Source organism: Setaria italica, chromosome I (assembly GCF_000263155.2).
Source record: "Setaria italica strain Yugu1 chromosome I, Setaria_italica_v2.0, whole genome shotgun sequence".
Classification (NCBI taxonomy): Eukaryota; Viridiplantae; Streptophyta; class Magnoliopsida; order Poales; family Poaceae; genus Setaria; species Setaria italica.
In genome coordinates, this window is record NC_028450.1 from 20,804,173 (window position 1) to 20,875,486 (window position 71,314).

At 46.9% G+C, this 71,314-nt stretch overlaps 4 protein-coding genes across 4 annotated transcripts; 3 read left to right on the top strand and 1 right to left on the bottom strand.

Annotated features, from left to right (window-relative positions):
• Nucleotides 1-19,544: 19,544 nt before the first annotated feature.
• On the top strand, nucleotides 19,545-21,907 carry LOC101754368 (L-type lectin-domain containing receptor kinase S.6-like). The gene is given in 3 exon segments (XM_012846122.2): nucleotides 19,545-20,277; nucleotides 20,279-20,407; nucleotides 20,409-21,907. Coding segments are annotated over 3 exon segments (2,061 nt in total). The 5' UTR covers nucleotides 19,545-19,653; the 3' UTR covers nucleotides 21,717-21,907.
• Nucleotides 21,908-24,282: 2,375 nt separating this feature from the next.
• On the bottom strand, nucleotides 24,283-25,351 carry LOC101768843. Its single transcript, XM_004954837.2, has 2 exons — nucleotides 24,624-25,351; nucleotides 24,283-24,546 (listed from the first exon to the last, which is right to left on the bottom strand). Exons 1-2 carry the CDS (start codon nucleotides 25,333-25,335, stop codon nucleotides 24,467-24,469), a joined length of 792 nt encoding a protein of 263 aa, XP_004954894.2. The 5' UTR covers nucleotides 25,336-25,351; the 3' UTR covers nucleotides 24,283-24,466.
• A 13,367-nt stretch (nucleotides 25,352-38,718) lies between these two features.
• Nucleotides 38,719-39,504, top strand: LOC101769661 (F-box/FBD/LRR-repeat protein At1g13570-like). Its single transcript, XM_022828281.1, has one exon. The coding sequence runs from the start codon at nucleotides 38,719-38,721 to the stop codon at nucleotides 39,502-39,504; it is 786 nt and encodes a 261-aa protein (XP_022684016.1).
• A 5,851-nt stretch (nucleotides 39,505-45,355) lies between these two features.
• LOC101754768 (F-box/LRR-repeat protein 13) lies at nucleotides 45,356-47,779 on the top strand. The gene is made up of 3 exons (XM_012846914.2): nucleotides 45,356-46,504; nucleotides 46,666-46,809; nucleotides 46,908-47,779. The coding sequence occupies exons 1-3, from the start codon at nucleotides 45,458-45,460 to the stop codon at nucleotides 47,337-47,339; spliced, it is 1,623 nt and encodes a 540-aa protein (XP_012702368.1). The 5' UTR covers nucleotides 45,356-45,457; the 3' UTR covers nucleotides 47,340-47,779.
• The last annotated feature ends 23,535 nt before the right edge of the window (nucleotides 47,780-71,314 follow it).

Sequence of the window (71,314 nt, forward strand, 5' to 3'; positions counted from 1 at the left end):
AGCGCCCCTCGGGGGTCTTCGGAGCCTGCCCCCGCCGCAGATTTGGGTCTGGCACGGGGCGCTCCCCAGGAGCCCGTTCAGGGCGCTCCTCGGGGGTCCGTGGAGCCTGCCTCTGCCGCCGTGCCCGCTGCCGGAGGGTAGCGAAGCGGCGACAAGCGGCCGTTGCCGGATGCCCCGGGGTCGGCGTCTAGCTCCGAGTCGAAGCGCGCGCGCCGCCCTTGTGCTTCGAGGGCGTAAGTTGGCCCTCCCTGCATGTCGTTTCTCTCCTCTTTTTTCATTTGTTTCTGCTGACGCCTGGCCGTTGATGTGCAGCACTACTCCCCGCGGCCTCACCCTGCAGTTGGCGCCCAAGAAGGCGTTGCGGTTGTCGACCTCCTCCGGGGGGCGGGCCGCGGCCCCGCCCACGGTGAGCGGCGGGGTTCTCGGTGCGGCCGCGGATCCCCCCGCGGAGGTGGCCCCTGCGGAGGCAGCTGGCGGAGCGGCGGCGGCGTCAGCCACGGGAGGGGGAGCGGACTCTACTCCGCCTTCGGTCCCTCCAGTCGCCCCTTCAGCTCAGGGCGCGATCCCCCTAGGCTCTCAAGCCGGGGAGGTGATCGACCTCGATGCCGACGAGGCAGAGGAGACGGCAGCAGCGGGAGGCAAGGCGGATGCCCCTGCAGCCGCGGCGGGATCAGAGGCGGAGGCAGCGCTTGCTCCCGGGGGCGCGGCAGCGGCGGAGGCAGTGGTGATGGAGGCAGGGACCTCCGTCCCGCCCATCCCCGTGGGAGTGACTCCGGCGGCTGAGGCGGAGGTGCCCACCGCGATACCGCTTACGGCCTTGGTGGCGACGGGCGTGCAGGTGCCGGGGCTGCCGGTGGACCCGGCGGCCTCTAGTGCCATGGTGCCGACCTCGGCGGCAGCGTCAGGGTCGGCTCCTGCCTCGGCCTCGGCTTCCTCCGTCCCGAGGGCGTGGAGAGGGTCCGTCCTCCGCTGGTCATCCCGCGATGACCCGCCGAGGCATCTCTTCGCGCTGGACGCCGCCGCCGAGTGGCATAAGTGGCAGGCGGTGCAGGGCGACATCGCCCAGGTCCAGGCGGCTCTTTCCTCAGCGCTAGGAGTTCTAGGCAACACCGTCCTCCCTGGCAGCCAGGTATGTGACTTCTACTGTTGGTGACGAGCGCCTCCCCTTTGCTTTTTTGCCTTAACGGCGTGTTGCTTTGCAGGCTCTCCAAGAGGGTAGTCGGGGGAAATCTGATTTCCTTCGGCGGCAGCAGGGTCTCTGGGATCGCTTCAACACCGAAAGGGAGCGCACCAGGGACCTGTCCCTGCAAGTCAGCGCCGCCCAGGGGGTCATTCGCGACCTGCAAGGGCGTGAGCGGGCAGCGTTGGAGGAGTCACGGCGTGCGGAGGCCAGGCTCAAGGCCGTCAACGAGAAGGCCCGCCTCGACCTTGAGGAGTTCCAGGCCATCGCGGAAAGGGCCCGCCGCGATGCCGAGGAGCTCGCGCAGCTGAGGGGGGAGCGTGAAGCCCTTCGCACGGAGACCGGTCAACTCCGATCGCAAGTGCAGGGGCTTCAGTCCGCCGTGTCCCGAGGCGCCGACCGGGAGCGTGAGTTGAAGACCCAGGCCGACGGTGAGGTTTTTTCCGTTCCCGCGTTCCTGTGTCGTTTGTGTTCTGTTCTTTGACTCGGTGGGATTTTCTGGATGGTTTCTGCAGGTGAAATCGCCAAGTTGCGGGGTCTGCTCGACGAGGAGCACGGCGAGCACGGCGCCCTGCGAGATGCAGTTCGTGTCGTCTGCGACGACTTTGGCGTAGCTCCGGAGGAGGGGTCGAGCTCTCTGCCGGCTCGTGTCCTCGGGGTGCGCCGTCGTCGTCGCGAGATCGCCGTGGACGCGCTTCACCTTGGCGTGCGGCGAGCCTTCGGGGTCTTCGGCTCTCACTATTCCGGCATCAACTTTGCCGGGATGAGTGAAGGGTACGCCGCAGGCTACACCGAAGCTGAGCTGGACGAGATTGATGCCTCGGTGACTGCGCCGGCGGAGGCCCTCGCGAAGCTCCTGGAGGATGAAGCCGCCCCTCCTGCCGACCCCTCTGCAAGTTAGCTGTACCGGGTTCGCGCCCCAAAAAGTTTGTAATTATGTCAGTCTTTGAACTCATTTTGCGTCGGCCATACGGGCATGTTCTATGACTTTTTGTTGCATGAAAGAACCCGATTCCCTTTGTTGTTCCTTTGGGCTCGAGAGCTTAGAATGCGTTGCCGGGTGCGTCAGTAAGTTTTGATGAGCGAAGGTGCCGTAGCCGCTGGGGCGTAGGTTTTTTCGCGGTCCGATCAAGTCTTGCCTGAGCACCGTTCACGCATCCTTCTCTTTTTGCGTCCAAAGGTCTAGAAAGGGAGTGTTCAGTTTGAAAAAGAAAAAACCATTTCTTTTAGGTGGCGCCAAGCGGCTGGGGTCGGGACCCCTGATAGCCCCCGAGGGGTATGCGGTCCTGGGGCAAGGCCAGGGTCGGATACCCCTGAGCTTTAAAGAAAAAGGCCTGAACCGAGGCGGCTCGGGGTTTCTTTTTTTGCAGAAGAACAAAACTGGTAGCCCCCGAGGGGTATGCGGCCCTGGAACGAGGCCAGGGTCAGATGCCCCTGAGCTTGAACAGAAAAAACGGAAATGACAGCAAGTTTATGCAGAACTTGGAAATAAAAGCTATGGGTAAAAACGCCTTAGCTGTTCTATGTTCCAGGTGTTGCTGAAGATTTGCCCGTCGGGAGTTGCCAGCTTGTAGGTGCCTGGTCGTAGTACTTGTACGACGATGAACGGGCCTTCCCATGGGGGAGTCAACTTGTGCCGACCCCTGTTGTCCTGGACGAGGCGGAGCACTAAATCACCGACGTTGAAGGCGCGGCCTTGTATCCTGCGGCTGTGGTAACGCCGTAGGGCCTGCTGGTATTTAGCCGAGTGTAGCAGGGCTACGTCTCGCGCCTCGTCGAGTTGATCTTGTGCGTCCTCGAGTGACGCCTGGTTTCCCTGTTCGTCGTATGCCTTGACCCTTGGTGCCCCGTATTCTAGGTCGGTGGGCAAAATGGCCTCTGACCCGTAGATCATGAAGAACGGGGTCAAACCCGTCGCCCGGCTGGGGGTCGTCCTCAAGCTCTAGAGGACTGCTGGAAGCTCTGCAACCCACCGTCCGCCGAATTTTTTAAGGCGGTCGAAGATCCGTGGCTTGAGACCCTGGAGTATCATGTTGTTGGCTCGCTCGACTTGTCCGTTCGTGCGGGGGTGCGCCACTGCCGCCCAATCCACTCGAATGTGGTGGTCGTCGCAGAACTAGAGAAATCTCTTCCCGGTGAACTGCGTGCCGTTGTCGGTGATGATGGAATTTGGGATCCCGAAGCGGTGGATGATGTCGGTGAAAAACTGTACCGCCTGCTCGGACCTGATTTGCGCCACTGGTCTTGCTTCGATCCATTTGGAGAACTTGTCGACAGCGACGAGCAGATGGGTGAAGCCCCCGGGCGCCTTTTTGATAGGTCCGACGAGATCCAGCCCCCAGACTGCAAATGGCCACGTGATGGGGATGGTTTGCAACGCCTGCACGGGCAGGTGAGTTTGGCGGGCAAAGAACTGGCATCCTTCACAGGTGCGGACTACCTGGGTAGCATCCGCGACCGCGGTTGGCCAGTAAAAACCTTGTCGGAAGGCGTTGCCAACGAGTGTCCTTGGCGCGGCGTGGTGACCACAAGCCCCGGCGTGGATATCCTGGATCAGCGCCTTTCCCTGCTCGATCGGGATGCAGCGCTGGAGAATCCCAGTGTGACTTCTCTTGTAGAGCTCCTGGTCGATGATGGTGAAGGATTTTGCGCGGCGCGCGATCCTGCGGGCCTCTGTTTTGTCTGCCGAGAGCGTGCTGCGGACAAGGTAGTCGAGGTACGGGGCTCTCCAATCGATTGTGGGGTCGGCCCCCGCCGCGGGGTCCGCCGTGATTTCCATGACCACGGGGTCGGATAGGTCGGCTTCCAGGGCCGATTCTGGTAAAGCAGCGTTGATTCCCTCGGGAGTGATGCTCGGGTCCAGGACAGGTGGCGAGTCGCCGACCTCCCCTGGCTCGGGTCCCGATCCCAGGGCTGGGGGTGCTTCGCCGACCCCTGCTGGCTCCGGATAACGGATTGAAGGCTTCATCTGGTCGCTAACGAAAACGCCGTCGAGGACGGGCATCCGGCCAGACGCCGCCTTCGCCAGCTCGCCAGCGTCTTCGTTGAAGCGGCTTGCGACGTGGTTGAGCTCCAACCCGTCGAACTTGTCCTCGAGCTTACGGACCTCGTTGCAGTAGGCTGCCATTTTGGGGTCGTGGCAGCTCCACTCCTTCATGACTTGCTCGACGACCAACTGGGAATCGCCCCGGACGTCTAGCCGACGGATGCCCAGCTCGATGGCGATGCGGAGCCCGTTGAGTAGGGCTTCATACTCAGCGACATTATTGGATGCAGGAAAATGGAGGCGGATCATGTACCTGATGCGCATGCCCAATGGAGAGACGAAGATGAGGCCTGCTCCGGCGCGGGCCCTCATCAGTGACCCGTCGAAGTACATCGTCCAGTACTCCTGCTCCTCTGGCGCCGACGGTGCTTGCACCTCCGTCCATTCAGCCACGAAGTCGGCAAGTGCCTGGGACTTGATGGCGGTGCAGGGGACGTAGGTGATACCCTGGTCCATAAGCTCAAGCGCCTAGTTCGCGATCCTTCCTGTTGCATTTGGGTTCCGGATTACTTCACCAAGCGGGAATGATGAGACGACCGTTACCGGGTGGGAGGTGAAGTAGTGACGCAGCTTCCTCTTCGTGATGAGGATGGCGTAGACGAGCTTCTGGATCTGTGGATATCGTGTCTTGGACTCGGACAAGACTTCGCTAATGAAGTACACCGGGCGCTATACCTTAAGAGCGTGCTCCTCCTCTTCCCGCTCCACCACCAGGGCCGCGCTAACCACCTGGGTGGTCGCCGTGACGTAGAGCAGGAGGGACTCACCGTCGGCGGGCGGGACTAGGATCGGGGCCTTCGTTAGGAGGTCCTTGAGCCGGTCGAGTGCCTCTTGGGCCTCGCTGGTCCATTCAAAGCGGTCAGACTTCTTCAGGAGCCGATAGAGAGGAAGACCTCGCTCGCCGAGGCGCGAGATGAAGCGGCTTAGAGCCGCTAAGCATCCCAGGATGCGTTGCACCCCCTTTATGTTTCGGATTGGCCCCATATCGTTGATGGCCGCTATCTTCTCCGGGTTTGCCTCGATGCCGCGCACAAAGACGACGAAGCCTAATAGCATGCCCCTTGGGACTCCGAACACACATTTCTCAGGATTAAGCTTAATATGCTTATCCCTCAGCCTTTCGAAGGCCAGCTCTAGGTCGGGAACGAGCTGGTCACCCTTCCTGGATTTAACCACGATGTCGTCAACGTAGGCCTCAACGGTCCGCCCGATGAGATCTCCGAAGCACTTCAGCATGCATCGCTGGAAGGTAGCCCCCGCATTTTTGAGGCCGAACGGCATCTTAACGTAGCAGTAGGGACCAAAGGGGGTGATGAAGGAGGTAGCGAGCTGGTCGGCCTCTTTCATCGCGATCTGGTGGTAGCCGAAATATGCGTCGAGGAAGCTGAGGGTCTCGCATCCGGCGGTTGAGTCGACTATTTGATCTATGCATGGCAAAGGAAACGGGTCCTTTGGACACGCTTTGTTGAGACCGGTATAATCGACACACATTCTCCATTTCCCATTCTTTTTTGGTACAAGGACAGGATTGGCCAGCCACTTGGGGTGGCGCACTTCCTTGATGAACCCGGCCGCCAGGAGCTTCTGGAGCTCTTCACCGATGGCCCTGTGCCTTTCCTCATCGAAACGGCGCAAGCCTTACTTTACTGGCTTCGAACCGGTCCTGATGTTCAAGGAATGCTTGGCGACTTCTCTCGGGATGCCAGGCATGTCCGAGGGCTTCCACGCGAAGACGTCGCTGTTCGCGCGGAGGAAGTCGACGAGCACGCTTTCCTATTTGGGGGATAGAGCCGCGCTGATCCGCACAACCCCACCATTGGAACAGCCGGGATCGAGAGGAACTTCTTTGATACCTTCGCTGGGCTCAAAGGAAGTATTCGACTGCTTGGCGTCGGGCTGATCTTCGATCACCTCCGCAAGCTGGACCGCCATGCCGCTCGTGACGGTGACGGCCGCGGTGTACTCGCAACACTCCACGTCGCACTCATATGCCTTCTGGAAGGTCGTGCTGACGGTGATGACCCCGTTGGGCCCTAGTAGCTTGAGCTTGAGGTAGGTGTAGTTGGGGATTGCCATGAACTTCGTGTAGCACGGCCGTCCTAAGATGGCATGGTAGGTTCCGCGAAACCCTACCACCTCGAAGGTGAGGACCTCCTTCCTATAGTTGGAAGGGGTCCCAAACATGACGGGCAGGTCGATCTGCCCGAGAGGCATCGCCTGCTTCCCTGGCTCGACGCCATGGAAGGGTGCCTTGCTGGGACGGAGGCGGGAGCGATCGATCCCCATAGCGTCGAGAGTCTCGGAGTAGAGGAGGTTGAGGCCGCTGCCCCCATCCATGAGTACCTTAGTGAGGCACGTCGTGCCGATGATGGGGTCGACGACGACAGGGTAACGCCCCGGATGTCGGACGCGTCCAGGGTGGTCGGACCTATCGAAGGTGATGCCCGGCCCGGACCAATCGAGGAAGGCCGGAGTCGCAGGCTCGGCCGCGTAGACCTCCCGGCGCTCTAGCTTTTGCTGGCGCCTGGTGTCGTACGCTGTGGAGCCCCCGAAGATCATGAAGCAGCCGTCGACTTTAGGGAAGCCGTCTTCCTTCTCTTCGTCGCCCTTCTTTTCCTCATCGGGCTTCCGCTTCCGGTCGCCTTTCACCGGATTGCCCACGAAGTACCTCTTCATGAGGTTACAGTCTTTGTAGGCGTGCTTGACGGGGAACTCGTGGTTTGGGCACGGTCCCTCGAGCAACTTGTCGAAGAAGCCGGGAGCGCCTTCGGGGGGCGGCTACCCCCGCTTGCGCTCGACCGCAGCCACAAGGGGGGCCTCGCGCCGCTGCTTGCCCTTCTTCTTCTGCTGGCGGTTGGAAGTGCCCTCGTCGGCGTCCTCCTCTCATTTCGCCTTGCCTTTGGAACGATCGAAGATCGCTCTGACAGCCTCTTCGCCAAAGGCGTAGCTAGTGGCGATATTGAGGAGCTCTTCCGTGGTTCGCGGGCCTCGGCGCCCCAGCTCGTGGACGAGGGGCCGGCAAGAGGTCCCTGCTAGGAAGGCTCCTATGACGTCGGCGTCCGCGACGTTGGAGAGCTCGGTGCGCTTTCTGGAGAAGCGCCGGATGTAATCCCGGAGGGACTCGACCGCCCCCTGACGACAGCTCCGGAGATCCCAGGAGTTGCCGGGGCGCGTGTACGTCCCTTGGAAGTTTCCTATGAAAACTTCTTTCAGATCGTTCCAGTTGCGAACGTGTCCCGAAGGGATATGTTCTAGCCAAGCTTGCGTGGAGTCTGCCAGAAAAAGGGGTAGGTTGTGGATGATAAACAGGTCATCATCCGCTCCGCCGGCTTGACATGCAAGCCGGTAATCGCTGAGCCCCACTCCAGGATTTGTCTCCCCTGAGTATTTGGCTACACTCCTGGGTTGCCTGAAACGCGGCGGAAAGGGCACATTTAGGATGCGCGCGGAGAAGGCCCGAGGCCTAGCCGTTCCTGGGCTCGGGCTGCGGTCTTCCCCGCTGTCGTAGTGCCCGCCACGGTGGACGTGGTAGCCTCGATCTGCCCCGTCCTCCCTGCCCGCGCGGGAGCGTCTCCGCGCGTTCAGGCTGTCGCGGGCATCGCGGACGAGACCGACGCGCTGGTGGACGGATCGAGCCTCGCCTCCCGCGGCTGGCGGGGTCCGCTGGGCGGACGCGGCCTGATTCGCCCCCGGAGAGGCTTGATGGACAGATTCCCCTCGCCGTTCAGGGGGCGCGTCATGCGTCGCCCGGCTGGCGTTCTGCCTGCGTCGTCGGGACATCGAACTTTCCGCCTGCTGGACGGCGGCGCACTCGAGCAGGTTGCGCATCTCTTGGCGTGCCCGTCGCTCTTCGGGCGTCGCCGGTTCGGGGAGCTGTCGGAGCAACACCGCCGCGGCTGCGACGTTTTGGCTAGCGCGGGCAAAGAGCGGCGGACGCTCTCCGTCCGCGCAGATGTGTTCCTGGACATCGCGCGCCCGTTGTCGCGCTCCCCCCTCGTGGTGGGGGTGCTCTACTTCTTGGCGGGCGCCCACGCGCGCTTCTGGTTGCCGAGAGCCCTCCGGGGCCCTTGGTAAGGCTCCAGTTGTAGCCGCGGCGCGCGAGGGGGGAGCCCGTTGTCTCCCCTCGGCAACATCGCCGTTGGAACCCTCGGAGTGCGCGTCGACCACAAGGCACTCGCGCGAGGGGTGGGGACTCCCGCTGCTGGAGCCAGCGTCAAAGACTGTCCTCGCCGCGCCTACGAGCTCGTTGCTCACGGGCGACGTGGTCAAGGACCACGCTAGGAGGTGTCCGTAAGCCCCCGTGGCATTGCGTAGCCCGAAGGGCTGTCCCCCTGGTGAGGTCCTTCCGGTATGCGACCGGTCGCTCGCCGCTGTCCTGGCGGCGGGGCCGAGGGCAGCAGGACGAGCGGGCAAGACGAGGACAGGGATCAGCTCGATCCCTTCCCCGGTGGCGAGGAAGTCCAGGCTCCCGAAATGGATCAGGGAGCCCGGAGCGAAGCTGCTATCGTAATTGGCCATCTGGGGCTGGAGATGTACGCGCAAAGGTCCCCTACCTGGCGCGCCAACTGTCGTTGTCAAGATTGGCGGATCAAGACTTAGACTAGTAAATTTCTTTTATGCGCATAAGCCTCAGGTGGTTGCGTGGGAGACACTGGTTTAGACTGGTTCGGGCAAGGAAAGCCCTACGTCCAGTATCGAGGATGCTAATATTGCCCACGCGGGGTTCTGTAGTAGGGGGTTACAGATCGACGAGAGAGGGACTGGTCCCAAGTCTCCTTTGTGCTTGTGCTCTCCGGGAGAGTCGTTGTGTGCTATGGCTTGTGAGAGAAAAAAAACCGATCCCTCCTCCGGTCCTGGATTCCTCCTTTTATATCGCAAGGGGGGTGGCCGGAGTTACAGTTGGGATCGGGTGAAGAGGACTGTAAGAGTAAAGCGTAGAATGGTAAAAAATACGGCAGAAAGGAGGAGCAAGTTCCTAGGCGCCCGACGCCTCTGCCGGCCCCTGGCGAACGCCGGCGTGCATGCCGGAAGGGGGAGGCCGCCGTGTGCCAACTGTTGTTGCTCCCTACAGATAGCTCCTTAGATACCCGTAGGCGTCGGGTCATGATGAGAGCATTCCGTCGTTACCCTGGTGTCTGTTGGGGAGGACGGTGGATGCTTTTGTTTAGGTGATGGCTCCTGGAGAGAGGGCGTCACATCCTTGCCGCGCGGGGTCCGAGGACAGGCCGGTCTCTCCTTCGCTCTGGCCGGCGCAGGCCATGAGTACCCTGTGACAGGTTGCGTGAGGAGCGCGGTCATCCCTTCCCTCCACCAGGCCTGCGGCGCATTTATGGCGAGGCCGACGGGGGGACCCACAGGATTTTGTCTGGACTGTATCCGAGGGGGATGCCTGCCCTGGGGGGCCTCAGCGCGCCCGACCTCTTCGCTTGGGGTCAGACGAGGCGGAACTTCGTGACGAGGGGTCGGGCGCCCCCGACCCCGGGGCCGCAGTCGGGCGAGGCGGAAACTTTGTGGAGCGGGGTCGGACGTTCCCGATCCTGGCATCTTGGTCGGGCGAGGCGGAGCTTTGATCATGTCAAGGCGAGCCCGGGCCTCCGCGTCTGCTTCTTTGAGTGGTGTTTTTAGGGGATCGTTAATATTTCCCCCCAACACGCCCTGACGCCAAAGCCCAATTTCCGCTGGCGTCATCCCCGAAGTCCTGCTCCACCGCCCTCATCGCTCAATCGCCGCCCGGGCAGAGCACTCCATTGCTTCTTCCCCGGCCTTCGCGCCGCTCCCCTTCTCACTCCCGCGCCGCTATAAAAGGGAATGTGCGAGCCCCGCCGGAGTCCCCTTCGCCAGCGCTGCCCTTCCGCCATTTCTCTTGCTCCCTGTTCGAGCTCCTAGCGCCACCACACTAAGTCGTTGAGGAACTCTCCTCTCTGCTCCACACCACTTTTCCCAATCCACTCCGCTGCTTGCTCCTCAGTGCTGCGTAAGAGCTTACTTGTGATCCACAAGAAGCACCGCCGCTGCCGGAGCACTCCGGACCTCGCCGCTGTTCAAAGCCTTAGTCCCTCCGCCCAAGTCTGCTTCTTCCCGACCCCAAGCTTTCCTTGTAAGACGAAGGTAAGCTGCCGACCCCTTGTCCGCCTCGTCTGACCCTTCTGACGTCCGACCTTTGTCCGTCTCGTCTGACCCCTTTTAATCGTCCGACCTTTTCCGTCTCGTCCGACCCCAGTCCGCTTCGCCCGACCCCTCTTATCCGCCCGACCCCGGTTCTGTCTCGTGCGACCCTGTCTGTTCCGCCGCCCCTTCTCCGCCTCGCCCGAGGACTCGGCTGTATCCTTTTTCTTCGAACCAAGGGTGTATGTGTAAAACTTGGGGACCCTTCAGCGCTGAGTCTGAGGACCCCTAGCACACCAAATCCTCTAGATTAAGGGTCAGATCATAAGTTCCTTTCCTCCGACCCTTACCTCTTGATCTCCATCAACTCCATTGAACTTTCCCACCCTCCTGTTACTTGTCGCAAGTTTCTGGGCTCAGACTTGCAAGTGTTGCTGTTGAAATAACCGTCTATGCTAACTAATGCATTGCATTCGTGTAGAGCTGCGTCTCGCCGACGGCTGCTACGAACTGCACCCGGCGCCAGAAGACGACGGTGTAGCTGAGCTCCTACCCTCAGAAGCCGAAGCCGCCCAAGCAGAAGAGCAGTTCCCTTCCTTTTCTCTTGAAGGCAAGCCCCGGATGCATGAAACCCCTACATTTTCCAAACTTGCGCATGCCTTCCTTAAACATGCTTGTGCATTTACGTATAGGAGTTGGTTGGAACCCTAGATGCATGACTTAGCTCCCATAATCTGAACACTAGCTGTTGCACCGAGTAGATGCTTTGCTTAAATAAGAGACGGTAAAAGCCAAGTGATTTCCTGTCACTCGCGAGTTGTAGGAGTTGGATGTCTACCCTTCTGTTACAACTGCAAGGACGATGGACGGGGCAGGGTTTTTGGGTAACTCTTTGGTGGTCGGTTGATCGCCCCGTCTGTTTATGAAACTTGCTAAGGCCCGACAGTGGTGGTATTCATGATCAAGTGTTTGAAGGTACTAATCTCATACCTAGTATGGGATGGGGAAGCCTAGTACCTGATTGAACTAGGGCGTGGCTTATACCCCTGCTGTCCCTGGAACGAGGTTCCCATGGTGCATCATGTGGGTGCAAGTGCGGTCACAGTACGGTAGAGGCCGGGACTGTGGAGTATTGCATGCCAAGGGAAGTTTGGACCTGACACGCGCCTGGGAATTGATGGGGACGGCCGACACAGGAAGCGGCCCTTGTGGTGCGCGGATGTCGTGAGATTAGGTTCGCCATGCATGGTTGAGCGAATCGATTCGTCTATCTCTCACAGTTTGAGACTGCTTGATCGCTATGTCACCCTAAGTAAATAAGGAATCTGATGATGACATGGTTTTGTTGATGATATATAATTACCTTTGGTTGGTTCTATGATTGCTTAGAATAGGTTGCAAAACTTAGACCGGATAATGAACTTAGAACCGGAGCTAAAAACTTGAAAGTAGGGTTACACCTAGCGCTTTTGGCAAACAAACCCCTCAGCTAAAAAGCCTTGCATGTCTAGAAGAGGTAGTCTAGCGCGCTCCCTATCGGTTAAGTCTTGTTGAGCTTAGTAGCTCAACCTTGTTGTGGCTTTTCTTTTTCAGGTGAAGCCGCTGCTCCCGAGCCCTCCTCTGTTGGCACTTGGCCGCCCCAGCTCCCTCCGGGTTGGACGGTCGAGTGGGATCCCTCCTCGGACGGCGAGGAGAGGGATCACTGACGTCTTGGATGGCCGCACCAAGGACGTCCGACCCCCGACGATTAGCTTCCGCTTGCTGTTTTACCTTCGGTTGTTTTCTTTTGAAACCTTGTAAAACTTTGATGTTTATTTCATAACCAAACTAAATGGTTAAGTTGTTAACTCGGTGGACTTGTTGTTTTCGCTGGAACCGCTCACCTTCGTGTGGGTTTGCTAAATGGTCCTGTTCAAGTGGTTAAATCGGAAGAAATCCGACGGCACTTCGTGTTTACTCGGTTTAGGCATGAGCATCGCGTATTATGCAGCTAAATCATGTTTAACCAAGTAGATCTGAAGTGGATCCACCACAGTGTGGGAACCATTTTGGAGTCGAAGCCAGCTCGGGAAGTGACTGGGACGGACTAGTCCGAAGTGAAGTCAAGTCCGATGCGTAGTCGAACTCGAAGTTGTTGACTTTGAAATCTTAGTTTTTTCTGACCAGATCCTCCAATTACTTCTCCTAGGCATTGATGATCTGGCGTCGGAACAAGCCAGCGCCATCGGCGATGCAGAGCCAGGATCTGAAAATGAAGGTTGCGCCCGCTTCGATGATGAAGACGGGCTTGATGATGACTGTTGCCATTGAGTTCGCGCTGAGAAACTCGACGAGTCCCCCTACCTGGCACGCCAACTGTCGGTGTTTTAGACCAGCAACTCGCCTGGGGGTACCCTAGGTGATCATTTGTGCGGTAAGGATCGTCGAGAATCAAGGAATCAATGGTGATTCAAGGAACACGATTTAGACAGGTTCGGGCCGCTAGATCACGTAATACCCTACGTCCTGTGTGTTGATTTGTATTGATCTTCAACGAACTAGAGTTGTTCTTCTTTGAGGGGGGTCCCTATCCGCCCTTATATGCACTGGAGGGTTACAAGTCTGAGTCCTAGTCGAGTACTACTACAGAGTTCTACTCGATTATGGCCCGAGTAGTTTTCCATACACATACTTGACTAGTTCGAGTGGGATACGCCTATCCCGTCCTGATCATATCTAAGTACGTCCCAACAGTGGGCCGTCCAGGGTCTACTCGTGGGCCTGGGGTGCATGCCCGACAGGCGCTCTCCCTAACGAAATAGGAGAATGTACATTCCTTCTAGCCAAATGTCAACTAAGTTACGCTCTCTCTTTACCTGACTGACTCTCCACTCACTAAGCATTTGTGCTTGCTCCACTACTTTCCCTATTAGGAAACTGAGGTCTGACTTATCTTTCCTCCTTTGTAGTGCATGTACAATTCGCGCACAATCTGATTCAAGAGTAATTGGCCCCCGAGCCAATTGTGCCGCTAACCATAGTCCCTTCACACAGGCCGACACCTTCGCCTCTACTGCATCAGAACATCTGAAAAGCACTCTCCAAGTTGTTAGAACCACCTCTCCATTGCTCCTTCTAATCACGACACCCACCCCGGCTTCTATTTGCGCTACGAAGGAGCCATCTACATTGACCTTCATCCAGCCGGGCGAAGGCCTTTCCCATGCCGTCCCTGTGCCATTCTTAGCTTGCTCTTTCTTATTTTCCTTCCTATTGTTGGATGGATAACTGGGCTGCTTTCCCTTTTGATCGTGTATATCAACTCCTCGCTGGATCTGGCATAGTGACGACTGCATTGCAAGGAGAAAGTGCACTGATTCCATAATACTAGTCAGCCCTAATTGGTGGGTAATGTTATTGTGGACTGTCCATGCTCTCCACAGAATGAGTTTCATCAGATCTCTTTGCTCTTCAGTGCATCCCTCCAGCAGTACAAGCAACCAATCTGGCCCCGTGTAACTAAATTTGGATTCCTCTGGTAAGCACCAATGTTCTCTCATAGCCAACCTGAGACCTTGTGCTTGCGGACTGGCCACAGTAGCATGGAAACCATTCTCTGCTTCTCTGTCACATAGCAAACAGCAGTCATCGAGTTCCATTTTACGTATAAACTTACTGTGTCGAGTGGGAAGTCCCTCTCTGCATAGTTTCCAAGTAAAAACATTCACCTTAGGTGGAACATGGCCACTCCAAATATACTTCTAAAGCTTCCTCTCCCCACCAAGCATTGCGCTCGTGGATGCGCGTTCTTGGTGTAACTAAAGATTAAGAGCAAGGTTATAAGCACTCCGAACTGTGAAAAGTCCCGACTTCTCCATGTGCCATGCAATGAAATCTTCTAATTGTCTTGCTGGGAGTTTTATCTTTGCAATCGCTCTGCATCCAGCAGGTTGAAGTACCTAGCTAATTTGTCAAAATCCCAATCTTGACCATAAATATCAAATAATTCAGAGACCTAGCATAATCTACACCGGCCCTGTTTTGATGTGATTCGAAGAGAGGGTTCAAGAGGTATCCAAGGGTCTCTCCAGATTCTCACCTTTGACCCGCAACCAATCCTCCAGATCACCCCTTTCTTCAGCAAGTCAAACCCATGCATGATGGACTGACACGTCTGGGATGGGTTTGAACAAAAGGCAGTATCGATCAGGCAACCTCGGGGGTAATACTTTGCTTTGAGCAATCTAGCGCACAAGCTTTCTGAGGAGGCTATTAGGTGTTAGGCTTGCTTGGCCAACTTTGCTTGGTTAAAAAGATGTAGATCTTTGAACCCTATTCCATCACAATACTTCTTGAGGGTCAGTTCCTTCCACGCAATCCAAGCAGTCTTCCTCTTACCATTTTCTGCTCCCCACCAAAATTCTCGTAATATGCTTGTTAGATCATCACACAAACCCAGTGGCAGCTTGAAAACACTCATAATATAAGTGGGCAAAGCTTGTCCCACTGCCTTAATTAGTATTTCCTTCGCTGCAGTTGATATGTACTTCTCTGAATAATCCTTTAGCCTTTTACTTAGGCTATCCTTCAGAGATTGAAAGCGTTCTCCTTTCATTCTTCCATTTGGCATAGGCAGGCCTAGATATTTGGCTTCAAAAGCCATTTTTTCCACCTCTAGCAATTGCTTCACCTGTTCATGTTCACCAGTGGGCTCACCATCCTTAAATATGATGGAGCACTTGGATGGGTTAATTAGTTGCCCGGTGCAACGCCCATACGTATCTATAACATCCTTAACTACACCCGCCTATTGAGTAGTAGCCTTGAAGAACAGGAGAGTGTCATTTGCAAACACTAGGTGAGATATGCCCCGCGCATTTCTGCAAATCCGTAATTCCTGTAGAGCCCCAGTTTCTACCTTCCTGCTGATAAGAGCCAATAAACCATCAGCGACAAAAAGGAACAAATACGGTGATAATGGATCACCTTGGCAAAAACCACGAGTTGGTGTGAATGGTGTCGATAAGACACCATTGAAGCGAACCCTATCGTGGACCGACATAACACAAGTCATAATTTGATCCACCCATGAACTTTGAAAGCCAAGCTTCAAAAACACATTGTTCAAAAAACTCCAGTCCACACAATCATACGCCTTGAAAAGATCCAACTTGTAAGCACAATATTACTCCTCTCATCTGCATTAGAGTTTATGGCATGCAAGCACTCAAAAGCAATAAGTGCATTATCAATAATTAGTCTACCAAGAATAAACACACTTTGGTAAGGTGAGATAATGTTCTGGAGGATGGGTCTTGAACGATTTATCATGCATTTCAAGACTACCTTGTAGATGACATTACAAAGGCTAATCGGCTGAAAATCTTTAAGGCCTCGTTCGGCACCACAGGATTGGTGCCAGACCTGGTTTTGATCCTGACTAGGATTGAATGGATCCTGGTTTGTCACTGAAACCTGGTGATTTCATTCCTTCCCAGGATCAAAACCAGATGGAATTCAAAAGCAGTGTCCGGCTGGAGGAAAGAAAACAGGGGATAAACACAAAGGTGTACTGTAGAAACAGGGGATAAACAGGGGATAAACACTAAGTTCATGACTGTAAGCAATTTAGAAAACAATGACTGTAATGTATGTTTAATCAACATCCAAAACATCAGGTTGACTGTATGAACATCTAGAAAACATAGTAGAACAATGACTCTACATAGCAGAACATCAAGTTGCCGAGTTTTCTGAAGCCATCTGAACAAAAGAAGACAAGCTGATTCTCAAATTTTTCTCCCATGTTCTTCTCTATGGTCCTTGTGCATCAGCATCTTGGTAAACTAACGCCTTAGCATCTGAAATTGCAAGAGAATAAGTAAAACATTAAGTTACAGTTACACTTTTGTGAATAACAAACGAGACCAAACAATCAGTTACAAGATCAGAAGGGTAAAAAGAAATCCTTTGGTCAACAAACAGACTGTACAAATGCATACTATCTTGGATGTAATGATGAAGAAAGTATGGCAGAAGTAACAGAATTGGAGTAGGTTGTCACTTGTAGAAAGCCATCAAAGTAACCCGTAGGCTGTAGGACAAGCAAACTGGAAAAATGTCAGGTGAACTACGTATAGCACTAGCAGAGCAAACATCTAATTGATGTTTTATACCAGGTGAAACTATTTAACACTAGTTTCCAACCTCATTCCTGCAGTCATGTGTATGCAGACCATGAACTAATGGTACACCCAACATTCAGATTTTTCCTCAAAGCATAGAGTTCCAATAAACTAAAAGAGATATATTCAAAGCAAAATATTTAGTAACCAGGCAAGCAGCTAACAATGATTAGAAATGCTTGTGACGGTAAGGTAACTTGCTATGCAATAACAAGGATAAGGCACCAATCAAAGCAGATTCTTGATCTTCTTCACTGGCACAAATAAAATTCTCTCTATTTTCTTTGCTCTTGGTGAAGATTGCATAAGATTTGGCCTTTTCCTGTTTGGTCACTTCCATGGTGTTGATGACCGATATGCACCTTTTGATGGAGAATTCATCACCTTTAGCTGCCTCCTTATCTCTTGCCCCCTTTTCTCTTGACTCCTTTTCTCTTGCCTCATTTTCTCTTGCTAGCTGTTTAGCTTCATTTTCTGCTTGCTTTGTCCTCATTTCAATTCAAGGAATCTCTCCATCATGGCTTCAATTTTTACACTCTTTCTAGGCCTTTGTCCTTCCTTTTCTAGTTTCTTTCTTGATGCAGCCATTCTTCGCTGTCCACTTCGCTAATTATGACTGGTTGGCTGTGTAGTTCATAGTAGGTAGAAGTAGTGCACTGTGAATGGGAAACAACTGAACAAGAAATGACTTCCCATTCACATGTTTGTCAAACAATTTTATTGCATGGGTACTAATAACTACGAAGTCAAGTCCATGCCAATTTTAATTTTAGTTGCAGTCGTAGCATATATTTGTATACTCTACACTTGGTGCATTTCTTTTCAATTAAAGAAGTTGCTACAGACTCCTATTATGTTGTACAGTTTATTTAACAGTCTATTGGGTTACACTTATGTAGAGAAGAATAAGTAAAAAAGAAGTGCCAAAACATCAAAAATTATCTCTGTCTAATTATCATGCTATCAATGCTGATTTACAACAGTGGGGTTGCACGAAACAAACTCCTTGTCTACGAATTGAATAGCAAAGAGCAGTCAAGTCAAGAGGGCATCTCTTGTTTAAAACCTCAAAAAATCATTCATAAATCTTCACAGTTTCAGACAAGACCCTCCACTGCAGAAACTGAACAATTACAAGAGGCACCATATAGGGAGTAGTACTCCATATGCTGCAGTTAGCTGGGATCTCACTGCGTCACAAACTATTGCACAAGATACTTATATGCAATTCGTGAGCAAGCTGACCCAAGATCCCAAGATCTTGCAGCCGCCACCCACCATGGTGCTACCCTACCTGCTGGCCAAGATCCAGAGGCGGCAAGCTAACCCAAGATCCAGCCATAGTGCTACCATACCTGCTGGCCGCCTTGCCCCGGATCTCGCACTCCGCGAGCACCGCCGCACCGAGCCCGTCCACCACGCTCCCGGGCAGGGCCAGCGCCGGCCATAGCAAACAGGAAGCTCGCCGGCTAGATGGGGGAGGTGAAGGAAGAGAGGGAGGAGCTTATCGGTGAGAAGACGGCGGAGAGGGTGCAGGCTAGACGGGAGTCGGTCACCGTTGGGGATGTGCCGCGCCGCCACGCCATCACCTCGCGCTGCCACCTCACACCGCCGCCTCGTCGCCTTGCACGCCGCTAGCAGAGCCGCACCTCGCGTCGCCCGCGTCTCGCCTCGCGCTGGATTCGTTCCGGGAGTGAGGAGGTAGGGTTCCGATCCGGGCCGTGGAGTGTGGGAGGATTCCAATCCAGGCTGGTTTTCTTTTCAAGCCGGGCCAAAACGAACAGCTCTTTCAATGCAGGCCTAGTTTCGAACCAGGCTACTTCAAACCACCCAAAATGGGCCTCATTCTGGGCCAATCCGATAAAAACGAACGGGCCCTAAAAATTTCCGGGGATGGTACCTTTAGGATTAGGACAATGCATGTGTCATTTATCCCCTCTGGCATCGTTCATGATTCGAAGAAAGCAAGTACTTCTTTCACAATGTCATCCCTCATTAGTGGCTAATTGCGCTGAAAGACACGAGCAGGGAACCATCTGGCCCTGGTGCTTTGAGGGGGCCAATCTGGAACAACGTGTTTGTAATTTCTTCTTCGGTATAGGGCTTGCATAAATCATAATTAATTTTATCAAAAATAATTGACTGAAATAAGTCAATTACCTCTTGAGGGTTCACATTGTCATCCTTCTTAAAAAGAGTGCGCGGTGAGCACAGAGCGAACTATTCTTTCGCCTTTTATTACCAATCTACTGTCTATGGTTCAGAAACAGGTCCATAGGCAAATCATGGTTAATAGGACTAATAAGCTTGTTCTGAACCAAAAAACAGAGAGAATAATATGCTTGACAATCATCAAAAACAGGTCCATAGGCAAATCATGGTTAATAGGACTAATAAGCTTTCTGAACCAAAAAACAGAGAGAATAATATACTTGACAATCATAAATAATAGCAATGAGAGCGTTTGGATACCAGGGGCTAAACTTTAGCCCTGTCACATCGGATGTTTGGATACTAATTAGGAGGACTAAACATAAGCTAATTATAAAACTAATTGCAGAATCCCTAGGCTAAATCACAAGATGAATCTATTAAACCTAATTAATTCATCATTAGCGAATGGTTACTGTAGCACCACATTGTCAAATCATGGACTAATTAGGCTTAATGGATTCGTCTCGCGATTTAGCCTAGAAGTTATGTAATTAGTTTTGTAATTAGTCTAGATTTAATACTCCTAATTAGTGTCCAAACATTCGATGTAATGCGACTAAAATTTAATCCCCTCCTCTCCAACACCCCGTTAACAAAGCGGATGAAATTGGCTCCAATGGCGAAGAATGTCAACTATCGGCTATAAAGCGAATCCCCATGTTGTCGTTTACCAACACTCGTTTCTCTTTTTTAAACTATTTTTTATTTCAATAAAGTTAAGCTTTTCTTTACAGGGAGCTGCGTTCCAAACCAGCCTTTCTCATGGGTCCCACATGTCATCCTGACCGGCCTAAACCTTTCTCCCCTGTTCCCCGTTCGCAGTTTCCCTTTCCCATTCCCCTTCTCTTCCTTCTCGCCCAAATCCCACCGCCATTGTTGATTTCTTGAGCTCCGCCTCTCCACCCCATCCAATGTGACCACCAATACCCTAGCCACGGGTCTCCATGCCTCCGCCACGCCCCTCCGTCCTCTCCCTCCTCCTCCTCGTCGCCGTCCTCCTCCCGCCCGCCGCCGCGGCGGCCATGCACCGCCACACCTCCGCATCCACCCCCACCCCCGCCCCACCCGCCTCCTACCTCCGCGTGTCGTGGGCGAGCAACCTCACGCTCCTGGGCTCGGCCTCCCTCCTCCCGGGCGCGACGGCCGTCGCGCTCACCACCCCGTCCCGCGACGGCGTCGGCGCCGGGCGCGCCCTCTTCTCGGAGCCCGTCCGCCTCCTCGTGCCCTCCTCCACCGACCCCGCCTCCTTCTCCACCCGCTTCACCTTTCGCATCACGCCCGCACCCACCTACGGCGACGGCCTCGCCTTCCTCCTCACCTCCTCCCGCACATTCCTCGGCGCCTCCAACGGGTTCCTCGGTCTCTTTCCCTCCTCCTCCGCCTCCGACGAGGGCGAGGCCGACCTCCACGGCGTCACCACTGTCGCCGTCGAGTTCGACACCCACCGCGACGTGGCGCTGCGCGACCCCGACGGCAACCACGTCGCGCTCGACGCCGGGTCCATCTTCTCCGTCGCGTCCGCGAGCCCCGGCGTGGACCTCAGGGCAGGGGTGCCCATCACCGCTTGGGGTGGAGTACCGCGCGCCGCGCCGCCGCCTCAGCGTGTGGCTCTCGTACTCGCCATTCCGCCTCCCCGAGAAGACCGCCCTCTCTGCTGACGCCGACCTCTCCGGGCTCCTCCGCACATTCATGTACGCCGGGCTTCTCGGCGTCCAATGGCAACGGCGCGGCGCTTCATGTCGTTGAGCGCTGGACCTTCCGCACCTTCGGCTTCGCCAACTCATCCCACGCTTCGCCACCGTCTGAGCCCCCAGCGCCGCCCAACAAACCACTGCTGCCGCACAACAAACCACTGTTGCTTACAGGAAACCACCAGCACCAGCACCACCACCACAACCTATTGTACAAGGTGCTTGGTGGAGTCCTCGGTGGCGTGGTCGTACTGGTATTTGTTATCGGTGGCTCTGTTGTTTGGCTCTCTAGGCCAATTGGCCACCAAAGTGAAGAACGTAAGGTGCCGAGCGAAGACAAGCCTTATGGGACGATGTCTATGGAGGTGGTGCGTGCAGCAACAAAGGGCTTCAACAGTGGCAATGTGATCAGCATTGGCGGCTCCGGTGCCACTGTGTATGAGGGGGTGCTCCAATCTGGTTCAAGAGTTGCTGTCAAACGGTTCCAGGCTATTTGGCCATGCACGAAAGCATTTGTGAGTGAGCTTGCAGCAATGCTCAACTGCCCAAATCACCCCAATCTCGTGCGGCTTGCTGGGTGGTGCTGCAGTAAGGATGAGCTCGTGCTTGTTTATGAGTTCATGCCCAATGGGAATCTTGACTGTGCACTGCACACAATGGGTGGAGCAACACTTCCCTGGGAGGCACGATTCAGGGCAGTGCTTGGTATCGCCTCAGCGCTTGAATATCTGCATGATGGGTGTGATCACCGGATTCTACATCGTGATGTCAAGTCATCTAATGTGCTACTTGATGCAGAGTTCAATGCCCGACTGGGTGATTTTGGGCTTGCTCGTTTAGTGAGCCACGGTGGATTACCACACACAACACAGCCAGCTGGCACACTTGGCTACCTTGCTCCAGAGTATGTGCATTCAGGTGTTGCAACAGAGCGGTCTGATGTGTACAGTTTCGGTGTGCTTGCTCTGGAGGTGGCCACTGGCCGAAGGCCCACAGAGAGGGGAATCTCTGTTGTTGACTGGGTGTGGGTTCTATGGGGTCGTCGGAGGCTGGTTGATGCTGCAGACCAGCGGCTTCAGGGCCGATTTGTTGCAGAGGAGATGCGGCGGGTTCTGCTTGTGGGTCTCTCTTGTGTGCATCCAGACTGCAGGAAGCGGCCTGGCATGCGAAGGGTAGTCAAGATGCTTGACGGGACTGCACCCTTGACACTGGTGCCAGATAAGAAACCACCCGTTATGCTCCAGACACAAGTAAATCAAGCTTCGTCAATGAACTCTGTGGATACTATCAATACTGCATTCTATAGCTGTCGCTGAATTTTAATAGGTTTGTAAAGAGCAGCATCTGATTCATATGTAGTTGTGTTGGTACTTAACTTTTCCAATGCTCTTTTGTGAAACATGAGGTTATAAGCTAATGTTGTGGTTGTTATATAATGTTGTCGGGTGTTGGGACACAATACCACGTGTGCACAGAAAGGTGAATAAATATTGTTATGTGGTGCAAATTGCATTTTTAACGTCTAGGTTGTAGATTTGGATGCCATTACTCGAGCAGTTGCTTCAGTAACTCCCGTGTGCCTTATAATCCGCTAGATTTTTCCTGACAAATAATTAGCATCTAGTGGGGTACTTGGACATTGGTCTCACTGTGAACAATCACAATGGAGCAGTAGCTCTGATGTTCATACAGATGTAACAAAACTGTCTTCCTATGTAGTTTGCACATGTTGTATTTGGTGCATGTGCTTCTTCACTGGAGTTCTTACAATCATCTGAACTATACTCAGATGGTCCTTTCATACACCATTACTTCCACCATCCCTTTATTAGATATGGTCAATCTCTTTATTATGTAACATAACATGTAGAAAATTGACAATTGAGAACTAGACAATCACTTGAACAGATTTTAGTTTTGTTCGTCTACGGGAAACTGTTTGATATTTCCTGTCAGCTAAAAAGTGAAAGGGGACGGTTTATCAGGATTGTTACTTACATGATATAATATTGAGTGCTTTGGAGGATATTATTAGCTGCATCTACCTGTCCTAACTATGCTCTTACTTAAAGTTGCACAAACAGTTTGAGTTATTGACTACCAAGGCCTTTGTTTGTATTAGGGGTTTAATGATAATGTAATTCTTTGTTATGGCTGAAAATATGTTTGGGCATGTGAAAAGATCTGCTCTGTATAACATTCAGGCACTGTAGGGTGAGATTAACATCAATTTGTTCTGACATTGCTATATTGCTATCTGTAATTGGATTCGGATCTACTCTATGCAATGCATGAATGTCAGTCCATTGCAGCCTACTCTTTTCATTTTTGTCCTTCTATTGCTATGAATAAGGTTTGATGTTAGGTGACAGCATCAATATGTTAGTTTTAGCATATCCACAATTTGTGCAGAAGGTATAAAGATAGTGAAAATTGCTGTATAAGGTGATCGCTTCTGCAACACAAGAATCTGATCAATTTGGAGATTTCTGCTATGGCGTACACGGTACTGTGATAAGATCTCCAGCATTCCCCTGTATATTTAATTTACGTTCTCCTTTATCTTTTCCATGAAGCATTTCGTTTATACCGAGTCTGATTGTTTTGCTACCTTGTCATTTTGATTCTTGATCTTTGCTTTGTTTAGAGGTCGAAGGGTCATGCTTACTGTTGCATTCCAGTAATCTTGTCACTTCAACCTATACGTATTGACTGGTTTGTGTGTAACACTGCAAATCTCAGACGCGAAGGTGGGTCGAACTGAACACAAAACAATTCCTGAATTTGCGAGTTCTCTGAGGCCCTGTTTGGGTCCTTCATTTTGAAGGAATTGGAATCTATTTAATGGAGTAGGCTAATTTATGTTGAAATGTGGCATTCCACAACTTTCCAAAGTTTAGATATAAGCCTATCTTAAATTCATGGGGTGGGAGATGGAAATTGATTCTATAGATTATGGTTATTAGAATGGAATTCAATTCTTATAGCACGCTCTTAGACTCGCTTCTCTATAGTAGAAGTGCAGCATATAAGTATCTCTCCCATATCACCAACTATAATATACAACTATATTCCACATACAATTATATTAGCTTAATTAATTTGTGTCTAAATTATGATTATTAGGATGGAATTCAATTCCAATGATCCAAACGGGGCCTGATGTTCATTACTATTCGTTTTGGCTTTACTCCCTCCGTTCTAAATTATTATTCGTTTTAGTTTTTCTAAGTACATGACTTTTGCTACATATCTAGACATACCATATCGAGGTGCATAGCAAAAGGTATGAATTTAGAAAAATTGAAATGAATAGTAATTTGGGATGGAGGGAGTACTTTGTAGCTGGATGCTCGTAAATTGTGTCAGTTAAAAGTTGGATGCTGTTACCTCTGCAAAAGTACCGCTATACTGCCTTCAGTATGGATTGCCCGATTTGAGTTGTGTGAAGCACAATATGAATGTTTTAGCATCTGCTGTCCAGCTGTTTTCACGATCGATGACTTATTTTCATGTCATGTCATTTTCAAACCCTACACTTTCAGCATAACTTAAAAGTGTGTTTGGTTGTTTGTATTATTTGGTTCATGTATGTGATGGTTTTCTTTTGTTTGGTTCTATGAATTGTACCAACCTATTCAGGATGAAGCTATCCCATTTAATACATTATTCTACTAATACGAGGGAATCATATGTTACAAGCAAATTAATTGAACCCCACTATCCAGGATCATTCATGCATGTATCAAGTGGTGCATGCAACCAAACATACCCTTAATCGTTTGCAGTTGTTATGATTGCAACAGAGAAACAGTTTTACGGGACGAAACACGGTAGATCGGTGTACCTTCAATTCACGACAAGCACTAAGCTTCTTCTGTACACCAGGAATGATAGACAACGACATGGCAACCGCGTTTACATCACATTTGGTTGGGGTTCGTTTTAATTTTGGCTGCGCACCTATACAACAGCATGCAACGACGACAGGGCAAAGGGCATCATCCGTTGGCTGATCAGGATTACCAATCCGATGTTGAAAAGCCAGCGATTGTCTCTCTCAGTCTCAGCAGCCGTGCTTGATGTTGCAGGCCACCACCTGCGCCCAGTGCCTCAGCCTCGTCTTCACAAGCTGGGGGTTGTCACCTGGCCATCCATAATTGCATGTATGATGCATCAGAAGTTAATGGAAATTAGGGCAGCTAAAATGATTTATATTATACCTGGACTGAAGAGTTTCCATGGGTCGCCGCCGGGGGCGTCGTTGGGGCTGCGCGGGCTCGGGGTGTCGGGGAGCGTGGACGACGACAGCGTCGACGTGGGGCTCGCCGCCGACAGCGAGCGCATCTTGGGGTCAGACAGCTGCCGGTTCACGGCGAAGTAGAAGTCGAGGGCGGGGAGCGTATCGCGGAGGTGCGCGGCGCCGGTCTCCTCGTCGAACCCGAACCCGAGCTCGAAGGAGCCCCGCAGCTCGTCCAGGTCCTCGTCGGTCAGGCACCTCATCGCGCGCTCCGACGAGGACCTCACGACGTGATGGCCTTCGTCGAGGATGGCGCTCTTGTTGCCTCCTCCTCCGCCGTCGTCGTTCCGCTCCTGCTGCTCCCTCACGACCGATACCAAGCCGCTGCGCCGCAGTATCTGCCGCTGGCGCTTCTTCCACTTGGCCTCCCTGGTGGTCTCCTTCATGGACAGCTGCTTCGACAGAAGCCGCCTCCTGTTGTTGCCAAAGCCGGCGCCGGCGCCGGCGGGTGGCGGGTGGTCGAACTGGTTGCACGCCGCCAGGTGCGGGGGAGCCTCCCTCACCGCGCCCACCTCCTGCGCGTCGTGTTCCTCCCTGTCGCTGTCGTCTGACGACGAGGAGTCAACCTCGATGCGCAGCTTGTTCGTCACCACCCCACAGTCGCTGATGCTGTCCACCATGTCCCATCGATCCATGCTTGCCTACTATAATAAATACGTTACGTATACGGGTATATAATATTCCTCCTCCGATGAGTGTATACTCGGTGTATGGATGACACGTAGCAGCTGCCGTCCGTCGCCGGCCGGGCGCACGGCAGCCGCGCGGCGTTCGGAGGAGGAGGAACGGCGACGAGCGCCGTCGGAGTTGGGGGAGGAGGGTCTCCTCCTGTATGTAGGCCAAGAAGGGAAAGGACGGAGGCCCCTCGTCCACCCCAGGAAATAGGGGCGCACCAACCACATCTTGCTATGAAAAGCAAAGCGGCAGTGGCGAGACAGATGTGTATGCATTATGCATAGTTGCCGGCCGTAACGACGGGCGGCCGCGGAGATCAATCCCCACCGCTAGCTGCTCGCCTGCAGCTGCCCCACCAAATTTAGATGCAGGCATGGCAAGAGGGGATGGCAGCTACATCCAGAGAGGAACAGCTAAGCGGAGCATCTAACGCTGCAGAGTAGCAGCTAAGTTTTGAGGAGAAGGGAACTATATACAACACAAACCAAACATTATAAGAGCATCTCTAGCAGATCTTATGCTTTGATGAAGGTGCTATGTGGGATTGCAACTCACCATCTAGTTATTGTGCTACTACTATCATGGTTTCATTGCCCCCTTCCTCAAAATCGCACATCTTCATCCTAATGGAAGTGAGCGGTTGTACACGAATTTCTTATATGTTTGTAAAAAAGACTGTCTTCATCCTAAAATTTGTAGAAGTGAGCGGTTGTACACGAATTTCTTATATGTTTGTAAAAAATATTGAATAAAACATAGATTTCGATGTTTTAATAAAAGATGCGAACAAACCTCTGAGTTGGTCAGGTGGTTCGAGTAGGATTCATCAAGTCTTGGTTCGACTCTCAGTGGGAGTAAATTTTTAGACTAAGGTTAAAAAAATCCCCTTGTCTTTCATCATGCCAAAGCATAGGTCTAATGCTCAGTGGGAGTGAATTTTCAGGTTAGGGTTAAAAAAATCCCCTTATCTTTCATCATCCCAAATCATAGGTCCAACGCGCGGCCCAAGTCGTTGCTCATCTCGCACGGACTATGGTGCCGCTGTCTAAGGGTGAGGCTGAGGTTTAGGAGTTTTCTCGACCTACATGAAAAGGTCTTCTCTTAGCAAATTGACCAGGGCTGTCTTATCCCCTAGCAGTTGAGTTTTAGAAAAAGATGCTAAACATTAGAAGACTTATATTCTTATGCTCCATAACTTATATTCTTGTCACCCATTTGGGTATCTAAACAAGGAATGAAAAATATCAATCCAGTTTAGGTGGGAATTGTTCCTCTAGTATTCCCCCATTTGCTATGGATTGGAATGTTGCCGCTAACATCTAAACATAGATGGCTTCACCGTCCGTACTTGTTCTTTTCAGCCAATGCAATCCGTAACACTATCTTATCACCTCGCATTTTGTCCGCATTCTGCTTGTTCTGGTGTGACAATGAGAACCCAGCTTCACACTCAAGCCAAGTTAACATGCTAAATGTTGTCCAAAATTTGAGTAAGGTCAGAGTGATTTGGTTAGGGCTCTGAACTTTTGAAGCAGGGTGAAATGCAAAAAGTTAAACCAAGAAACAATGCACAGTTTCCCTTCCTCCAAAATCTGTTATTGTGTTTGTTGGGCGAATCACTAAGGGGGTGTTTGGTTCCTCCCCTAAAGTTTAGTTCCTGTCACATCGAATGTTTAGATACTAATTAGAAGTATTAAATATAGACTATTTACAAAACCCACTACACAGATGGAGGCTAAACGGCGAGACGAATCTATTAAGCCTAATTAGTCCATGATTTGACAATGTGTTGCTACAGTAACTATTGCTAATTATGGATTAATTAGGCTTAATAGATTTCTCTCGCCGTTTAGCCTCCGTATGTGCAATTAATTTTATAATTAACTCATATTTAGTCCTCCTAATTAGTCTCCGAATATTCGATGTGACATGGACTAAACTTTAGCTCGAGGAACCAAACACCCTCTAAATCTCTCCCTGTCTTTTGATCTTAAAAAAATCTATAAATAAAAAATGAATTGGCTGTTGCAAATCAATCTTGATTAATATGATCTAACTTGTTTAGTAAGTAATGTAATAATTATTAAAAACAAAAATGAAAAATGCGAAAAGAATAAGATTCGGACATTTGGCCCAACAACGTTAACCAATAAAAGCAGTAGAGAACAAATCCAAAAAGCTCCACACCTCCACCACGCCTACCAACTTCAAACCGCCACACTCCACTCCACTCCACTCCACTCCATTCCCCACCCCAAAACACGTCGGCCAAAACCCTAGCCGCCGCACCGTCAAATTTGTCTGTGGAGCAGCAGCCGAGACGCCATGGACGGCATAGCTAAGATGCTGGTCCCCGGCTTCAATTTCTTTGCGAAGGATGAGACCATGCTAACTTTAATGAAGAGCACCTTCACCAATCTCTCTCACCCGCTCGCCGCCAAGGCTGCCCCCCTCTCCGGCGCCGTCCCGGCGAGGGCCCCCGACGGGGTCGACCGCATCAGCCGCCTCCTCGCCGGGATCCTCCGCAACATCGTCTCCCGCCTCCCCGTCAAGGATGCCGCGTGCACCACTGTGCTCTCCACGCGCTGGCGCCACGTCTGGCACACGGCGCCACTCGTCCTCGTCGACGCCCACCTCCTTCCAGCCTCCGGCACTACCGGGACCATCTTTAGGGCCAGCACCTCCTCGTTCCGTGTTGGCGCCGCGCCGCGCGAACGCGACCTCACCGGCGCCCCCGCGCGACCTCGCCGACGCGGTGTCCAGCGCCCTCGCCGCGCATCCAGGTCTGTTCTGCTGCGTCTACCTCATCGGCACCCCAATGGAGAGGCACCAGGACAAGCTCGCGCTCTGGCTCCAGCACCTCTTCGCCATGGGCATCCAAGAGCTCTTCTTTATCAACCGCATATGGACATTCCACAACGTTGTGCTCCTCCCCGCCACCATCTTCAGGTGCACTGATGAGGACATCAAATGCTCGGATACAACCATATTAGCATCTTTTGACTCCGAGGTGAAACAATTCTTTATCATAATTATATGTGATACATTTGATGAATTGATGCTATACCATGATGTGTATTCAACACATTTTGGGGCTGGATTCGGACTGCAGCTCTATGTCAAATTGCAATGGCCGCCACGACCTCATCCGGACTCCGTTTTAGGTGTTCAAGTACTCCTTGGAATCCTTATGAAATCTATTTTCATATGGATCTAGAATCATATCCATAACTTCTCTTAGTCGGCCGCAATCATCGAAATACTATCAAGAGGTTTTCTGTCCAGAGGTCCTGCGTCGTCTTATTTTGGCCCAATGGGCCGTGTATCAAGTTGGGTCCATTAGGGACATGTCCTATGGTTGGAGCACGACCCCAACACCCCTCTGGTCATCCTCCTAGGTATTAATAAGGATTAGAGCTTCCACGAATAGATTGGGTTTTGTTTTGTTGAAAGTTTAGCCATTGCTACTTCCTTGTAGACACGTGTGTCGACTAGACCATCCGTTCTACTCGATTCAGAACCCCAACTTTGTGATTTCAGATTTGTTTTCATATCCATATTTGCAATTGAGTTGTATTTTCTACTTGTTCTTGCTTGTTCTTCGATTGCTTGCAGGACGAGTGGCCTAGTGGTCGGGTGACGCGCTCCACAAGATCGCGACAGCCATTGGAGGTGGTGTATCGGTTGCTAAGGCGCAGCTTGGAAGGCTGTAGTCGGGCCGTGAACATCATCTCCATCGACCAATTGAGTTATCCCACGCCTCTCATCGAAAGATTGGGAATCAACCCTAGCGGGTTCATATCAGTTGGTAATCAGAGCAAGATTTATCGGTGAGAGATTTCCAATCCTTCGCTGTTTTACTTTCCCATAGTCCAGAAAAAGCCAAAAAAATAGTAGATTTGTTTACCCGCAATCCTATAAACCCTTTGAGCCTTTGCTAGCACTGCTTAGTTAGGGCTTGTTGAGTTTTCGGTTGCATCGGTTGTGTCGAGTTGCTGGTCTTAGTTTTAGTCCTTTAGAGTTTCGAGTTCTTATCACGTTCTAGTCACAGCCGTGTGCTACCATATAAAACCTTTTGTTGGCTGAATCTGAATACATGTTTGTGTTCAATTCTGAGTCCTACTCTGAGTTTGCTTAAGACCGAATCCCACGTGGTGCTGAGTTCGAGTTGGAATCGGTTTGGAGTCCGAATTGGCAGCTGTCTTGTTGCTGTCTTGAGTCCGAATCTGATTTCTATCCTTTCAGAATACCCCTATCCTTTCGGAAAAAAGTTTGTGTGGTGTGTGACTTTTGTGAAGTCCTTTTGTTCATATAATCAGATTTGAGGACCCCCTGAAAAAAAAAGCAAAAAAAAATCAGAAAAAAAGAAGGAAAGAAAGACAAAAAAATAGGAAGAAAAGGGGTTGTTCGTTGTGCTTCTCTATTGTTTTCCGGTGGTGTGTTGTGACTTCCTTTATGTCCAGGCTCACGTCTCTAGCACGGTCTAGGCTAGGACCAGCACCGTACCACCGTTGAGCGATTATTCAACTTGCTTTTGTGACTAACGTGGTGCTAGTATATTTCCTTGCTTTAGCCCACCTATAGCTCCACATATTCGACTACAGCTTGACAGGTTTTTTTTGCTACGGCACCGATACACTTCTCTCCACGGTTGCATACTTGTTGGTTGCCGTCACCTCCTGTTTGGCTTGGTAAGAACTTGTAAGGGCTTGTTTGAAACAATTTGAGTTTGAGATAATTACAACCAACACATCCTAGTAGTTGACAGGAGGATACATTTTATTTTTGTGTTTCTTGTTTCCTACTAACCATGGCAGGTGATACGGAGATTTTTGAGCTGATGAAACTAGACTCTCATATTCAGGATGTTATTCAACACTTGCCTTTATATGATGGTAAGTTTGATCCTAAAGCTTACATTGATTGGGAGATAAAAGTAGATAATAAATTTGATGAGCATGACCTGTCCGATAAACAAAAGATTTATATTGCCTCTAATGTTTTGACTGAATATGCTTTGCTAGAATGGAAACACATTTGTAGGCACAACAAAGTTCTAGAATCTTGGAAAGACTTCAAATTTCTTTTTAGAGATGCATTCATTCCTGAATATTATGCTGAATATTTCCTTGCAAAATTAGACAACTTGAGGCAAGGTAGTAGGACTGTGAAAGAATACTTCCATGATTTTAAAATTTGTATCATGTATGGTGGATTAGATGAATGCATGGAAGATGTTATGAGTAAGTTCATGAGAGGGCTCAATTCTGAAATTCAAACCTTGTTAATTAGCAATTCTTATAGCCATATTGGTCAATTATTTTATCTTGCTCTCAATGCTGAAAAGGAGATTCTTTTATCTGTGAATACTTGCAAGAATGATGTGACACATAATATCCAAAATTTGTCAACTCTGCATGCAAATGAAGAACAACAAATAGTGGAACCGATTGCTGATTTTTCTTTGTCACAAAATGCATTACTTGTTGTTCCTTGTGATAAAGAGGACTTTTGTGCTGATGATTCTTTTACTCTTATGCCACAAGTATTGAATAAGTGTGATACTTTTTGTTTGGAATCGTAAAAATGTGCTCAAGAAAAGATTTTCCATCCTATTACTTGTGTACAAGACGAACTGAATTTGTTGTCCTCTTTAAATACTTTGGGTTATATTGAATTTGATATTCTGTGTAATCTAAATTGTCTAAAAGAGAAACTTAAATTTGATTCTGGTTTGCCAAGTTTTAATCATTGTTCGCTTCATGCAATTGGCAAATATGATAGCAACGGAGAATATTTGGTGCATAAAGTTTATATTTGCTCCAATCTAAAATATCCTTTTGGGCTACAATACCATGATCAAATAGAGGGCTGCACTAACACTAATAATGTCTTGCAAAGTTTTTTTAGTTTTTCCCACATGCAACAGGGTAAGACCAAAGAAGGGGAGCATTACTGGTTGTGGCCATGTAGCACGACCGTCGCTCTGTGCTCGAACATCAAAACAAGCACCTTAGAATGCCATTGGAGCAAGTCGAGGACGACTTGCAGCCAAGAAGGGGAGAATGATGAGGACATCACATGCTCCGATACAACCATATTAGCATCTTTTGACTCCGAGGTGAAATAATTCTTTATCATAATTATATGTGATACATTTGATGAATTGATGCTACACCATGATGTGTATTCGTTGTTAATTTCAGAAATATATACATGGATCAAAAATAGTGTTAAACACACATGGAAGGCATGGAGGACTAAAGAAGTAGATTGGTGGCCAAGTCCAAGTATTCCTAACGTCCTCCACCAGGCCACCATGTCACTTTTGGCCTAAGGAAACAAAGAGTTCCAATCCAACACGTTTTGGGGCTGGATTCGGACTGCAGCTCTATGTCAAATTGCAATGGCCACCACGATCTCATCCGGACTCCGTTTTAGGTGTTCAAGTACTCCTTGAAATCCTTATAAAGTCTAATTTCATATGGATCTAGAATCATATCCATAACTTCTCTGAGTCGGCCGCAATCATCGAAATACTATCAAGAGTTTTCTGTCCAGAGGTGCTGCGTCGCCTTATTTTAGCCCAATGGGCCGTGTATCAAGTTGGATCCATTAGGGACATGTCCTAGGGTTGGAGCATGACCCCAACACCCCCCTGGTCATTCTCCTAGGTATTAATAAGGATTAGAGCTTCCACGAACAGATTGGGTTTTGTTTTGTTGAAAGTTTAGCCATTGCTACTTCCTTGTAGACATGTGTGTCGACTAGACCATCCGTTATACTCGATTCAGAACCCCAACTTTGTGATTTCAGATTTGTTTTCATCTCCATATTTGCAATTGAGTTGTTTGTTCTACTTGTTCTTGCTTGTTCTTCGATTGCTTGCAGGACGAGTGCCCTATTGGCCGGGTGACGCGCTCCACAAGATCGCGGCAGCCATTGGAGGTGGTGTATCGGTTGCTAAGGCGCTGCTTGGAAGGCTGTAGTCGGGCTGTGAACGTCATCTCCATCAACCAATCGAGTTATACCACGCCTCTCATCGAAAGATCGGGAATCAACCCGTTATGAGGACATCACATGCTCGGATACAACCATATTAGCATCTTTTGACTCTAAGGTGAAACAATTCTTTATCATAATTATATGTGATACATTTGATGAATTGATGTACACCATGATGTGTATTCGTTGTTAATTTCAGAAATATATACATGGATCAAAAATAGTGTTAAACACACATGGAAGGCATGGAGGACTAAAGAAATAGATTGGAGGCCAAGTCCAAGTATTCCTAATGTCCTCCACCAGGCCACCACATCACTTTTGGCCCAAGGAAAGAAAAAGTTCCAATCCAACACGTTTTGGGGCTGGATTCGGACTGCAGCTCTATGTCAAATTGCAATGGCCGCCACGACCTCATCCGGACTCCGTTTTAGGTGTTCAAGTACTCCTTGGAATCCTTATGAAATCTATTTTCATATGGATCTAGAATCATATCCATAACTTCTCTGAGTCGGCCGCAATCATCGAAATACTATCAAGAGTTTTCTGTCCAGAGGTGCTGCGTCGCCTTATTTTGGCCCAATGGACCGTGTATCAAGTTGGGTCCATTAGGGACATGTCCTAGGGTTGGAGCACGACCCCAACACCCCCCTAGTCATCCTCCTAGGTATTAATAAGGATTAGAGCTTCCACGAACAGATTGGGTTTTGTTTTGTTGAAAGTTTAGCCATTGCTACTTCCTTGTAGACGCGTGTGTCGACTAGACCATCCGTTCTACTCGATTCAGAACCCCAACTTTGTGATTTCATATTTATTTTCATCTCCATATTTGCAATTGAGTTGTTTTTTCTACTTGTTCTTGTTTGTTATTCGATTGCTTGCAGGTCGAGTGCCCTAGTGCCCGGGTGACGCGCTCCACAAGATCGTGGCAGCCATTGGAGATGGTGTATCGGTTGCTAAGGTGCAGCTTGGAAGGCTATAGTCGGGCTGTGAACATCATCTCCATCGACCAATCGAGTTATCCCACGCCTCTCATCGAAAGTTCGGGAATCAACTCTAGCGGGTTCATCTCTTCCCTCACCAAACTCTACATCGGCTTTTGGCGGTTCCGGGAACCGGAAACCGCCATGCTCTCACGCACCGCCGGATTCCCCTACCTCCGCGAGCTTGGTTTCTTTTCGCTCGACATGAAGGAACGGGACCTCGCCTTGGTGCTGGACAGATGTCCCGTCCTGGATAAGCTCCTTATTATCGGAAGCCGGTGGGCAGTGTGCCTCCGTGTTCAGAGCCACAACCTACGGTGCGTGGAGGTGTGCGAGGGTATCACAGCAGAAATCTGAGTGGTGCATGCTTCGCACCTGGAGAGGCTCTTGCTGTGGGAAGCTTGGGGTGGCGGCGATCTCACCATGTCTTCCAAGATCAAGATTGGGCATGCACCAAAGCTGCGCTTGCTGGGATTCTTGGTGCCTGGAATGCACCAACTGGAGATTGGGAACACCGTGATCAAGGTGGGAAGCATCATGTTCCTTTCCATCCTGTGAATGTGGTTTTCATTCTAAATTCTTATGCATTTATGGCAATGTTTTTTTAGGAACAGTTATATGGCAATTTGTGATCTTAGCTTCTTCTTTCCATTCCATGCAACTCCAAAATCGCATCAATTGCAGGCTGAGACTATAGCAAGCCCAAACACCTCTGTACCAAGTGTCCAGATGCTGGCAGTTCAGGTCAAACTCGGAGCCCGCATTGAAGTCAGAATGTTGCTTAGTTTCCTCCGATGCTTTCCTAACGTGGAGACACTCTACGTCCAGGTAAAGATTTAACCCCAATACTCCAATATCTAGTTGATTCAGATGAGACTGCTAATCCAAGGACCTATCATCTATGTGCTTTGATTGATTCAATTTGCAGTCCGAGAACGATGGCATCAAGTTCCTGGGACCTCAATCAACCAGCACTGGCAAACTGAATATCAAGTTCTGGAAGGAGGCAGGTTCAATTGAATGTGTTCAGCGGCACATCAAGAAGGTGGTTCTCCGTGAGTTTCGAGGGACGAGAAGTGAGCTTGACTTCCTCAAGTTCATTGCTGAGCATGCACAAGTTCTTGAGAAGATGGTGATTGTGTTGACCCATGGATATTCACCTTCAGATGCGGTGGGTACCAAACTGAGGACTAAAATGGCTTCTGAAAAATGGGCCAATGCATATTGCGAGTTGATGATTTTTCAGAGTCCATTTCATCAAGAAGGTACAGCTTGGTGCTACCTTGCAGCGTTTGATCTTTCCAACCCAGACCCTTTTGATGTTTCAAAATGTGTTGATGGGAAATGTCAAAGTCATAAGCGTGTGGTTCCAGTATCCTCATGCAAGTCACTGCTTTGGACTGTGGGCAATGTGTCTTTAGGATTAGGTAGTGTTCTACGCTTTGGCTTCAGTGCAGCTTCATGTGGCGTGCGGAAGACTTTTTGGTTTCTGTTCTTTGATTTCAGTGATATTGTATTGGACAGCTTCTGCTAACTGTGTGTTGATTGATTGCTGATAGGAAAATTTATGCTTTGCTTGCTACCATACCAATTTCCTTTAGAATGTTTCTTGAAATGAAATATTTCATTTTGCGTCACATATTACTTTTGTGAATTGTTCATTATTCCCCATATTGTAGGGTGGATCTCGAAAGATAGGAAACCGAAGGTTCGAATCCCTCTCTTTCCGCCCCCTCGGATCATTTGGGACTTTCAAATTGTAAGGAATTCTGACCTCCGGATTTTCTCATCGATAAATGTACGAAATAAATCCAATTTGTAAGAAAAAAACTCCCACAAATTTTGGATTTTTACTCTTCATGCCCAGGATTACGTCCTGGGTCATTAGATAAGAATCCAAAGATAAAGAGGGAAACAAAGAATATCACTACTGTAGGTTAGTCGCATTTTTGCATCAAGTTGTCCGTAGAGTTATCTAGAGTCTTTCTTTTTGGAAATTTTTTAATTAGTTCAATGTTTTTACAACTGTGATGTTTAGAGACATCCTTTGGTCACCTGTATATGAATACCTTACTTGTTATGGTTATTAATTTATTATTTTTTTGGTGCAAGTACCCTCTTTCATTGTGGGAGTATATGTTTAGAGCATTAATTCATACCCGACTGGCCCTTCGTTTGAGCAGTCGCTGTATTTTTCAGTTAAGGGCGTAGATATAATCTAGTATATTTAGGGCATGTTCTTACCGTACACAAGTAAACTTAGGTCAGCTCCTACCTTCTACCATTGTATTTTATTGTAGAACACTAGAACTTACGGTGCTTTGTTAAGGAAAGGTATGCTACAGTAAGCAGGAAACATACTGTTAGCTCCAATTTAGATTTAGCCATTTGCATTGCACTTTCTAGAGAAGACCTAGCCTGTTTTCCCACAAAGGTGAGCAGAGACATTATCAACCCTTCATACCAAACAGATACCAAGCTGATGGCAAGTTGACATAAACTATTTCAGATCCTTTCCAAAACTTGACAGGAAGGAGCAGACCACACTCCCGCTTTGATTTAAGAAGATGCTGGGCTTGAACCCGGTCTCCAGACTGAGAGCAAGCTCTAGTAACAAGTCACCCACGAGAGCACCTGCCTATTTCAGATCCTTTCAGCCGCACAAATTTTGTTTTCTGTGTGCAGTTATCAAAATTTGCTGGCATCATCTTAGATTTATATATATTTGTTAACTGTTAATTTGTATTGTGATGTCTGACTTAAAGCTAGGCAAGGCCTCCACCAATGACATATGTCTGCAGCTATGTAACTAAATTTGGATATGCTACAGCACAACTCGTGGCGCAAAATGGTTTAACATTTGAGGCACTACCTAAAGGATTGTATAACCTGACCACCTTGGGCTGATTATCTCAGGTAAGTTGGCAGCTTGGGTTCGTGCTCCCTGTGTAGGCATGTAGCTGCAGTATCATGTGTTATTGCATTATAATTTGTGCTTCCTTTTAGATGATTGGAAGGTTACGCAGCCGCTGCAGATGTGCTAAGACTCGTCACCAAGTTTGGCTGCAGATGTTTGTTCCTTAAGAACAAGCACGATACTCAGCAATATCATCCTTGGATTGAGATATGGCTATAACAAGGCAGAAATATAGGAGGATTTTAATATAGTAGCATCAAACAGGTACCACAATGTTTTCCCAACAATGTTGTTTGCGGCATGCATTTATCGACTTTGGCAGTACCACAGTACCCAGAACCAGTACTGCTCACATCGGAGATGTTGTTCTGCTTGGTTTTGGAATGCACGGTGCGGTTGTTTCTGAATCTTGCTGCAGCCTGCTGGTACCTGCATTCTGCTTGTTCTGGTGTGACATTGAGAACCCAGCGTCGCACCCAAGCTAAGACTGCCTCCGTGATGCGACTGCAGTGAATAGTCCTCGTGCTGAATCTTGTTTGTAATCCATGCCTTAATTTATTACTTGTGCTGAATATTGGTTGCAAAAATGTGCTGAGTGAACATCGCTTTCCCTTCCTATATCAGGTATTCTTAAGGGTCTGTTTGGTAGAGCTCCATCTAATTCTGATTCTCTCTGAGAGAAGTGATTCTGTGGCTCAAAGTGATTCTCTTTGATTCTCTAGCATAAACTCTTGAAATCAAGATGGAGAATCACTTCACAGAATCAGAAGAATCTACTTTTTCCAGCTCCCAGCCTCTTAGTTCATTTCAGAGAATCACTTTCCAGAATCATCAGAGAATCACTTCTCTCTGAAAAACTGTTTGGCAGAACTGCTGTTAGAATCAGCAGAGAATCAGCTCTAGGAGCTCTGCCAAACGCACCCTAACTTAGATCCTCGGTTGTCCTGTCAAAGTATAATTTGCAGAGAATCAGCTCTAGGAGCTCTGCCAAACGCAACCTGTTCTGTCAGAGTATAATTTGTATTTACCAAGTTGGTTAGCAGAAGAAAGAGAAGCAATTTACATGACCAACCCGTAGGTCCCAATGATAGCTCTACCTTTCTTCTTTCTCATCTCCTCCATCGCTACCCCAAAAGATCGATGCCCCTTTTAGCCATCGTCACCACCAATCACCTCTGACTCTGAGGCAGGCGATGGAGAAGCTTGCAGAGATCTTTGCCGTCTGTGAAGTTTCGCATTCAAATTTGTGCCGCATTATAGGAAATGTACATGAAGGCAGCGTGCCTCCATCCTTTCGCTCTCTAACATTGATGATCCTTCGTCACGTCCGTTAGCACCATTCTTAATCACTTAACTACCGAAGATTCTAGGCACATTTTGGTTAAATGAAAATGAGGAATGGAATGTCAATCTATTTAAGGTGGGAATTGTTCCTTATGTACTGTTATTCACCAATCAAAACGGGATTAAGACATAGGACAAACATTAAGATGCGTTTGGTAGAACTCCCAGAGCTAAATCTCTGTTGAATCTAACAGAAGCTTTGTTGTGAAGCGATTCTCTAAAATGAACTAAGGGGTTGGAGGCTGGAAAAAGTAGCTTCTCCTGATTCTGTGAGGTGATTCTCCATCTTGATATCAAGAGTTTATGCTAAAGAACAAAAGAAAATCATTTTCAGTCATATAATCACTTCTAAATCAGCTCCCATGAAGAATCAAAATCAGATGGAACTCTACCAAATAGATCCTAGCATAAAATCACTTTCGTTTTCCCATCATTCGTCTTCACAGCCTTGCTGCCTAGGTACCGACAGCCTATCCTCTAAAGTTGGTTGTTATTATGTTAAGATGGCACGTTAAACCAAGAACCTTATAAGCTTGAAAATTAATATTTTCTCGTATTATAAATATGTCTATTATGACATTTGTTATCAAAATCTTAAACAAAAAATATTATCTTTGATGGAAAGAGTTACAGATTATGAAAATATTTTTCATGTTTAATATATTATAATACTACTCTTATATTGTCCATCAATATACCAAGTAAGTTTCTATATGTTCCTAGTCAAAGTCAAAAGATAAAACCTATATAAATTCACACCTTGACTTTTGCAAACCAACAAAAATTAGATGATGTGGCTTGTTATTAGTAATCAGTGTAATCATTAAAATGAAAGTGAATGCACAATATATGTGCTAGGCCCGGGTTCAGACATTTGGCCCAGCAACACAATCCGACGAGGTAGGGAACAAAGCCTAGAAGGTCCACACTTCCATACTAGTTCCATTCCATGCCCCCTGGCGGCCGACCAGCTTCAAAATCACACCATTCCCCACGCCCCACTCCAGACCGCACCGATCAAAACAACGCCGCGGCGACCAAGATTCCTCCTCCGATCCCGTCGCCGGCGGCCGTGGAACGGCGGCTGCATCGCCATGGACGACATAGCTAAGATGCTGGCCCGCGGCTTGGATTTCGTTATGATGAACAGCACCATGCTCAGTTTGACGAAGAGCGCCTTCACCAACATCCCCCACCCGCCCGCCGCCACCGCCGTCCCCCTCTCCGGCGTCGTCCCGGCGAGGGCCCCCGACGGGGTCGACCGCATCAGCCGCCTCCCCGCCGGGATCCTCCGCAACATCGTCTCCCGCCTTCCCGTCAAGGACGCCGCGCGCACCACCGTCCTCTCCACGCGATGGCGCCGCGTCTGGCACACGACGCCGCTCGTCCTCGTCGACGCCCACCTCCTCCCCATCGCCTCCATCGGGACCAGCCGCAGCCGCCTGTACAGCCTCGGCGCTGACCCGCGCAACCTCACCGACGCGGTGTCCACCGTCCTCGCCGCGCACCCGGGCCCCTTCCGCTGTATCTACCTCCTTGGCACCCCGATGGAGATGCGCCGGGACGAGCTCGCGCTCTGGCTCCAGCACCTCGCCGCCAAGGCCGTCCAAAAACTCATTTTTGTGAACCGCGCAAGGACGATGAAAACCGAGGCGCATCTCCCCGCCACGCTCTTCAGGTGCACCTCCCTCACCAAACTCTACATCGGCTTCTGGTGGTTCCCAGAGACCGCCACCCTTCCTCGTGCCGTCGCGTTCCCCTACCTCCGGGAGCTCGGTCTCTTTTCCCTCGTCATGAAGGAAGAGGACCTCGCCTTCGTGCTGAACAGATGCCCCGTCCTGGAGAAGCTCGTGATTACCGGAAGCCCGTGGCCGGTTTGACTCCGTGTTCGTGGAGGAGTGCCAGGGTCTCGTGTCAGAAATCACAGTAGTGCACGCTTCACGCCTGGAGAGAGGCTCTTGCTGTGGGAAGCTCTGGGTAGCGGTGGTTTAACGGACATGTCCTTCAAGATCAAGATTGGACATGCTCCCATGCTGCGCTTCCTGGGATTCTTGGTGCCTGGAATGTACAAACTGGATATTGGGAACACGGTCATCAAGGTGAGAATCGTCATCATTTTCGTCTCCTTCTTGTGAATGTGGTTCCAATTCTGAATCCTTGTGGTTATATTGAAATGATTCTTTTGAAGAACAGTTATATGGCAATGTGTGATCTTAGTTTCTTCTTATCACTTTGTGCAACCGCAAATCGCATAAATTGCAGGCTCAGACTAAGGCAAGCCCAAACACCACTGTCCCGAGTGTCCAGATGCTGGCAGTTCAGCTCAAACTTGGAACCCGCTTTGATGCCAGGATGTTGCCGAGTTTTCTCAGATGCTTTCCCAATGTCAAGACACTCTACGTCCAGGTAATATTTAACCCCAATACTCCAATTTGTATTTGCATCAGATGAGACCGTTAATCCATGACCCATCATCTATGTGCTCTGATCGATTTAATTTGTAGTCCGAGAATGATGACTACAAGTTCTGGGGACCTCAATCATATCGACTGGCACTGGCAAATTTAATCTCAATTTCTGGAAGGAGGCAGGGGTACATTGAATGTGTTCAGCGACATATCAAGAAGGTGGTTCTCCGTGAGTTCCGTAGGACGAGAAGTGAGCTTGACTTCCTCAAGTTCATCGCTGAGCATGCACAAGTTCTTGAGAAGATGGTGCTTGTGTTGACCCATGGACATTCCCCTTCGGATCCAATAGGTACCAACCTCAGGACTAAATTGGCTTCTGCAAAATGGGCCAATGCATGCTGTGAGCTGATGATTTTTCAGACTCCATTTCATGTAGAAGCTACAGCTTGGTGCTTCCTATCAGCATTTGATCTTTCTAACCCAGATCCTTTGACGTTTCAAAATGTGTCGATGGGACATGTCAAAGTCATTAGTGCGCTGTTCCTGTATCTACATGCAAAACAGTACTGTTTTAACTTGTTGGCGATGTGTTTTTTCCTTTTGAAGATTTGTAAATCGTTCTACGCATAGATTTCAGTGACTTTAAGTGTAGAACTTATTTAACAGCATCATATGGCTTGGAGAAGGCTTATGTTGCTTATATAATATGTTTTCTGGTTCCAGTGTTTTTGTGGTATTGGACAGCTTCTGCTAAATATGTTCGTTGATTGCTGATTGGGAAAATTCAGGCTTTGCTTGCCATATACCAATTTGCATTAGTGTGTTCCTTTAAAAGAAGTATTCCATTTGGCGTCACATGTTACTTTTGCGAATTGTTGATCATTCATGATCAATTCGTCGCATACTTGCATCTAACTGTCATTGGAGTTATCTATGATCTTTCTACTTTGTTTACTGCCAGTCCTTTTTATTGTGCAATTTTTGGAAGCTGTTTTACTTAGTTCAATGTTTCTTTAACTGTGATGTTTAGAAACATCCTTTGACCACCTATGAAGATCTTGCTTGATACGGTTATTATGTTTTGGGGTCAAGTTCTACCTTTTACTTCTCTCTTAGGGAGAGAATTCCCTATATGACACTAAAAGATGTTCCCTATATGACACTAAAAGATGAGCTAATTCCCTATTTGGATCTGAAAGATGAACTTTCCCTTATTTGATAGCAACTTTCTACTTTTATGCCTTATGTGGACTGTTATAATTTTTCGACAACATGTAATGGCAAATGCTGGAAGCATGCAAACCAGATCACAAGCATATGAGATATTGTAATTCAGGAGATGATCACAAGCCGAACCAGATCAACACAACTAGCATTTGAGGTAGGTTCACATGCATAACCAAATGAACTATTCACATGCAAGCATGGAAACAACTAGGATGGAAACAAGTGCATATGTGGATATGTCCGGAACGTGTTCTTACCTTACACAAATATACCTAGGTCAGCATAGCTCCTATCTTCTAGCATGCCATTTTGTTATAGAATTTGAGTTGGTCTGTTAATGACGAGATAGGCTACAATAAGCATGAAGACACTATTAAGAACTCCAGTTTAGATTATGCCAATTGCATTGCACTTTCCATAGAAAAACTAACCTGTTTTCCACAAATGTGAGCAATCCCAACAAATTTCTGTGTGCAGTTATCATAAACTATTAGAAGTTTAGTTTAAGCCACTTGCATTGCATTTTCCAGAGAAAACCTGAACTGTTGACATAAACTGTTTCAGATCCTTTCTTCCCACACCAAACTTGTTTTATGTATGCAGTTATCATTGGTTGTGCTATGTCAATGTCGCAATATTGCTATGATCTTGTGGTTCCAGTTTTTCTCCAAACTGAACTGCTTGTAGATCCTAATGCCTTCCTGTTAATAGAAGTAACTTATTCTGAAGTTTATTAGTCAGTTTGATTCGGTTAAGTTAATTTTAGCTTAAGTTGGTTTTTCTTCCCATATTTTCAGATTTTCACCATACCAGTTGCTAGCATTATCTTATATTTATTTTTGTTAACTGTTAAGTTGTATTGTGTTGTCTGACTCAAAGGCAAGGCCTCCACCAAAGACAGATGTCTGTAGCTATCTAAGTTTTGATATGCTACAACTACAATACAACGCATGCCACAAAATGCTTTAATGTTTTAGGAATTACCTAAAGGATTGTATAACCAGTCAACCTGACCCACAGGGGCGGATCTAGGGCCCGGGCTGCCCGGGCTGCAGCCCGGGGCGAAACCATGGAGTCCCTTTCACATATGTGTTGTTTAGCCTAATAAAATGAGGCTTAGGAGACAAGATTAGACTGTTTTAGGTGTGATTCAACAGCTCAGCCCGGGGCACAGCCCCGTTCTAGATCCGCCCCTGGATCCGCCCTTGCCTGACCACTTGGCCTGTTATCTCAGATAAGTAGACAGCTTGGGTTCCTGGTTATGATAAGTAGGCATGTACTGTAGCTGTATTATCATGTGTTAATTCGTGCTTCCTTTAAGATGATGGAAAGGTCATCCAGCCTCTGTACATGTGCTAAATATACATGCGTGTCGTCGAGTCGTCACCAAGTTTGGCTGCAGATGGTTGTTCCTAAAGCACAAGCAAGATATTCAGCAATATGCATGAATGATTGATCCTTGCATGATAATGTGACATACGGCTATAACAGGGACATAAATATAGGAGGCTTTTAATGTAGTAGCATCAAACTGGTGCCACAATGTTTTCCCAACGATTTTTGCGGCATGCATTTATCGGTTGTGGCAGTACCGCAGTACTCAAACCAGTATTGCACAGATCTGGACGTTCTTCTGCTAGATTTTGTGGAATGTATGGTGAAGTCGTTTCTGAATCTTGCTGCAGCCTGCTGGTACCTGCATTTTGCTTGTTCTGGTGTGACAATGAGATGCCAGCTTCATACCCACGCTAAGACTGGCTCCGAGCTATTGCAGTGAAGTCATCGTGCTAAATCTTGTCGAAAATCAATTGATAGCATGCCTTAATTGATAAACTGTTCTGAATATTGGCTGCAAAAATGTGCTGAGTGAACATCACTTCACCTTATCTGTAATAAGGTCAGAGTGATTTGTTTAGGACTGAACTTTTGAAGCAGTGTGAATTGCAAAACCTTAGATCACGAAACAATTCAGTTTCCAGTTTTCACTAATCCGATTAGCAAAAGAAAGAAAAGCATTTTTATGGATGAGGCGTGGGTCCAATCGGATAGTAGTCCTGCCTTTCTTTTTTTCTCCTCTTCGTTCTTCATTGTATTCGCTAACCTCAAAAAGGTCCACGTTCCTCTTAGCCACCACCATCAATCGCCTATTGGAGCTAGAGGATATCTCTGCCATCTCTGAATAAGGGGGTGTTTGGATACGAGGTGCTAAACTTTAACATTGTCACATCGGATATTCGGATGATAATTAGAAGAACTAAACATGAGCTAATTATAAAATTAATTGCAGAACCCTGTGCTAATTCGCAAGATGATTCCATTAAGCCTAATAATCCACCATTAGCAAATGGTTATTGTAGCACCACATTGTCAAATCATGGACTAATTAGGCTTAATAGATTCGTCTCGCGAATTACACTCCAACTGTGCAATTAGTTTTGTAATTAGTCTATATTTAATACTTCTAATTAGCATCCAAATATCCGATGTGACAGGTGTTAAACTTTAACAGGTTGGAGCCAAACAGACCCTAAATCACAGTCAAATTCGTGCTATTACAGGAGCTGTCCACGAAGGCACGGCAGTGCTCGGCCTCCATCCATTACCTCCCTAACTTAGATGCTTCATCATGTCTATTGGCATCATCACTTAAGTATGTGAAGATTCTAGGGACCGAGGCATATTGGAGTGTTATAAAAGAGGAATGAAAATATGAAAATATCAATCTACCTTACATGGGAATTGTACCTCTTTTATTCCCCACTTGCCATGGAATTGGGATAAACATTGCCCCAAATTGCTAAACATTGACCACTTTTGTTGCCTTAGTCGTTCTTCTTCACATCTAACGGTCATCCACTATCCAATCTCAACATCCCTTTTTCTTTTTTTCTCATTTGCATCATCCCCTCCCGCTCCTGACCACCCATAAGGTAGTGTTAACATTCATGAAGCTTATGGTCAAAGACGTTAACATGACTTGCCCGAAACCACATTGCATGGTACCCATAACATAGTGTTAATATTCAGGAGCTTATGGAGTTTGGTTTGAGGGCAAAGTTTTAAATCTCCCACTACAGCTATTTGAGGTAGGGTACATCTATTTGTACTCATGTACAATTTAGCTGCTACAATCTCATTTAGCTCCGTTATTAGCTCTTTTAGAGTTCTACCGCCAAACCTCTTAGCCTGATATTTAAAACATTATTTGAGGGTTGAGACAGCTTGGACCCAGAAGGACCCACATTGGAAGAAAACATGCCGTGTAGATATAGTTTCATTCCATTTGCTCAAAATGAGCTGATGGGGTCGACCCACTTCAACCTAGACCAGAGCAAAAGAGGCCTTTTCGACCTAGCCCAAGACCGACGGGTTAAACCCGACCCAACACTCATTTAGGGTCGAGCGTGGTGCTAATTTTTGTGGCTCGAAAAAAATGGGCGGACTTGAGCTCGGCCCAAATAATTAAATCAATTACATTTGCATTAAAAAAAGATGGTGGCCCGGCCGAGCTTGAGCCCATCCCAAATTGAGCCCAATTTTGTTGGCTTGATGGAGTTAATGGGCGGGCTTGGGTGAAGATTTTAGGTCCGAAAGAAACCAGACTTTTTGCCAGCCCTGCCCGACCTGAGGTTTGCTTATGTCTACTTCAACCCTGTGTGGCATTATCTTGAGTTTGTCCTGGGAGGAGGACAGGCGAAGACGCTGGTGTAGGCGGCATCAGGGAGGTGAGCGATAGTTGGTGCAAGCGAGCTCCGACAGAGGAAGGGATAAAGCAGGTGGTGGCGGACCAACGTAGGGGCTGCAGAGGTGGGGCTGGCTCATGGGCCCATGGAGGAGGCCGGCGCAAACCCAGACCAAAACAGACGCTAAAATCCATTGTTATTGTGTTAGATGGCATGCTAAGCTAGAACATCATAAGCTTTTGAAAATTAATATAAAAAATCATGTAAACCTAGCTTTCAAAAATCAACCTTGATTCTTAATTAGTACGATGTGATTTATATGTTAATCAATTTAAGCATTAAAAAAATTGTATCTACAACACAATAGTATTAGGCCTTCCCCTCCCCCCGCGCGCGGCCGACCAACTTCCCACCGCACTACCGCAGACCTCACCTATCAAAACCCTCGCCGCCGCAACCACAAATTCCGCCTCCGATCTCGGTTCCGGCGGCCGTGAAGGAGCGGCCGCGTCGCCATGGAGGACATAGCTGAGATGCTGGTACGCGGCTTGGATTTCTTTATGATGGACAGCACCATGCTCAGTTTCACGAAGAGCGCCTTCACCAACCTCCCCCACCCGCCCGCCGCCACCGACGCCCCCCTCTCCGGCGCCGTCCCGGCGAGGGCCCCTGACGGAGTCGACCGGATCAGCAGCCTCCCCGCCGGGACCCTCCGCGACATCGTCTCCCGCCTCCCCGTCAAGGACGCAGCGCGCACCACCGTCCTCTCCAAGCGATGGCGCCGCGTCTGGCACACGACGCCGCTCGTCCTCGTTGACGCCCACCTCCTCCCCAGCGCCCCCATCGGGACCAGCCGCAGCCGTCCGTTCTGCCTCCGCGCCGACCCGCGCGACCTCTTCGGCGGCCCACGCGGCCTCCCCGACGCGGTGTCCACCGTCCTCGCCGCGCACCCGGGCCCCTTCCGCTGCGTCTACCTCACCGGCACCCCGATGGAGACGCACCGGGACGAGCTCGCGTTCTGGCTCCAGCACCTCGCCGCCAAGGCCGTCCAAGAACTCTTTTTTATCAACCGCGCAAGGACGATGGACAACGACGCGCATCTCCCCGCCACGCTCTTCAGGTGCACTTCCCTCACCAAACTCTACATCGGCTTCTGGTGGTTCCCGGAGACGGCCACCCTCCCTCGCACCGTCGCGTTCCCCTACCTCCGGGAGCTCGGTCTCTTTTCCCTCATCATGAAGGAAGAGGACCTCGCATTCCTGCTGAATAGATGCCCCGTCCTGGAGAAGCTCCTGATTGACGGAAGCCGGTGGCCGGTTTGCCTCCGCATTCGGAGCCACAGCCTACGGTTGGTGGAAATGTGCCAGTGTCTCGTGGCAGAAATCACATTGGCGCACGCTTCACGCCTGGAGCGGCTCTTGTTGTGGGAAGCTTGGGGTTATGGTGGTGATATCACCAACATGTCCTCCAAGATAAAGATTGGCCATGCTCCGAAACTGCGCTTCCTGGGATTTTTGGTGCCTGGAATGCACAAATTGGAGATTGGGAACACCATTATCAAGGTGGGAATCATCATCATTTTCGTTTCCTTGTGAATGTGGTTTTCATTCTGAATCCTGGTGGTTATATGGAAAAGCCTTTTCTTGTAGAACAGTTGTCTTGCAATGTTTGATCTTTGTTTCTTCTTTCCATTCCATGCAACCACAAATTGCATCAATTGCAGGCTGAGACTAAGGCAAGCCCAAACACCATTGTCCCTAGTGTCCAGATGCTGGCAGTTCAGGTCAAACTTGGAACCCGCATTGAAACCAGGATGTTGCCGAGTTTCCTCAGGTGCTTTCCCAATGTCGAGACACTCTATGTCAAGGTAAAATTTAACCTGAATACTCCAATTTGTATTTGCATCGGATGAGACTGCTAATCCATGACTCATCATCTATGTGCTCTGATTGATTTAATTTGCAGTCCGAGAATGATGACTACAAGTTCTGGGGACCTCAATCAACTGGCGCTGGCAAACTTAATCTCAAGTTCTGGAAGGAGGCAGGGTACATTGAATGTGTTCAGCGACATATCAAGAAGGTGGTTCTCCGTGAGTTCCGTGGGACGAGAAGTGAGCTTGACTTCCTCAAGTTCATCGCTGAGCATGCACAAGTTCTTGAGAAGATGGTGATTGTGTTGACCCATGGACATTCCCCTTCGGATCCAATCGCTACCAACCTGAGGACTAAAATGGCTTCTGCAAAATGGGCCAATTCATGCTGTGAGCTGATGATTTTTCAATCTCCATTTCATTCAGAAGGTACAGCTTGGTGCTACCTAGCAGCATTTGATCTTTCTAACCCAGAACCTTTTGACGTGTTGAAATGTATTGATGGGAAATGTCAAAGTCATTAGTGTGCTTGTTCCTGATCTACATGCAGTTCACTGTTTTAGATTGTTGGTGATGTGTTTTTTGATGATTTGTGAAGCGTTCTACGCCATGATTCAGTGACTTTTAAATGTCGAACTTATTTAGCAGCATCATATAGCTTGGTGAAGTTCTGTTGGTTGTGTAATCTATTTTCTGGTTCCAGTGATATGCATTTGACATCTTCTGCTAAATGTTCGCTGATTGCTGATGTAAAAAATTTATGCTTTGCTTGCCATATACCAATTAGCATTAGTGTTTGCTTTAAAATATTCCATTTGGTGTTGCATGTTATATCAATACTGGTTTAAATTGGTTTTGCTTGTTACATTCAGATTTTCACCTCCTAGTTACATTATCATGTACTAGGAAATATGCCCGTGCGTTGCACGGGAGGAAAAAAAAAATCGCACACCCTAATACACATGGCACAAAACTTGGGTTTTAAATTGATGGTGCTGTTTGTCAATTTTCAATTAGGTCTTTGCCAAATTGAATTACTAAATTATTGAATATAATTTTTTTCTCCCCGCATGGTGCATGGTCATGTCCCATGTCAAGCGAGCCTCGCTGCTCCACGGTGGCCTGCGCATGCGCTGTTGAGTCGACACGCTCACCGCACCGGGTGAATATTACCGAAGGACCCACCAGCAGTGACGGGTGGAAGACATGGGTCTAGCGGCTGTAGCGCCTGCTTGATCCACTGCCCTTGGGAGTGTTTGTTTTCGATTCTAGCTGATTCCTGCCAAAATAATCGAGCAAACTCCACCAAAATGGTCAGACGACGTCAACTATATTTGTCAATTATCAGTAAATATATGCTATATGAATATGTAAAGGAGGTTTCCAACAAGAGAACTGCACGAGAATTATGATTTAAAAGGAAAATAATTGTACATTTTCTATTTTTATAAGACACATGACTGATGCCAGTCCAATGAGAGAGAGGCAAGTAGATAATCAAATGTTCACGCGGAATTAGGTGATCACTCATGTAAAACACAAAAATCAATCATATAATCCTCAAATTCACTAATCTTCATACTTGTGATACTATATTAATTGAGTTGTATTTCTATGTGACGCTATTAGTCTATTATATATAGAGAGAAAACAAAACTTGAAAGAAAAAAAAAAGACATTAGGCATAAACTCACCACATGTAGACGAAGGGCAAATTGCTTCTTACTTGCCAGATCAGTCACTCAATCTCAACCTGCAACTCATTAAAGCTCTCCTTCTCCCTAATGTTTGCATCAACAACAGCCTTGCTTTTCAGAAGAGGCAGTTCAAAGGTGTTAATTTCCTGTAGGAAGGCTTTGTACCGTCTCTCGCAGTCACTTGTGTTATCTGCATCCTTATCAATCTCTGTGGCAACGGACATGAACTTCTTCTGAAGCTTCTTTAGTGGTGGTTCACCCCTGGTAGTAGTTGTCCTAGTCAGAAGCCTGTGCTTAATGATCGCATCGTCCTCCTGTGGTCCAAATGCAAAATGTGCAGACATTTATTCACCCCTTCCAGCAACCTTCCTCCCTTTGGCAAGCATTTCACAATGCGGGATCCAATAACTGAAACCAGCATATAGGTTGTTTTATTCACGAATCACGATATAACAAACTATATACAACTACAAATTTGAAAGCCTACATAGATACATGCATTACCCATAAAACATTTGTTCTGCTAAGCTGTAGTATAAATGCAACAGAGGGAGGGGGAGAGTGTGAATCAAAGCAGAGCCAGATCAAAAAAAGCAGGGTCATCATAATTAACGGAATGGATCAAATGACTACTAACAGTAAAAGAGCAAGTTTCTACAGCAAACTGCCATATATAATCTAACAGTACAGGCTACTCACTGTATTTTTCTATTTGCCTATGCAAAATTTTCAGTAACAAAGAAATAACATTTTCTTAACAATTAAATTTTAGCACATCAGGCTCAGAAATGGTTAATTAAGGTGAGACAAATGTTATCCAAATACATAATGTGGAGAAGTTACATGGGTATGGATGCACGCAACTCAGTCAGAAACAACGAAATATAAACTGTATAGCAAGAACTACTCCCTGAAGCTTCTGTCACTTCTTGTTGTTACGAGATTACCAGTGTCTATAGATCACATGATGGCACAACAGCACAAGATGCAAAAACATTGAGCAGCCTAAAATTCTCCAAATATAAACTGTATAGCAAGAACTACTCGCTGAAGCTTCTGTCACTTCTTGTTGTTACGAGATTACCGGTGTCTACAGATCACACGATGGCACAACAGCACAAGATGCAAAAACATTGAGCAACCTAAAATTCTCCATTATGACCAGCTCAAACAACACCAGATAAACAACCATAAAGGAGGAATCTCTGCTAAATAATGCAACAACTCGTCTAACAGAAGAATCACTGCAAAACATGTACCTTGTACTTATACCACAGATAAACCAAGAAATGTATTGCTTTCAGTATCGCATAGAATTATCACATTCAGTGTCGATAATTTTTGCATACCAAATCGAAGCTATTGGAGGAATCTAACTGGGTGGGATCCGAATACAAATAGCTTATATTAGGGTTTGGGGTGCTCCGTTTCGCACAGCAGGAAGGGAAGTGAAAGGGAGGGTATACCTGGTGGGTGCTCGTCGCCGTAAAAGGGCTCTGCGAAGACCGAATAGCGCCGCCGCTCACCCAGTAGTCGCCGCCAGGAAAAGAAGACTAAGATAGGAGAAAGACTGAGAGAAGGGAACGGGGGAGAGAAAAAGAGATGAGGGGGGAAGGGTGAACCGTGAACGCCTAGCAGGCACGCGCTGCACCGTGCGGGTGGCCACGGCGCTGATGCCGGCGCCTGGCGTGGGGATGCCCTTGCAGAGGCGGTTGCTGCAGGAGAGGGCGCCCTTGTGGAGCCAGGAGTAGGTGTCGACGGCCACCGTCTAGCCCTGAAGCTCCTCCACCTTGATGGGCGCCATGATCGACTTCAGCTGCGGAAGCAACCCCTGGATCCCCATTGCGCCGCCGCCGCCACCGCCTCCCCCTCCCTCAGTCCCTCCCCTTCGCCTCTTTCTCGCCCTCGCCGCGCCGCCGCCGCTTGGTCAGTTGACTTCCTTGGACTTCGCCCTCGTCGCCGCCGGGTCGCCCCTTGCACTCACCCTCGCCGGCGCCCTAGCCCTCGTCGTGCGCAGGGGCAGCGGCGGGGCACCCCACTCCGGCCGCCGTCTGCGCCCAATCCCCTCCCGCGCCTCTCTGCTGTGGAGAAAGGGGAAGCCTTTTCCCCTTAACCCCCTCCCTTCCCTCTTTTTTCCACCCGAGCCCCCAATCTGTTAGCATATGGACTGCGGGTTGATTACCAAAAACTTGAAGGGGTTTTTTGTAAAATTACCACGACGGTTGAAGGATTGAAAGAAACATCCTCCCTTTAATATTAGGTATAGATTTATATTTGTTAACCTTTTAAGCCATATTGTGATGGCTGGGCATGACTCCACTTATGATAGATGTCTGCCAACATCTAACTAAACACATATACCTTAAAGATGGTAACCTGATCACTTGGCCTGTTTTGTCAGATAAGTAGGTAGCTTCTTCGAAAAAAAAGATAAGCAGCTAGCAGGATCCTGGTTATGATAAAACAAAATCTATTGTGTAGGCATGTTGCTGTTGTATCATGTGCTAATCCCGTGATATATATGCTTGTGGTTGTGGATACATGTCTCGCACATTTCGATTGGCGTTAGTTTCTGTTACTTTACCTTCCCATGGTGTATTTGTATTGTTAGTATCATCAAGTTTGGCTGCAGGTTTTTGTTCCTTAAGCATGCAATATTTTCGAATGATTGATTCTTTAATGATACTCTGTGATATGGCTATAACAAGGGCAGAACCGATGTTGTTTGTTGCAGCACTTAGAAGCCGCAAGCCGGTACTGCTCACATCTTAAACTTTGTTTGCTAGATTTTGGAATATACAGTATAGTTGTTTCTGAATCCTGCAGCCTGTTAGTAGCTAAGCTGTGTCTCTGTTTTGGTGTGAATGAAAACTCGCATCACAGAGCCATGTCGATCTGGATTGTTTCTGTGCTACTGCAGTCAATAATGGAGTACTTCATTCCCTTAAACAGTCGTTTTGCTGAGCCTTGTCTGAAATCAATTGGTAGCATGTGCTAGAAGATACTTGTGTATGCGTGTCTTGGTTAGATGATTCCCTGTGTACATGGATTGTAACGCAAGCTAGCAACAGATTATGGGATAGCGCCAGGAGATATTCAGTTAGAATAGATAAGTTTGTTGAGCAATATCTCCTGGCCGTCCAGGCTGTTGCCGGTGCCTATGTAAATGCCACGATCGGGGCTTTTCCGATCTATTCCATTGAACACGCATCGTCTCAACCCTGAGCTGTAAATGCCACGATCGGGGCTTTTCTGATCTATTCCATTGAACACACATCGTCTCGACCCTGAGCTTAGGGCGAAGACGTTCTCTCCATTGTGCCTTTGAGTTTCACATGGTAATCAGAGCCATACCAACCCAAAAACAGATTGCATCTCAGTAGAGCATCTGTCATGGCAAGTTCATCAGCCAATCCCACCAATCCCCTCCTCGGCCATCCTGTAACGGAGAAGCTCACCAAGAATAATCATGCACTGTGGAAGGCACAAGTGCGTGCTGCGATCTGTGGAGCTCGTCTTCAAGGCTTTCTCACTTGTGCTTGCAAAGCGTCGGCCGCTGAAATAATCAAGAAGGACGTCGCTAGGAAGGAGGAGACGGTGCCAAATCCGGCATATGAGGATTGGGATGCTACTGACCAGTAGGTCCTTAGCTATCTCTTGGACTCGGTGACCAAAGACATCCTCACTCAAGTCTCAGCAAGCTCGACGGCGGCTGAGGCATGGAAGAGCATCGAGGTGATGTTCGCATCACAGACGCGTGCACAATCTGTGAACATGCGCATTGCCCTGGCGACTACCGAGAAGGAGAACTCGTTGGTGGCGGAGTACTTCAGCAAGATGAAGGCTCTCGGCGACGACATGGCGGCAGCAGGGAGGCCACTAGAAGATGAAGAATTGGTGGAGTACATCCTCACCGGGCTTAGTGAAGACTTCAGCCTGCTAATTTCTACCCTATGTGCCAGGGTGGAACCCATCTCCATTGGTGAGCTTTATTCACAACTTCTCAATTTTGAAACTCGGATGGACTTGATCTATGGCAGTCAGCACTCTAGGTCGGCCAACTCTGCAAGTCGTGGTCGAGGCATGCCGCGCGACAGGGGTGCATCGCGAGGAGGGGGAGGTCGCGGCTTCTACAACAGCAACAGCCGTGGCCCCTCTCCAGGCCGAGGCTCATCAGGAGGACGCGCCAACAACAGTGGGTCGTGCGGAGGGGGCCGCAGCTCCTACAACAGCAATAGCCATGGACCCTCCGACGACAAGCCGCTATGCCAGGTGTGCTTCAAAAAGAATCACACCGCTGCGGAGTGCTGGCATAGATTCGATGAGAACTATGTTCCAGATCAGAGACTTGTTGCTGCTGCTACTGGCTCCTGTGGGCGGACACCAATTGGTACACTGATACCAATGCCACTGACTATGTCATTGGAAATCTAGAACAACTGTCAATCAAGAACAAGTACCGTGGTAGTGATCAGATTCACACTGGTAGTGGATCAGGTATGGATATTAGTCACGTTGGTCATACTACTGTACGTACCCCAAGTCGAGATATTCATCTAAATAATGTCTTATATGTTCCTCAAGCCAAGAAAAATCTTGTTTCTGTTCATCGTCTTGCTTCTAACAACTCGGCTTTTCTAGAATTTCACCCTGATTTCTTTCTTGTTAAGGATTAGGAAACGAAGAATATTCTCAGGGAGGTGTCACAGAGGTCTTTACCCCCTACCCACATCAGCAATAAAGCAAACCTACAATGCCCTTAGGGTGCCCTTGTCCCGGTGGCATAGTCGTCTTGGTCATCCTTTGTCGTTAATTGTTAAGCAAGTTGTCAATAGCAATAGTCTTTCGTGCTTAGATGATTTCTCTAGTCAGTCTGTTTGCAATGCTTGTCAACAAGGAAAGAGTCATCAGTTACCTTACTCTCAGTCTTTCAGTACCTCTAAATTTCGGTTAGAACTTGTGTTCTCTGACGTCTGGGGTCCTGCACTAGAATCAGTTGGAAGAAAGAAATATTATGTTAGTTTTATCAATGATTTTACATGGGTGTATTTGTTGAAATACAAATCTGAGGTGTTCCAAAAATTTCAAGAATTCCAAACTCTTGTAGAAAGAATTTTTGGTCGGAAAATTATTGCTATGCAAACTGAATTGGGGGGGGGGGGCGAGTATCTAAAACTTAATTCCTTCTTTACTAAAGTAGGGATAGTTCATCTTGTGTCTTGCCCCTATGCTCATCAACAGAATGGTCCTGCAAAAAGAAAACACCGACACATAGTAGAAGTCGGTCTCTCTCTTTTATCTCATGCATCCATGCCACTAATATTCTGGGATGAGGCTTTCTTATCTGCAACATATCTTATTAATCGAGTGCCCAGCAAGATCATCCAAAACTCTACACCTCTAGAGCATTTATTTCATAAAAAACCAGACTACGCAGCCTTGCGTGTCTTTGGGTGTGCACTTTGGGTGTGCATGTTGGCCAAATCTTCGGCCCTACAACAATCATAAACTCCAATTTTGCTCTAAACAATGTGTCTTTCTGTGACAGCCTGAGTAATTAAGAACCTAAATCAAGTAATCAATAGGATGATTAAGAAGCAAATTAAAGCTAACTCAAAATTGCAGAGAGTTAAGGTCCAAAAAATACCTCAATTTTTGAACCAAGTGTTAAAACTCCCTCCTATTGAGAATCACTTGTGAAGCAAATAAAAATAAATTTTATATAAGAACTTAAATCTTGACAACTACACTAGTGATAGAACTTTTCAAGTTGAACACCTTCCACTCACAATATTTTTCAGAGCAGAGGATGTTCCAAAATCGAGTAGACGATCGGTCAAATTTCAAATCCAATTCCAAAATAGCTTTGACCGACATTCCACCAAAGATCCTACCATCCTATCCCCAATGTCATCGAGCTTTCCTTGTTGATCTTTATAAAAGTCATAGCACATACCTTATTCCCGAACTTTCACTTTTGGAAGTTAAACCGTGTAGTTCGAACTTGGTGTGAGAATACGTGTTAAACCCGACACCTTCGTCACGACACGCATCACAAGCACCATCATGCCTATTTAAGCATCATGAACATCCTTTTGTGCATAGTTGGCCCTTATAAGCATCATTTGTGCATAAATGAATGTTTTGGCCATGCGTTGTTAAGTGCCCAAGATTTTGTTATTTATCGCTGAAAAATCAAATTTGTGAAGGAACCTCAATTTATTGCATACAGCTGTGCCCCCAAATATTTTATTCAAATACTATACACCATTTAGTGATTTAAAAATTTTTTTACCAAATTTTTTGATTGGGTTAAAAATTCATTTAAAATTCAATTTTAGCTGTTTTGTTTTGACGATTGTGTGCAAACCATAAAAGCTTTTGAGTTTATTCCTATTTCATTGTGTTCTTGGTGACTTTATTTTTCCAACGAGTATTTTTGGGCAATTTTTGGACACCTGTAGCTAGGTTGTTTAAGGGAGCAAAGTTGAACCGTTTTATTTTATCGCGGGCCCACCTGTCAGCTTCATCTCCTACCTCTCCCCCCACCTGTTCAGCGCCAGTTGGGTGACCCAAGGCCCGAGGATGGCTGTTGGCCGGCCTCCCCCATGCCACCAGGGCCCTCTCCGCCCATAGGCCACCCGAGCCTCGCCCATGTGAAGCTCCTTCCCTCCCACGCCACGTCTAGCACTCCATTGGCCAGAGCTCCACGCGAACGGCACGGCAACCACGTGACCGACATGCCCGGAGCTCGCCCTTTCCGCCAATGCCGCGCTGCACAGCCGTGTCATCCTTATCTCCTCGCGCCGTTCTTATCCTCACCGCTCCCAGCCTGTAAAACGAGCCGCTGGCTTCCCACACGCACCGAACCACCATTGCCAGTAACCAAGCTCCAAGTTTTCCTCTTTCTTTGCCAGCGAAATCCGTCGCCGTTGGAAGGTCCCGGCCCGATTCCTTGCAGCTAGAGCCTCCCCACGTCATCCCGCATCCATTTTCTACTTCTCGGACTCCCTCCCTCGCCGGACAACCCCCTCCACGGGAGCTCCTCCACCGCCCATTCTGCCGCTCCAGGAACTCCCTGTGCGCCGCCCTCCTCATCGCCAGACCCTGCTGGTGAGGCTCTCGCGCCCCGTGCGCCGCCCCTCTCCCTTCCCAAGCCGCCCCTCTCCCTCCCCAAGCCGCCCCTTCTCTTTCCCCCACCTTCGGCCCAAGGCCATGGCCGGTCTGGTCATTTTCTGTACCGTGCGTGCCTGTTTATGTGCGTGAGGACTTGTGTGGAGAAGATCAGAGAAGTGTAGGGGGTTATGGGTGAAATCCAGGGACCTTGGCATAATTAACCCGTAGACCTGGGGGCTAGATTGAAAGTTTGTCTCGGTTTTTCTTTATTTCCTAGATCTAAAAAGGCGTCAACTTTTGAAATTCATAGTAAATTGTAGAAAACTCATAAAATAGCAAATGAAGATGTTTTGGAATCCTTGTGAGAAGAACTATGCAGTAGAGTTATAATATGATATGTGTTAGTAGAAAGTTTCGGATATTTTTATTTATCCTTGCAAGTGCTCAGTAGAGTTATAATATGATATGTGTTAGTAGAAAGTTTCTAATATTTTTATTTATCCTTGCAAAGTGCTTTTAGAAATCCTTTTAAGTTGGTTAGATGCATATCTTGAGTTATAGAAGTCCAAAGTTATGATTCCAGTTGTGTTAGTCTTGTGGTGACACTCTCTAGCTAAGAAAAATATTAAACATGCTCATTGTGTATTGTTTTTTATCATGTTTTTATTTAATCTTGATAAATAGGCAATTTTTAGCTTATTTTGTTTATCATTTTCATATCTAAAGTTGTGGTGCTCCAATTGCTGTGAAATGTTTATGGTAGGCTACTGATGCTATAGGTGTGATGTGGTAAAAATTTCATATTCATTAGATGCAGTATGATTGAATTATTGATTTAACGTGTTTATTGCTTCATAATTTGTTTTAAATAAGTTATAACTTTTATGTAGGTGTAAAAATGGGAAATATAGTTCCACTACCTTTTATGATGATTTTGTGTCCTGTGGAATCTTAATATGGCCATATGTTTAAAAAAATGTTGAGTTCTAGATTTATCTTGCTTTTACATGTTTTCTTGCTTTAGCAATTTGTCCTTTTCTTAGCAATTAATTATAAAAGCCTGAGCATGTGAAATTTGTGCAGTAGCCATTTTGTAATAGCATCTACCACTCACATAAATCTCAGCTCCAAATGAGATGTTTGCCACATCACCTATGATTAATATATATATGCTTACTATATAATTGGATAATGAAAGTTTGCTAGTAAATGCATATATTTAAGTCATGTGATGCTTTTAATAGTTGTTTTTGATGGATACATATGATGCTAAGTTATGATAAGCAGTGGTTAAGCTTTGAATATAACTCATATGTATGCTCTCATATTAACATAACAACTAATGATTATGTTACTTGTATAAGTTCTTTATCCTAGCTTTAATTCTTGCTTAAGGTATTTTAGGATGTTTCATGTTACCTAAAACTAATGCTAATTAACTATGTCCATAGTAGTTGTGAGCTATGTGTTTAACTTATGCATATGTTACCTTGTTAAAGAACTAAATGAAGAACCTTGTTGCATATGTGCTGAAATGGCTGCTAGAGTAGTTTCTGTTGTGGTAATACAACAGTTGTAGGTAACTTCATAATCTAGCTTATGTTAAATGTTCATGACCATAAGCCTGATGGTTTAGGAGCTATAAATTTTAGAAGTTCATTGTCAAGTTTTGCATGCTCTCTGTATAGGTCTGAATGATTGTGTTGTTTGACTTAGCTAAGATTTGAATCATGTCTTGGAGATAATAGGAAAAGTGTAGGGTTTTTCATGAGCTTCCTAAATTATTAAAGATCACCCCTTTTGGTGGTCTAAATCTCCAATTATGAGCTTGTGAAGTGGAACGACAAGATCTGTCCTAATCTGGAGAGAGATGTATTCTTTGTGATGTTTGACCTGGTTAACTTTGGAAATTAGCTTGCGGTGTTTATAACAAAGTTGTGCATGGTTTGCTAAGCTTTCTAAAAAGTCTAAAACCACCTTGTTTTGAAAGCAATAATTCAACTTATGGCTATCTAAAGTTTAATGTCAGAATCTGTCCAAGTTTGGACAGATTTGCTTCTTTGTGTTGTATAGTCTTATTAACTGTTGAATCATCTTGAGATGACAATAATAAAGTTATAGATAACTTAATAAGGTTTCTACCAAGTTAAGAATCATACTTGTTGGATGATTAGAAATCCAGTTATGCATCTCTGAAGTTCATGACGGTTTTCTGTCCTTGTTTGTATAGATCTGCTCATTGATTTGTTTTCACCTTGTTATTTGTTGAATCAGCTTTTGGTGTTAATAACAAAGTTTTAGATAATTTTATTAACTTTACAGAAAGTCTAGGTTCACCTTTGTTGGATGCTTATATCTCTAGTTATGGTTAAAACAAGTGACTACTATGCTGCTGTCCAGATTCTGTGTCTGTGCTTAAATTATCAGCATTAGCTTGACGTTGCCTTGTGTGTTTGTTAGTTAGCTCATATCAGTATTAGAGTTAAATTGATCTACCTGAGAATCTTATAAATGTGTTATATAATGTTGGTCAAGCACTTAACTAATAAATGGTCATGTGTACATGTTGCTACGAAATAACCTTGCTGCATAGCTTGCTAGAATCTTAGTGATGTTGGTGTATGACTTGCTTGTGCATGAGTGGTTTAAAAAAAATGTAATATACTTTGATCACCTTCAACTTGCTGGTTGTATGATGCACTTATGTATGCCATGTTGATAAGCACCATCACCCTAGTTCTTGTATGATGCTATGCTTAAATAGCTCTTGATTGTTAATTCCTTGCAATAGCTTGACTTAAAGTTCACTTGTGTGCCATACCTAATGTACTTGCCATCCCTCTATAATAGGTTGTGTGGTGTATAGTTAAATAACTCTAGGTGCCTATGTCTTGCATGATCTTATGTTTGCCTTCAATGCTTTTGTGTGATGCATCTCATTTTACCGTTCTTCGCATTCATGCTTTTGCATCTTGCATGTCATCTAGATACGCTAGATAAACCACATGAAGGACGTGATGATAGAACCGAACCCAAAGACGATGTATGGTGGAGCTATCCTGAAGATGGAAGGACTAAGCAAGTGCTGAGATGGGAGATGCTCGCCAAGTGAGTGTCGTCTAACAAACACTAACCTAGTGTGGTTTTTAGGCAAGCCCCGATGCATGTTTCCCTATTTTAAATTATGCAATATGTTGATGCTTATGATCGTGCATTTACGTTGTAGGAGTTGATTGAAACTGTAGATGCATGAACTTAGTACCTTGTTTTGAACACTAGTTGCTAAGACCGAGTAGTTGCTATGCTAAATAGGACTCGGTAAAAGTCGAGTGATTGCCTGTCACTCACGAGTTATAGGAGTTTGTTTACTTATGCTACAACTATAAGGATGACGGATGGGACCGGGAATGGTTCCGATGTGGTGGTTTGCCCTGTCTGTCTAGCAATGAACTTGCTAAGGTCGAAACGTGTCGGCGTTCGTGATCAAGTGTTTGAAAGTACTAATCTCATACCTAGTATGGGATAGGGAAGCCTAGTACCTGATTGAACTGGGGCGTGGCATACCTCTCGGTTGTCCTTGGAACGTTGTTCCCATGGTGCATCATGTGGGTGCAAGTGCAGTCACAATACGGTAGAGGCCAGGACTGTGGAGCATTGCATGCCAAAGGAAGTTGGACCTGACACGTGCCTATGAGATCGATGGGGACGGCTAACAAATGAAGCGACCCTTCGTGGTGCGCGGATGTTGTGAGATTAGGTTCGCCATGCATGGTTAATAAATTCGAATCGATTCGTTTGCCTCTCACAGTTTGGGATTGCTTGATCGCTGTTCTGCACTAAGTAAAGATGGAATATGATGATATTAATCTTGATGCTTGTTCTTTAATTGTTTGGAAACTATGCTTGCTTAGTATAAGTTGCTAATCTAGACTGGTTAATGAACTTAGAACTTGAGCTAAAATATTGAAAGTAAGGACCAACTTTAGACGCTTTTGGCAAAAACAAACACACAACCAAAAAGCCCTGCACGTCTAGGAGTCGGTGAAGTAGTTATCACCTATCGGGTAAGCCTTGTTGAGTATTAGTATACTCAGCCTTGCTTGTGGCTATCTTTTTCAGGTTTGCTATTGTTTTGGGTGCTAGTCTTACTTGGCCTACCCAGCTCCATCCGGGTTGGACGGCCAAGTGGGATCCCTCCTCGGACGGTGAGGATAGGGGTCATTGATATCATGGTCGGCTTCGCCATGGTATTGTGTATTGACGTATAGCTTCCGCTTGTTTTACTTCTTGTTGCTTACAACCTTGCAAATTCGGTCTGAATTTCGAAAACTCTAATGTACTAAAATGTTGAACTATGTTAATGTGATGGGAATGTTGTAATCTCTGTACCCACTCACCTTCGTATGAGCAATGCTTGTCGATCCTAAGTATGTGGTTTATCAAATGAAATACGACGGATGACTAAGTTGACTTGTTACGGTGCATGATCGCGTGTTAGGCGGCTTAAGTGACTTTAGCCAGGTTAATTTAGACGGTTCTGCCACAGCTGGCATCAGAGATCGAAGCATGGTATGGAGAACAACAAACCTTAAACACCCTTTTCTGAATCAAACTTGCAAGAAACTAGTTTGAAAAATTCGTAAGTTCGTTAAGGATGGACTTAGCACGAGAAGCCCTAGGGGAATTTTGGGTTGTTTTTAGGTGGCTAGTTAACTATTGGTTACTTATACTGACTTTCAGTACTTTTCCGCCCACGTGTGCAGAGTTCTGCATCGCGAGTATGCGATGGGTGATAGGATTCGATTCAAATGAACCTATCATCACAGTTGTTTTCGCCCACATTTATTACACGTGCGCAAGGTTCCATATATTAAATCATATGCGAAGGGTGGTATGGTTCGATTCCAACTAGCCTATCATCACGGTTGTTCGCCCACGTCTATCATACGTGCGCAAGATTCTGCATCACGAGTATGTGAAGGGTTATAGGGTTCTATTCAAAAGGACCTATTTCCACGGTTGTTGCGCTGTCCATGCAGCATTAAACGCATGGGTGTTGTTTCTATAGTGAACGGTAATGTTTGTGGATGCTTTCATGACGTGCTGACACGAAAGTTTCGGGATGAAATTTTCTGCAGGTACACTAACAACGATTGCGTAAGATAATGATGGATAGAAAATTTCAACTAGTTATTATAGTGAGAGTTGTAAATGTTGCCTTGCCACCAGCACTAACCACATAAGTCCGAAGCTTTTTGGCAATTATTTTCGGTTGTGAGGTCGAATAGGACATGCATGCATCACGATTATGTTGGAGGTATGCCCTAGAGGCAATCATAGAGATGATGATATCTGATTGTATCTATGATTTGTATATTGTGTTCATTAAATATCCATTAAATGCTACTTGAATTGATCTGCAGTTATGTGAATTGTATGTGGAACTCTTTACTTGTATGGTTATTCTAAAAGTTGTCCCTAGTTGGAGTTCATGTGTGGACACACATGAATATTAGACTAGTACATTTATTAGTTGATGACTATGTTTCACAAGTCATGGATACGGAGATGTCAAACTAATAATGTAGGCATATGTAGAGACATGTGCTAGGACTGACCCAACACGAGAAGTAGTTCTCTCTTTACACAACATGTACGCTTTATCCTTAGATCTGAGATTGTCGCATGTACTTAAGATGTGGATCGACTTACTTAGGGGCTATCAAACGCTACACCGTAACAGGGTAGTTAAAAAGGTAGCTTTCAGGTTTGTCAGGAAGCATGCTGTGACGCATGGTCAATCAAGATGGGATTTGCCCCTCTCTGATTTAGAGTGATATCTCTGGGCCCCTTGAGTGATCGGATCCGGAAATGCATGGCCATGCTACGTACAGTTAAGAGTTAACCTACAAAGGGATTCCGAATCACAGGATCGATAATGAGCGGTCGGCTTGAAGCTAGACCAAATATCATGAGGCAAAGGGAATAGTATGTATATGAAGTTATGACGGTTCGTCTGATATGATCTTCGTGTGCGTATAGGAGTTGGCACGTCTTGCTAGAGGCCGCTACCGACTATTGGGCCGAGTAGGAGTACTCGGGCCATGTCTATACATATTCGAATCCATAGGGTCACACACTTAAGGGGCTGGAAGTCCAATTCGGATATGATCCGAGTTGGATTAGGTTTAGAAGTACTAATGGGCCTCGGACCCAAAGGCCTGTCAGGAACCTCTATAAATAGAGGGGTGGGGCGCCCTAGGGTTTCATCCCTTTTGGCCGAAATACATCTGCCGCACCTCCCACGCCCTTGCCCTGTTGCAACTCGCGGACCTAGCAGTCCGGCTAGCAATGCTTCCTCCCTGCACGTGTGGATACCTTGGAGGTGTTGCACCAGCGGCACTTGGACGAGCCGCCGCCGAGCCACGACGAGCCAGCGCCGAGCCACGACGAGCCGCCGACAAGCCACGACGAGCCAACGACGCGCCGCAGCACGAGGACGATCTTGCTGCACGTGGACGAGCTGCTCGACGTCGACGTGATCGACTACGTGTTCGACTACGCTGATCGACTTCACTGTCGCAACGCGATTCTACATCTTCCGCACCAGTGCGTCGAGTGGTAATCCCGTGATCCACATACGGCAGTTTACCTGGTTTACGTGGTAGAAAAATTTTGTTTTGTGCTAGCGTAGCCTACCTCGTATCCCTACAGTGGTATCAGAGCCGTAGCTATTTTGTTATGGATTCAGGATGTGTGCATATGGCGATATGCGAGTTTTCAAATTGATCTATGACCTGTTTTCGTGTTCTTGTTGCAAGGGTTGTGTAACGACATACTCCTACCGGTCGGATTTCCACCATCGGAGTTAAGTGTTACACGTAATGCTAGTTGTAGTGAGCAAAGATCAATATGATTGGTCGAATCAAAATCTAGGTTCATAAGCCAGGCACATGAGATGTGCAATAGTAGATTGGATCTACTACTGGGTCAGAATTTTACCGTATGCGTGTGCTTCGGTAAAACAGCCGTAACTTTTTGGTAAGATCTCGGATCGAAGCGAATTTTATATGAAAATTGATCTACAGAAAAAGTTACACATAAAATTCAATGGCTTTGCCATTTTTAGCGAAATTAGATTTCCCAAATTCGACTTCGAAGATGGAGTTACGGGCCTCTGAAGTTTGGAACGTTAAAACGCCTAACTCTATTTTGCAGGATGTATGTATCTTGTGATCAGTATGGCCTCTTTGTGTATGTAATGCATGTGTGTAACTCATTCGTGACCTGCGTGTCACGCGTACGGCAACACGGCTGGAGCCATATGTGTTGTCACTTTAATGTATTTAATGGTCTGCGTACCAATCTGTGATGATCCAAGCAACCGTGTAATCATTATTACTAGCTATTAGATGCAATAGCATGTTCTAGTTCTTGGAGGACTCATCACCAGGAGGATGACGCACATGGAACATGGAGATGGAGATCACCATGGTGAACATGTTCTATGGAGATGGAGATCACCATAAGAGAATGGGCCATACTGTGGCACAACTGTGTGCATGTTATTCTTTATGTTTTACTTCCTACATGATGTGATGTTAGAAGTAGAACAATCCCTCACAAAGTTTAAGTTAGTATGCCCTCCCAATTAAAACTTGCACCATCCCATGTCTTGTACAATTGGTGGTGGGTCTATGAAATTAGGGTGCCACTAGTTTTCCTTGACTAGACAGGTTTGTGTCGGACACTTACACGCATAAGGGTAGGTTTGCTTAACAAGATTATCTTAACAGTTAAGGACCTTGGGGCATAAAGGTTGGGCACCGAGACATGGAGATGTTACCCAACAACAGGAGTCATATGAGATATGATTAGCAAGAAGTTGCTTAATGATCTACCTTGTTTGCTAGCGGTGATGCTAAAGCTCACTAGTAGACTTGTTAGTTGTGGATCCTAAATCACTAAGTATCAATAGAGGTATATTGATTTTAGTGGGAGTAGATTTTGTTAAATAGTTTAATGTGATTTGCTCTATCATGGATACATTTGTCTTAGTGTATTTTGCAGTACTTTTGTTGTAGATTAAATGGCACCTAGCAACACCACACCATTTGCTTTGCGTTCGGTCCTTGAGAAGGACAAGTTGAATGGAACAAACTACTCGGATTGGATCCGTAACCTGAGAATTGTTGTCAGGGCTGAGAAAAAGGAAGATGTTCTAGACAACCCATTAACAGAAGAACCTGCTGATAATGCACCTGTTGCTGTTAAGAATGCTTACAAGAAAGCATGTGATGCTAACCTCGAAGTAAGCTGCCTTATGCTTGCTTGCATGGAACCCGAGCTGCAGATGCAGTTCGAAATAAACCAAGAGGCGTACGATATGATCGTGGCGCTTAGAAACATGTTCCAAACACAGGTCAAGATTGAAAGGTTCAATGTGTCTAAGGCCTTTGTGGAGAGCAAGCTAGCAGAAGGCGCAGCAGTAGGACCACACATAATCAAGATGGTTGGTTACACTCAACGGTTGGAGAAGCTAGGCTTCCCACTGGGCCAAGAGTTGGCCACTGATTTTATTCTTTCATCTCTTCCGTCTAGCTATGGGAACTTTATCTCGAACTACCATATGCATGGGACGGAGAAGAGTCTAAATAAACTGTGTGGCATGCTTAAAACAGCAGAGGCTGACATTAAGAAAAATGCTAGTAGCAGCCATGTGATGGCTATACAGAACAAGCCTAGCTTTAAGAAGAAAGACAATTCTTGGAAGAAGAAGGGCTGTCAAGCCAAACCCAGCGCCCAAGGTTAAAGCTGGACCTGGACCTGCTCTAGACAAAGAGTGCTTTTATAATCACGAACTTGGTCACTGGAAGAGAGATTGCAAGCAGTACCTAGCTTCGTTGAAGAATGGCGGAAGTAAGAGTATTTCCACCTCAGGTACACTTCTTATTAATGTTATAGACAACATATGTCTCGCTGATACAATTATTAGTTCTTGGGTATTTGATATCGGATCGGTTGCTCATATTTGCAATTCGATGTAGGTAATGATAAAAAGTAGAAGCGTTGAAATTGGAGAAGTTGATTTCCACGTGGGCAATAATGCAAGAGTTGCTGCGTTGACAGTCGGGACGATGCAACTTCACCTCCCATCAGGATTTATTATGAAATTGAATAATTGTTATTTTGTTCCTAGTTTAAGTCGAAACATTATGTCTCCTTATGTTTGATGAAGAATGGTTATTCATTTGTGAGTGAAAACAATGTTTGTGTGATCTCTAAGAATGATATGTTTATGACTTTTGCACCCATTGTGTGAACGGAAGCTGCTCGACGTCGATGTGATCGACTACGTGTTCGACTACGCTGATCGACTTCGCTGCCCCGACGCGATTCTGCATCTTCCGCACCAGTGCGTCGAGTGGTAATCCCGTGATCCATATACGACAGTTTTCCTGGTTTACGTGGTAGAAAAATTTTGTTTTGCGCTAGCGTAGCCTACCTCGTATCCCTACACATTAATGCTTTGTGCATAAACATGCTCCTCTCATCCTTGTTCAAAAAAAATAATTAACTTGTTACAACCTGTACAATACGTCTCCTCTCTGTATGTGGTTCTGCATGCTTGTGCTTTCTAGTTGTGTGATCTTTTTGATGCATGACTAGTTGCAATTAAGTGATCAATGTAACGTTATCTTCCTTGTTCAATGCTTGTTTCCATGCAAAAATGATTAAAAAAATTTGTATATATCTTTTTTCTATGAAATAATTTTCGTAGCTTGTTGATGACATCTTGAATGCAAGAAAAATATAAAACCTGTTGTTTGACACTATTAAGTAGCCTGAACCTATTTAAGTTGTTTTAAGCATGTTCTGCTTGCTAGGATTATGTTGGCTGTTCTTCTTGCTCAAAAAAAAATTTCTGAAACTTCTACGGTAGCCTATTGGATGTATCTTAGCTGCTGTAATTTTTGTAGGTATGCAGAATTCTGTTTGAATGCAGTTATTAAATTTTCTTGCTTGCTACCAATATAACTAGATTAGGTTTTAATCTGTTCCTATGGCTTGCTAATGTGATGGTGTGTCTATGTAACCGTGTTTTCATGTTGCACATGCCTGAAACTTGTTTGCTAAATGTAAGTTAAAAGCTTACCTTCTTTACTGAAGAAGAGATATACACCTACTTAGTAAAAGAAATAGAAGATAACAACACCTTGCCACCATATTTTGCATGTTTATGTGTGGTTGTGTTGCTGTAGATAAATGCTTTGGTTGTGTGAGCTTGGTGCTTAGTATTAGTTACTTAAGCTAGTTAGATTGAGTTTCTCATATGCTTGCTTAAGACCGTGACATAGGTGTGGATGTGTTGTTTTTAGGTGGTACCATGGTTGTCAACCTTTGTCCTTGGTGAGCGTATGAGTTATTGTTGTTGTGCTTGTTTGCAAAAACTATGCCCAAAATCCTTGTTTCGATCTCTCTGTTGCTATCCTAAATATGATCTGGTGTAAGGTTGATCCCGCTTTCTATCTTGGCCTTGTACTCTTTTTCTTGTAAAGCCTATCGTTGCTTTACCAACTAAATCTTAGGTTGATCGAAGTCTGTTAATCTCTTTGCTGGACAAAAGATATGCCTTGAATTAAAGCAAGAATCTCATGATCAATTGTCTTTAGTGATTAATCTATATTCTCTCTCATGCTATCCTTCTTTTGTTGGACCACGCCCTTATCGATATCTACTATTGTGTTGTATCTCTATCTTGGACCATCTCCTTGTTGACTACATACCTTGTAGCTATCTTTGCTTGCTATCCTTCCTGCATGTTCTGCTTGTCTATGCAAGATCTATCTGTGACATGTGGGATTTCTTGTTGGTGGTATGCTCAGTACTGGTATCTTGATTAAGGACTAATGGTGCCGCGATGAAACCGAGAGCCTCCTGTGGGTGCACACACAAGGCTGTGCTGCTCGGCACGTGATGGTATTAAGGTTTCTAGTCATGATCCATCGCAGAACTACACCGATGTGTTATCTTCATGTGAGCTCTTCCTTGGTTATCTCTCCATCTCTAATCGGAAGATCCTTATGTCAGACCAAAGGTAGTAGAGTTCCCTTCTGAAGATGCAAAGAAGTGGCAACTTAAAAGATGAAAACCGATCTTGCACATGTGTTCGTCTAAAAGCTCATACGTGCTAAGGATCATCTAGCTACCTCGTTCAGCAACATTGGTCGTGTTGAGTTCTTTTGAGTTGTGTACTTTTGTTTCCTCAAGAAACTCTCTATAGGACAGTCGTGTAAAATCTCTTAAACAAAATGCTGGTAAAATTTGGTAAGAATTGGCCAAGTAGGTTTTGAGATATGTTCAGATTAGTAACCTCCTGTTTGCTGAGAAAACAGTTTGCACACCCGCTGGGATTTTATTTTATTTTTTCCGACCATCTTAAGGACTTTTTCTGATAAGCACCCTTAAACCAAAGTGGTTAAGCACTGAGCATAGAACATTGTGGTAAAATTTCAGCAGAATTGGATCAATGGTTTCAGCTAAAACCTTGAATACAAAACTTGTTTGAGCTAAAACCTTGAATACAAAACTTGTTGGAAACCATATAAATAACCTTTTGACAAAATATCAAAGTTTGTGGATAAATGGTTTAGGAGGTATGGTCGGTTTTGCACTGCACTGTTTCTGAAAATTCCAGGATGTACCACCTGGTAAAGGTCTGAGTAGAACACCGGTTAGAAGCTATTTCGGCTCCACCTTTGAATACCGAACTTGTCACTAATTACCTAAATCACCTTCTGGTAAAATTTTAAAAGTTTTTGCTAAGAAGTCTGAGAGTAATGGTCCGATAAGTGAGGCGTGGTTACAAACAGTTTCAGACTACACCACAATGGAAGGATCTAAACCTATGGCCTTCCTAGAGGCCGTTTAAGCTAAAGTTTTAAATAAAAAACTTGTGAAACTATACCTAAGGAACCTTATGATAAAATTTCATGATTTATGGATGAGTAACTTAAGATTTAAGATTTAGAGTAATTAAAAGAACATGATATGACTGTTAGTGTTCAGTTTCTTTAAGTTGGTTGTTTGCTGAAATTGTTATGTGAACCCAATGTGTTGCTTAGAACGATATGAGGATGTTGCATCCATGCATTGCATACATCTTAAGATACCTAAAAGAAAATCATGATAAAATGGTATTCCAACCCTTGGTTTTCTTGCTATTTGGATGTCCAGCTCTGAGCCAAGCTCAAGTAATCTGCTTACTGTCCAAGAATTGACTATGCCATCTTTATCTCTCTCAACAGTCGGTGCATGTGTTCTCCTCAAGTATTGCCAACACCGATCCTTTTTATACTTGATCTTTCTCTCATCGCTAGACCTTTCTCACTTGAGCCACATATGAACACTCTATATAATGACATCCGAAATCCTATAAATTGGTTCAAGACTACTGAGAAAAACTCCATGGTTGGATCCGATTAATGATAAGCTGTCAGGGTTTTTGTTTCTAAATTCCGTGCTATTCCTCTGTTTCCACCTTCCCTATCATCACCTAAATCTCGGGACGAGATTCTCTTTAATGGGGGGTAGGCTGTGATAGCCCGAGTAATTAAGAACCTAAATCAAGTAATCAATAGGACGATTAAGAAGCAAATCAAAGCTAACTCAAATTGCTAAGAGTTAAGGTCCAAAAAATACCTCAGTTTTTGAACCAAGTGTTAAAACTCCCTCCTGTTGAGAATCACTTGTGAAGCAAATAAAAACAAATTTTATATAAGAACTTAAATCTTGATCACTATACTAGTGATAGAACTTTTCAAGTTGAACACCTTCCACTCACAATATTTCTTCTGATTTTGAGCAGAGGATGTTCCAAAATCAAGTAGACGATCGGTCAAATTTCAAATCCAATTCCAAAATAGCTTTGACCGACGTTCCACAAAAGATCCTACCATCTTATCCCCAACGTCATCGAGCTTTCCTTGTTGATCTTTATAAATGTCATAGCACATACCTTATTCCCGAACTTTCACTTTTGGAAGTTAAACCGTGTAGTTCGAACTTGGTGTGAGAATACGTGTTAAACCCGACACCTTCGTCACGACACGCATCACAAGCACCATCATGCCTATTTAAGCATCATGAACATCCTTTTGTGCATAGTTGGACCTTATAAGCATCATTTGTGCATAAATGAATGTTTTGGCCATGTGTTGTTAAGTGCCCAGGATTTTATTATTTATCGCTGAAAAATCAAATTTGTGAAGGAACGCCAATTTATACCATACAACTGTGCCCCCAAATATTTTATTTAAATACTATACACCATTTAGTGATTTAAAAAAAAATTACCAAATTTTTTCAGAGATGTTTGATTGGGTTAAAAATTCATCTAAAATTCAATTTTAGCTGTTTTGTTTTGATGATTGTGTGCAAACCATAAAAGCTTTTGAGTTTATTCCTGTTGCATTGTGTTCTTGGTAATTTGATCTTTCGAACGAGTAGTTTTGGGCATTTTTTGGACACCTGTAGCTTGGTTGTTTAAGGGAGCAAAGTTGAACTATTTTATTTTATCGCGGGCCCACCTGTCAGCTTCATCTCCTACCTCTCCCCCCACCTGTTCAGCGCCGGTTGGGCGACCCAAGGCACGAGGATGGCCTTGTCGGCCTCCCCCATGCCAGAAGGGTCCTTTCCGCCCATAGGCCACCCGAGCCTCGCCCACGTGAAACTCCATCCCTCCTACGCCACATCTAGTGCTCCATTGGCCAGAGCTCCACGCAAACGGCATGGCAGCCACATGACCGACATGCCCGGAGCTCGCCCTCTCCACCAATACCACACCGCGCAGCCGTGTCATCCTTATCTTCTCGCGCCGTTCTCATCCTCACCGCTCCTGGCCTATAAAACAAGCCGCTGACTTCCCACACGCACCGAACCACCATTGCCAGTAACCAAGCTCCAAGTTTTCCCCTTTCTTTGCCAGCAAAATCTACCGCCGTCGAAAGGTCCCAGCCCGATTCCTTGCAGCTAGAGCCTCCCCACATCATCCCGTGTCCATTTTGCTACTTCCCGAACTCCCTCCCTCGCCGGACAACCCCTTCCACGGGAGCTCCTCCGCCACCCGTTCTGTCGCTCCAGGAACTCCCTGTGTGCCGCCCTCCTCGTAGCCAGACCCTGCTGGTGAGGCTCTTGCGCCCTGTGCGCTGCCCCTCTCCCTTCCCAAGCCGCCGCTCTCCCTCCCCAAGCCACCCCTTCTCTTTCCCCCACCTTCGGCCCAAGGCCATGCCCGGTCTGGTCGTTTTCTATACCGTGCGTGCCTGTTTATGTGCGTGAGGACTTGTGTGGAGAATATCAGAGAAGTGTAGGGGGTTATGGGTGAAATCCAGGGACCTTGGCACAATTAACCCGTAGATCTGGGGGCTAGATTGAAAGTTTGTCTCGATTTTTCTTTATTTCCTAGATCTAAAAAGGCGGAAACTTTGGAAGTTCATAGTAAATTGTAGAAAAATCGTAAATAGCAAATGAAAATGTTTTGGAATCATAGTACCTGACTAAATTGGGCGCGGACATAGTCCCCGCTCTCTCTGGAATGGAGTTTCCGCTAATGCATCATGTGGGTACAAGTGCAGTCACTGTACGGCGACGTTCCGGGACCGTGGGGCCTTCTATCCAAGGGAAGTGGGCCCTGTCCACGTGCCTGAGGATTGATGGGGATGACTGACATATGTGGACCCGGTGTGGTACGCATGTGTCGTGAGTTTAGGTTCACCTTGCAAGGTTAAGAAACTCGATTCGAATTGTCTGCCTCTCACAGTTTGGGACTGCTTGATCACTATGCTGCACTGAGTAAGAAGTGGAACAAGTATGAGGATAAATACTGATGCTTGATTTCAATTGCTTGTTTCACCATGCTTGTTTAGAATAAGTGCTTACCTAGAAAGGATAATAAACTAGAACTTGATGCTAAAAATTAAAAGTAAGGATCTACTTTAGATGCTTTTGGCAAAACTAACCCCTCAGCCAAAAAGCCTTGCATGTCTAGGAGTCGGTGGAGTAGTTACCACCTAACGGGTAAGTCTTGTTGAGTCTTAGTATACTCAGCCTTCCTTGTGGCTTGTTTTTCCGGTAATATGGTAGATGTTGATGAGTGTGCTGCTAGCTTGACTTGGCCAACCCAGCTCCCTCTGGGTTGGACGGTCGAGTGGGGCCCATCCTCGGTCGGTGAGGATCTCGGTAACTGATGTCATGAGAGGCTTCATCATGGCATTACTGTTTCGATGTCTAGACTTCCTCGTTATTTCCGCTGCTTGAACTCTGAAACTTTACTTTATGCATTTCGAACTCTTGTGATATAATAATTAAAGTTGGGACCTATGTTAATCTATCTGGATTGTTGTAATCTCTAGACTTGCCTTCATGTGAGTATGGTTTGTTTCGATCCGAGACAAGTGGTTTATCGGGTGAAACATGACAGGCTACCATTTTAACTTGATTAAAATGTCAGTTTGCATGTGAGGCAAAGTTGAGTACACTTTAGCCAGGTTAATTTGGGTGGTTCTGCCACACCTTGTAGTGCCCAATAGTTCCTTCTTCTTTTGCCTCCGCGCTTGAGAATTGTTGACGGCTCATAAGTGCCAATTCTAGGCCGTCAACTCCTGCATAAATACCAGAAAGATGAACAT

What these genes read in the sequence shown, in the direction of transcription:
- LOC101768843 (XM_004954837.2), bottom strand. Translation starts at nt 25,335, where the DNA reads ATGGATCGATGGGACATGGTGGACAGCATCAGCGACTGTGGGGTGGTG. An exon ending in ATGGAAACTCTTCAGTCCAG is followed by an intron (nt 24,547 to 24,623) that starts GTATAATATAAA and finishes ATGGATGGCCAG; the next exon opens with GTGACAACCCCCAGCTTGTG.
- LOC101769661 (XM_022828281.1), top strand. Translation starts at nt 38,719, where the DNA reads ATGGACGACATAGCTAAGATGCTGGCCCGCGGCTTGGATTTCGTTATG.
- LOC101754768 (XM_012846914.2), top strand. Translation starts at nt 45,458, where the DNA reads ATGGAGGACATAGCTGAGATGCTGGTACGCGGCTTGGATTTCTTTATG. An exon ending in TTGGGAACACCATTATCAAG is followed by an intron (nt 46,505 to 46,665) that starts GTGGGAATCATC and finishes CATCAATTGCAG; the next exon opens with GCTGAGACTAAGGCAAGCCC. An exon ending in TCGAGACACTCTATGTCAAG is followed by an intron (nt 46,810 to 46,907) that starts GTAAAATTTAAC and finishes TTTAATTTGCAG; the next exon opens with TCCGAGAATGATGACTACAA.